Source organism: Diadema antillarum, unplaced genomic scaffold (genome assembly GCF_040938485.1).
Source record: "Diadema antillarum isolate AM-2024a unplaced genomic scaffold, OU_Dant_1.0 scf00000197, whole genome shotgun sequence".
NCBI lineage: Eukaryota > Metazoa > Echinodermata > Echinoidea > Diadematoida > Diadematidae > Diadema > Diadema antillarum.
This window is the reverse complement of record NW_027271086.1, coordinates 3,282,523-3,354,611: the sequence shown is the minus strand read 5'-3', so window position 1 is coordinate 3,354,611 and position 72,089 is coordinate 3,282,523. Positions and strand designations below refer to the sequence as shown.

The window sequence follows — 72,089 nt, the reverse complement described above, 5'->3', positions numbered from 1 at the left end:
TTTTGGGGGGGGGGGGGGAGGAGAGAACATGATTATGATAAGTCACCCCATTTCAAGCAAAGCAATGACCAAATAACTTTAAAACATGTGATGAAAATACTTTTCCTCTTTGTTCCAACAGAGGACAGTCATAAATGGACAGTTTCGACTGGGGGCCCAAATTCAAAACTTGTAGCTGATATAAGTTGATTCAGTTTCAATGCACGACAGTATCATTCACATTCAACAGCTTGTTAACACTGTGTTAGAAGAATTTGCATTCGATTGTATAAAATATTTTGTCATGCCTAAATGATCAGTGATCCAAAACCCAAAATGATCTAACTTTGAGTAAACCTTTAGTGAAAGCAGACAGACCTCTCGTTTCCTTTCTCCTTTCTTCTATCCTATCTCTGCGCAAGTCATCCATTCCTCCTATGTATTTTTCCGATATTATGTATTACGTACCAGGGCTAGCTGCATGCAAATCAAGCTAGGCTTAAAGTGTATTCATTGTATCGCTGATACGTTTTGCTGTACATTGTAAATTGTGTTACCAACTTATGTTTATGTATATACATGGCACCAACAATGTAGGCCTACATGTATATGTGTGTGCATATACAATGATAATGCAGAAACCAATAAATCAAATCAAATTAGATCTCTATGTAACGACCATACATAGAGATCTGTGGTTCGAACGCACAGGACTTTTACTAAGCAATGTTGTGTGTTATCATGCCGTCCCCTCAAGCAGAGGCACAACACTCTGTCATTCGGATAGAACATTGATTGGGGTGGGATTTCACGGAGCACGCGAACGATTTGCGAAGGACGCGAATGACAAAATCCAACATTCGGAAAAGTTTTTCTCCGAATGTGTTCCGACAATGAAGCCGAAAACTATTCTTGCGCAATTTGCGCGAAGTTTCCACGACGTATGTGCGAATGTTGTGTGTATCATTGCTAAAGTACAGCATGTTACGTACACGAAGAACACGCGACGGAAATGCGAACAACGAAAAATGTTCAATAATCATGGGAGAAAATGTACCCAAGGAGTGGTGGAAGCTGTCTTAAGTTGATTTTTTTTTTTCGTTCCTCTATTCTCCTTTCTTTTTCTCTCATTTCTCTATCGTGTGCTTGCCTACATTTTTTTTCCCTAGGACCTATCTCCACTAGTAAAGCATTTCATTTTTTTTTTTTGCAGTTCCTCTAACACATAATCTCTATATACAGTTCAAATGAAATTTTGCATACTTTAGATTAATATAATTATTAAGTTTATTCTGCGATTTTTTTTTTGTATATCAAACATGTCTTTTTCTTTGGTAGTCTTTAATTTCTTTTGTTACTGTAGTTGTTAATGATTGTTTGATGTTTAGATGTATGGTACGATTTTTATTTGTAGAAAACGTATAGGTCATACATCCCCAAACGTGCGCCAAACGTTCGCGAGAATGTCTCAAAAGGTACGCGAACAGTTTGCGATTACGTCGTAAAATGATCGGAAAAACTTCGCAGATTTCGCGTAACATACGCGAGACATTCTCCAAAGTTTCGGAGTCTGTTTGGGGTTTCACGAACATTTTGCGAACACCGCGCGTGTCTTGCGAAGGTCTTGCGCATATGACGAGGCTTTAAAGACACTTTCGAGAACAATTCACGAGCAAATCACGACCAAGTGTGCGGAAAAGGTTCGCAAAAAATTTCAAACTTTTTTAAAATCATCGCCGAAGTAAAAACGACATTCGCGAACAATTGACGACGCTTCCGAACCCTCACGTTCGTTTGGCGATCTTTTGCAGACTAAAATACGAATGCTGGATTTTGCCATTCGCGTCCTTCGCAAATCGTTCGCGTGCTCCGTGAAATCCCACCCTAATGGTGGTCCAGTATGTGAGAGAGTCACGACATACGCAAGTAAGAGGGCCCGCTTCATTCATTCATCGCATATAGAGCAGGTGCATAACCCGGTGAATGGTCCTGGATATCCATCCATCTTGTCAGATGAAAAACAAAAACAAAAACAAAACAAAAAACAAAAAAAGCAAATAAACAGACAAACAAAGCAAAATATACTGCGCCTATTAACAGACCACCTGTTATTCTTGTTTCTACTGTAGGCGTATGAGTGAAATTCAGCAAATTAAGGTTCACCCGACGTTCACAACCTTAAAGTTTTTAGCTCGTAGTTTAGCCCTGCATGTAGTTGCACTCGAAAGTTAGCATTTTAAAGATTGGTCGATGAACTGGACTTACAATAGCTTTCTTAGGTTTTACGCTCCATCCGCAAGGTCCCCACTCGTAGTTTGACATCGTGTGATGGATAATCAACGAACTGGAAAGTTATTGTGACCCCTCCGTGAACCATGATTATCATTTCCCCTAGCATCCGGGTCAACCTCCAGGTGTGTGTTGTACACTACTGTATCGTTATGTTATAATCATCGAGTGGGACTCTTGCCAAAAAGTTTAATCCTAGGGATAAAGTGTCGTGTGGACAAGCGCAGTAGTTTAAAACTAGCGAGCTAATCATCACAAGTTTAAAACTTCGAGTTGATTTTAAAGACTAGAAAAGTCGTGTTAACGTAAGTACTAGCTAGGTTCACACGAAGTTTCCAATAACACCGGGACGTTCGCTCTCCATTCGTCATCCAGCTGGCGTGATCTCTCATCCTGTCGCAGCTTTCGCTCAATGTGCAATTCCACCCCATGTTTATGGTGGCTTGTTAGATTAAAACTAAAACTAAAACTACAACAACAACAACAACAACGACGACGACGACGACGACGACGAAGTTGTTGAATCTAAAATATGATAATTCTCAACATTATTAAGTAGCACCCGTATTATGCAATGTTTATGTTCATTCTTCCGAAGGTTCGTTATTCCGAAGGATCTAGTTCCGAAAACGAAAAAAAAAAGTTTCTTAATCCGAAGGTTCGCTTATCCGAAACCGAAATAAGGTTCGTAATCCCAAAGGTTCGTAAATACGTACCCTTTTTTCAGTTTCTTATTCGTAAACCTTCGGAAAAGCGAAACTTACTTCATTTTCGGAATAACGAACCTACAGAATGACGCAAATTCTACCAATTGTTGACTTCTTTAAAGGGGGTTTATTGCTGATACATCACTGACTTTATTTTTTTTTTTTTGATTTGCAATCTCTTATCGCAATCTTTAGGTACCCATAAAAGTGTTTTGAGAATATGAATTCCTCGCTTTATCTAAAGTGCACATGATATGGCTGTTAGGGATAATAATGAGTTGTGCCGTGTAAACGTTTCTTGCAGTTTATAGCTATTTAAGAGCTTACCTATTGTGAATGAACCTGTTCCCGTTCTATTTATACGACTTTGAACTTCGGATTAGATTAACTGTCTTAAATTCATGTTCGCTATAAAGGTTCCTTATCGTACATACGTTACATTGTATCATTGGACCTATTTGCAGGTCTCCCTTGAAAAACAAGTTCTGAATGGGAGTACCCTGCCTTTAAAGGCATTATTTACAATCTGCAGATGAAACAGAACCCATGCAGCTTTAGTGCTTCAAAATAATTCCAAAGTTTGAGTTAAGAATAAAAACAATCAATGTAAAAACTGGAATTAGTATAATCTATATTAAGTATTTTTAGATATACTAAATATGAACAATAGTTGTAATAAAAGTGTTTCCTGGCTAAACCATCTACAGTTATGGTTTATTGAGAAAAATAGTGACATCTCCTTATATTTTAGGCTTTATTGCAAAAAAAAATATATATGGTAGGATGTTTTGTGATACAAATGACCTAAACATATGCATCAAAAGTGATATTTTGAACATTTTTATATCACTGTTCCCAAAGGTAAACAGGACCTTTAAAATTTTCTTGAGATATGAGAGCTGTTCCACTTCTCCTACATCCAAGTTCACCCCAGTCTCCCCTCAATAAATAAGTGAATAGACGAATAAATACATTGGAATTGCCATGTCCTATATACGGCGGATATTGTGGTCTTTAGCCTTGAAGGTAGTGTGGTTATGTTGTTTCATTATATTTTGTTTGGGAATACAATGTATAAGTAAGATACAACGTAGCTTCTTCGCACAATGGATGAAGTTATGGACACGCTTCGTATATTTTCATATAGGTTCCTATGTTATGTATATGATAAATTATATATATATATATATATATATATATATATATATACATTTTTTCTCTCTCTTCTTTCCTTAAAACACAACAACAACAATATATATATATATATATATATATATATATATAAGATTGCAGCGCCCCAGACTCAAGCGGGTTGCGTATCTGATAGTCAAATTACAGTAATATTACTTTTTCGGTTTGCTTTCCAAGCGTGGCTGTGCAATGAATGGGACAAAAATAGATTGTGAATTTCCGCAGCAACTACAATGAAGGGATTATCAAATTAAGCTGAGATTCCTCACGCTCTATAAGCACATGTTTTCCGTGACTAGTATCAACTTTCAAGGCAGTATCGCTTTATCCTTTCAAAAGTTATCAGAGTTGAAAGGGAAGAATGTGTTCAGGGTTTTCAAAGAAATGTTTGCCTCTATAAGACATACCTGATCACGCTACTCTCACAAGAAAAAAACGTAGAAAAACTGCTGAAAACACACTTTCCTACTCATTTTATGATCCCAAACTCAGGAATATTAAATGTAGAAAGAGAATAGCTCTTTCAGAAAATATGAAAAAGTCGAGATTTCACCCTTTTTATGCCTCACGTTATATCAAGAGGTGCGACTTTTTGTTGGTTTTGTGATGCATGGTCACATATAGCTATTCTATACGAGAGAGAGAGAGAGAGAGAGAGAGAGAGAGAGAGCGCAGTAGAGCTGTGAAATATTCCATGCCAGGAAATTGAACAATGCCACTGAGACAAACCACATTAAAGTCCTTTCGTTTATTTTTTTTTTGTATTTTGTACAATCGAATGCAAATTCTTCTAACAAGCTGTTGAATGATATCCACCTGATTTTTCTTTTAAAATTCAGTTAAAAATATATTACACCAAAAAAAAAACTTGTTGCCATTTTGCTAAAATTGCATTTTACTTCAAACAAGAATTTTAAAAGCCAAAAAAATAATCAGCATGAACGAGGTCACTGTAGACGTGTGTGCAGTGACATGCCTGAGCGGTCAGCTGTGTGCATTGGTGCATGCTCAGTATGTGTGTGTGTGTGCGTGAGTGTAATATACAGCAGTCAGTGGGGTTCACATCCTCTTTCAGTGTGTTTCATATCTTTGTGCACGCTGCATTATGTGTGGTAACTATAGTTGACAAGATTTTGAAGTTGTTACCAATCTGTGCAGGTTGTGTATCATGGACTAGACATCTGATGCACCATGAATGTAGTTTTGAAGTGTATTTTATTCAAGAGGCTTCTTTTCTGATGTGATATGTAATACTATAAAAATTCTTTCAGCTTTCAATGCAAAGTCCTCTTGCATGTCACAATTCATTTGATACAGCAATGGTGCACAACTGATAAACGTGCAATGATCAGTTCAATTTTAAATGATTTTTTTTTTGTTAATAACATATTTTAACATCGATACATACTCGAAGACGATAGGACTTACAATGAAGGGGTGAATGGGGGTGGAGTCTGGATATTAATGAAAAGTTTTAATTGGACAAAATCTTAGTCGCTATGCGGGAACAAAGGCGGGACTAGTTTTAGAAAGAAGGTAGTATATTCATATAGCTATACTTCATTGTAAGTATGTAACTCTATATATATTCTTGGATTTTTGGCTCAGCAACAATGCCCGTACGAGTGACAACCATACAGGCATTCGAGGGCTGCACAGTTGCTTAGTTGTACGGTTTCTTGCGTTCTGATTAGTTAAAACCTGACGTCCTTCCATGGCTGTATAGTTGCATAGTTGTACTAATTTCGACTCGTCTAGCCCGCGAGAAGTTCTCTGGGTTTAGTGACCTTACGACGTTGACAAAGGTTTGCGCTCTCTGAGTGTCCCCAATTCGGTGACACGTCATATGCTCCTGCGACAATATTACTGCTCCGGTCTTATTTCCTCCAAGGACTTAGGGTTAGGGCTGTGATTGCGTTTTAGGCTTAGTGTGATTTTAGGATTTGGATTAGGGTTAGGGTTATGTTTGAGGATAGAATTTATGTTATATAGGCTTAGCGTGCAGATATTTCATGGGAGCAATTATCGCAGGAACAAATGTCATGGAATCCCTAGTTCATATACTGCAGTTGTCTACGGAAGTAGAGATGAAGGAATGGGAAGGGGACTGTCATTCTATGACATGACACTTGCATATAGCATATCATTTATCATGGAGATAATATGAATGTATGTGAACCATTTCTAACCAGTGTAAAGTTGTTAGAGATAGCATTGAGAGACATCAATTAACACATCAAACGAAATAAGAAATCGCGAATTGCGTGTTTCGTTAAAGGGGCATTTCAGACGATTTTCATAATTTCACATCATGTAGAACATAAATCAACAGCTCCATGTATAGAAATGTGGAATATATTGTGGTCCTTGAGCAGAGAAACCAATACTAAAAAAAATAAAACTTAAACAAATTACACTGAACAGTGTTGATGACATAGGAACCTCACACATTTCAGAAATGCAGCAGTGTTATTCCATTACAATACCGCTTGCTTAACAAGTTCACCTGTGTAGAATCTGGTCATGCCTTTTTCTTTTGTTCTGCTTCCTTGGGCCCCAACTCATGCATTCTTATTGTGAGGCTGCCATGTCATCGTCCTTGTTCAGTGCAATTTGTTATAAATTTGAAAACATTCTTATTCCTCATCCCAACAATATAAATTCTGAAAATCTGTTTTCAGTATAACTAAGAGTTGTTCAAATGTAAAAGTCTGAAAATCATCCGGAGGTCTCCTTGAAGGTTCGCGAGCTGACTGAAATCCCAAACATGAAATTCCAAAATGAGCCACTTCATCGAAATTCGTAGAGTCCTAGAACAAGTTTGGGATAAGAACAACAAGAAGTTTAGGAAAGAGAGATCTTAAAGGAGAAAAAGAGTTTAGTAAAGCAAGAACTTTCTACTCATATAGGAGAAGCAATGGAATGCGAGGGACAGCTAGAACAACAAGAAGCTCTACACCGGAAGTGCGTGGTGTTTTATTTGTCCTTGTCTTTGATAAAGCCAGACTTGATGAGCAACAATATCAGACATCAGGAAATCACAAGTAGTGGTCAAACGTCCCTGAACATCAGATCTTAGATTTGATTGTGGTCTCACAGCTGTAAACATTTCCCCTGTATGATCCGTTAACAATGGTTAAGAACAGAAATACGCTGTTTTTGTTCTTCAAAGACGGGAAAGGTCAATAATTTGCTTATCAACGTTTTTTTTTTTTTTGTTGTTGTTGTTGTTGTTTTTTTCAACAGTGAACCTTTCAATTCTGAAACTTGCAAAGGTGATTTATATCATATGGATACATTAAGTCTAGGGGGATCCCTCATGCTGGAACACTTGTATTTTCTTGCTATTTTTCCCTTTTTTTACCAAGTAAAGTGGTTGTGCACGTGAACGGCAGAACTTATACCCACGTTTACTCAAGTACATAATATGCAGAATTTAGAGAATTGATATAAAATATCCAAAAAAAAGTGAGATCACGAATAACGTATTATGTTGGTTCACGAGCTGAGTGAAATTCGAAGTGAAAAACTAATAGGAAAAGATGAAGGGCAAATAAATCTAAAGTGACTCAGCACTATAGTACAATCAGGGAGCTGACGTTTATAACAGCTGCGGTCACGCTGGCAGCAATTCGAGATCTTAAAGGGATCGTATAGTTTTGGTTGAGACCTAACTTCAGGTTTCTAACATTTTCTGGTGAGACAATGGGAAACCTCTTATGAAATATGAATGAGCATGTAATTCCAAGAGGAATTCAACGTTTATTTGACGGAAATTGGCTTTGAAATGGCTCAGATATCCAGCAAACAGAGCAATCCTATAATAAAAGGTGGAACCCACCTTTTATTAGGCTTGCTTTGCTTTCCTTTTTTTTTTTTGATGTCTCAGCCATTCCAAAACCGATTTTCATCTCATAAAACTTTGAATTCCTGTTAGAATAGTTTATATGCTCTGTATTATTTCATAAGTGGTTTCTAGGTGTCTCGCAAAAAGTTAAAAGCCCAATCATCATCTCCACCAATTCTATAATCGTCCCTTTAAACACGTTAAAGATCGCGATCTTAAACTTAGCGATCTTTTCAAGCGTGACCGCCTTCTCTCACAACACCCCGGTGCAACGATGACAAAAGATGAGCAGGATATAATGGTCGGAAAGAGAACGACACGAAGTTTACGTATGAGAGATCTATACACGTATAGAGGAACTTTAACCCTCTGCACGCCATGATTATAAATAGTAAAATATGTATTCAAAGATACACACAAATGATACACATGTCATCCTACAACTGAAAACATCAAACACTGGTAAAGATGAAATAAAATAAATTAATCAATCAATATCAATTATATGTATCCAAACACCCAAATCCCCTTTTAATTGTTCATTTTGACATTATTATCTGTATCAATTACATTTCAATGCTATTCAAACAAATCTGTCAAACTACACAATAAACATACACATTATATCACATACATTATACATCGCTAAACCTATGCAGCGCAAATACATACCGATGCGGAGAAACGAACTAATCCAAGCATGTCCCATATACACCACCTCACAACCGTCATACTATCATACCTCCCCAGGTTCATCCGACACGCTCACAAAACGAAAGCAAAAATGAGTCAAAGTAATTATTTCTTGGAATTTGTATCAGTGTGTATCAGTTTAGATTCCAGTCACATATCAATAAAACAAAATGATAATGGAAGATGGACATGACACTTAAATTGTGTTAAGTGAGGAGACCGTGCATGTTCAGGATTTTTGTTTTGCTTTGTTCTGTGTGTCATTGTTTTTGCGTGACCCCACGTCACACATCCCCCAAAATCAACAAATGTTAAACCTGATGAAAGAATGAATGGTCGAGTACGTCTTACTCGACCTTCTAAAAATACTAAAAATGTAGATTTTTTCGTCGAACGAGATCATAGATATATGAACATACAGTATACCGTATGTCAAAAAAAAAGTTACAACGGGACCCTCCGCAACCATAACTTTTAAAATCGTGAACCGATCTAAATACATTTTCAGGGTATGAAACTATAACTTATTACCCACATCTTGCAGAAAACCCCATCCGATTTGCTTCAGTGGTCAAAGAGAAATTTCATTTTCATTTCATTTCATTCATTTATTTATGCACGGCACATACTTCAGCCCGTAGGCTGTTCTTCCGCTGGTCCGTGCGGATAAAAAATACAACATAGATATACATTTTATACAGAAATGATCAAAGAAACCAAACAAACAAAAACAAAACTCATACTTAAAAACCGAAAAAAAAACATGTAGAAAAAAACCACAATAACATGTTGATGAAACTGCGGCACACATTTCGACAGAAACAAACATGATCAATCAAAGATAACCATGTACAATTATACAAATGATCGCCGTAGTTTAAAATGAAATGAGTTCAGGAGAGAGAGAGAATGAGGGAGACAGACAGAAAGAGAAACACAGAGAGAGAGAGAGAGAAAGAGAGAGGAGAGATAGGGAGAGAGAAGCACATACAAAGGGGGAAACTGAAAAAGTTGTCAATTAACAGTTTCGGTCAAGTGCGTTTTTAAAGCTTACAAACGTTGGTTTTTGTTTCAATTCCAATGGTAACTTATTCCAATGCATTGATCCAGAATATGTCAAACTTTTATGTTTGAAACAAGTCTTAATCAAAGGTAACACAAAATTTAACGATGAATTCCTTACGTTATAGCTGAAAACTTTAAGTTGAAACATATCAAGCAAATATTTCGGACAAAACTTGTGTGCAATTTTATACATAATTTGTAGAGTATGTTTATGTCGCCTCTTATCCAGTTTATCGATGGGGAGTGCTGTGTATAATAAATCAGTGGGCAGGCCCGTAGCCAGGGGGGTGCGTCGGGTGCGTACGCACCCCCCCCCCCCCCAAATTCTGAAAGGTCCACTTTTTCATAATAACGGTTTTTAGCAATTCTCAAGATAACAATCCAAATAAATATAAAGAGACATTATATGCTACGTAAATGTGGAAGAGTACGTTTAACAATGTTAAAAATAATTGTACGAAACCCTTTTGTTATATGAACCATCGGATCGTCCCCATGCACACAAACACAAATGATATGTATCAATTTGTGCGAGCTATTACATATTGAAAACTTTCGGTCATCTGCGAAGCCGCGCTTCCGCGCGAACGCTACAACACGTAAAACGGGTCAAAAATCGACGCATTTTTCCACAAAATCTGCCATAACTTTTAAACTGTTTAAGAAGCAAACTTGGGGCGCCCGGATTCTGAAAGTGGACACTTTAGGAATTATTTATGTGTATATATCTTTATTGTAACATTTGTAGCAGTGACGCAAATTAGATCAGAAAAGTGCCTTATGAGTAGAATTGTCTATGGCGAACAGTCCAAATTTGACGAATTTGAGCATATTTTGCCGTCTTGCAATTCTTCCAGACGGGATATCTCGAGGACGGAAGATCGCACAAACTTGGGGCGCACGGTTTCAGAAAGTAGAGGTTCTGCCCATTTTTGTGACATAAGAATCTTGTCCATTTGTTGAGCAGTCCTGACGCATATTTGCAGTAAAGCTAGACTACCCATTCACTATTGCTGTCATAGGGAACGTGTACAATCCATACAGAACTATCACGTGACGAGACTACCAACGAAAATTTGAGCCGTTGACCTTCACTGTCTGCCGTTGTCAGCAGTGTGAATTCCTGTGATTTCAAGCTTTTGTTTCTCGCCAAATATCATTTTCAACGCAATATCCAGACACAGTTGTATGTGAGACATTATCTATATTGACATTAGCCTTATTGACAACATAACTGTTAAGTTTGGGAGCAAAAACGACCAAATACATTCCACATTCCATCTCATTTTTCGATGATGGCTGTAGTCGGACTGGTGCATTTCCTTCGGAGGTGGTAATAATGTAAGTAGTTGCAACGGTCACCTTGCCACCTGCTGTCTGCAATCGGGCGCTTATATACACGTGTTGTACACAGGTAATCAACTGAAATAATGTTGTAAAGGAATGATAAGGTCATAGACTATATCATTTCAACTGTAGATTTAACCCGATTTCTGTCGCCTACACACACATTATGCCATCAGCGGAAGTGTTTCCGCAGGAGTTGTTCCGATGGAAGCACAAGTACCAAACAAAACCCCCAATGAACGTCTGTCTACTGCAGCGGAAACAATAAAACAGTGTGATGCAGACATGTTTCCAAATGTTTTTACATTGCTAAAAATATGCTGCACCATCCCCACAACCAGCTGCGAATGCGAGAGAAGCGCCAGTGCCTTACGCAGACTGCACACCTATCTGAGGGCCAGCATGACACAAGACAGGCTGTCTGCTTTGGCACTCATGCATATCCATTACAACTTTGACGTTGATAACGAGAGGGTGGTGAAATTGTTCGCCAGAAAGCATCCCAGAAGACTGGAACTTCAAACAATGCTTAAAGACACTGCACAAGTGCACATTCAAAGGACCGGCAAATACTCCCCTCTAACTCCTGTTATGTAATCATCATTTTCTATTTTGGATGATTACTTGCCTGTCTCAATATATTGTTGATTATTAGTTATACATTTTCTCATGTTGTGACAGTTTGATTGGTTCTCATTTTGAAGTGAGCCAAAACCTAAGAACATTCTCACTTATCATTTCCAAAGAGTATTATGCAGGCACGCAAACTCAATTTAGTTGTATTTCATTTAAATGTAATGGGTAAGAGGGTATGAGAGAGAATGCTGAACTATGAAGTAAAATGGTAAAGTAAAAAGTTTGTCAGATAGTATTACAAAAGCCTGAATATTGCAAGAGCTCCCGGAGTAAAAACAGTCAGGGAAAAACCCTATGTATGATAACATTGTGAGAGCGTTATACTGCATTGTGACGCGTCGTTATTTAATTTACATTCTTTATTCATATTTTTCATAAAAAACACAGGTAATGAGCCGGATTGGGTTAAAATTCTCACTTACAGCTTTGTAGAAGTCTGAGTCAACAGTATCACACAGTACTTCATGACGTATTAGTACAAACGATTTCTTGAGCCTGCACCGTTTCAGGCTCTGTTCTGGATACGGCGGTAGAAACTCATTCTTTTTTGTTGTTTATTTTATCATTATTTATTAATCTCTTTTCTAACTTACAGGTAGCGGATTTCTTTGCAGGCCAAATTCGGAAATATAGTGTTGATTATTACTTATACATTTTCTCATGTTGTGACAGTTCTATTGGTTCTCATTCTAAAGTGAGCCAAAACCTAAGAACATTCTCACTTATCATTTCCAAAGAGTATTATGCAGGCACCCAAACTCATTTTAGTTGTATTTCATTTAAATGTAATGGGTAAGAGGGTATGAGAGAGAATGGAAAGTGCTGAGCTATGAAGTAAAATGGTAAGGTAAAAAGTTTGTCAGATAGTATTACAAAAGCCTGAATATTGCAAGAGCTCCGGAGTAAAAACAGTCAGTGAAAAACCCTATGTATGATAGCATTGTGAGAGCGTTAGACTGCATTGTGACGCATCGTTATTTAATTTACATTCTCCATTGATATATTTTCATAAATATCTCAGGTAATGAGTCGCATTTTAGTTGTATTTCATTAATGTAATGGGTAAGAGGGTATGAGAGAGAATGGAAAGTGCTGAGCTTTGAAATAAAATGGTAAAGTAAAAAGTTTGTCAGATAGTATTACAAAAGAAACTCATTCTTTTTTGTTTGTTTATTTTATCATTATTTACTTATCTCTCTTCTAACTTAAAGGTAGTGGATCTCTTTGCAGCCCAAATTCGAAAATGCCTAGAGACAGCTAGTAACCAAATATGCTACTATGATTTAATAAATAAGAAATAATCATTCCAGTATGTATCTTAGTGTGCACAGTAAGACAGATCAAATCAAATAGGAAAACATCTGAGCACTAAGCCTGAGGTCTGAATTTGCACTCAACTTCTTCCAATGGCTAACGGATGTTTAATTTTTGAATTTCACTGACCTCAAAATTTCATAAAGAAAACCTTCTTAGCATGATGGTTAATATGACATTTGACTGATATTGGAGATGTTTGCGAATCGGATCTCCTACCTTTAATATTATTAAATCTAAAATGATTATTTGAAAGTTCGGAAATGCTGGAAATATCCTACCACAAGGAGGCAAAATATAAATGGTTCACATATACAATTCATTTTGTTTTAAAAATTTTCTTATTTATTTTCGTTTTTGACAAACTCGCAAACCAACGGCTGATATACTGTATAGTAAAGTGAATGTTTCATCTTCCAAACAGCATCCAATGGGATGGAAAACTCCAACTGAAAGGTGGACACCGTGACCATACTCGCTTAAGAAAACGCGTAATAGGGGTCGTTTTTTCTCACGGATTAGATGGAAAGCGTGATGTACGAGCGTATATAATCAAAGGGTATCAAAAAGGCCGAAATTTGGGAAAATGGTATATTGTTCAATCATGATGAAGTACTTCTTTAGGGTGCAGGAAACATTTAAGGAATACTTGTTTTTAAGGCCCGAAAAAAATCATATGATCATTACTCGTTTAGGGGCCATTTTGAAAGTCCATGTATGAGCATGGTGTCCACCTTTTAATTGTCGCTACCCCTCCCGGGACAGTATCAAAGGACCGTTTTGTTAATTAACGCAATCCCCCCTTCCTTTAAAAATCCTGGCTTCAGGCCTGCTAACGCGGGTATACAATAGAAAAAATAAAAGTTAAAACAACACCAGGAAAATCACTATTCTCAATTTTGCAGCGCGCTACGCGCGCAGAGTCTCGAACACAATTAAACTTTGCAACTTCCTGGCAAAATGAGTTTTTACTATTTCCTAGATGAAATACCGTAACGCGATTGCATGCAACAGACAAAAATACAAATTTCCTCGAGACTTTGAAACGTCATTAAAACAGTCAAAATTCACACTTTGCGGCGCGCTTCGCGCGCAAATTCTTATACAACTTTTGTAGTTCGGTCGTCCAAAGAATATATATATATATATATAATTGTGTGTGTGTGTGTGTGTCTGTGTCTGTGTGTGTCATCATTGGTATTGGTGCCGAAGGTCCGTTTTTTTAGTGACCGCACCCCCCCCCCCCCCCCCTTGAAAAATCCTGGCTACGGGCCTGGTGGGGAACCTAGCTTGTACGTTCAGTACTGCACGCAGTGATCTATTTTGAAGAATTTGGAGTCTTTGAATATGAGATTTCTTTATATTCCTCCACACAACATCACAGTAATCTAATTTACTTTGAATAATTGATTTATAAAACAAAAGGGCTATATCATCAGAAATAAAAGACCGAATTCGTTTCAACAAGTACAAATTTTTCACTGTACTTTTACACAAATAATCAATATGTTCATTCCAGTCAAGTGATTGGTCAACATAAACGCCAAGATATTTACAACAAGAAACTTGTTTAATGGTTGTATTGTTAATTACTATATTGATATGTTGCTTTTTAACTCGCTTATGTGAACCAATTATCATAGATTCACATTTATTGGAATTTAGAACTAAATGATTACACTTCAGCCATTTAGATACATATTCCAAATCGGTATTAAGTTTGGTTTCAATCTGACTGATTCTCTCTCCAGAAAAATAAATACATGTGTCATCCGCGTACAACGCAACAGATGAATGCTGCAAACAATTGGGTAGGTCGTTAATGTAGATCATAAACAAAAGAGGACCGAGATTGGACCCCTGTGGGACGCCACACCTTACATTCAAAGGCTGGGATCTAACTGCATTGACTTCAGTGTACTGAAAGCGACCACTCAAATAATCCCCAAACCATTCACAGGCGAGAGGACCCATACCAATCAAGCGCAGTTTGTCAAGAAGTACAGAGTGATCGACTGTATCAAACGCTTTTCGCAGGTCAATAGTAACCATGCCAACGAGTTTCCCTGTGTCCATAGAACTTAACCAGTCTTCCGTTACTTTTAGGAGGGTGGTCTGAGTGGAGTGTAGAGAACGAAAACCAGACTGGTTTACATTGATAATATCAGCAGCTTTCAAATAAACATGAACTTGATTGTACACAATTTTCTCTAGTATCTTAGCGCAAAGAGGTAATATAGATATCGGTCTATAGTTATTCATATCAGTCTTTTTACCACTCTTCAAAACGGGTGTAATTCTGGAACATTTCAGTTTCATTGGCACCTTCCCTGTTCGAATGGACAGATTGAACATTTGGGTCAAAGGATTCGCAATATATTTAGAAATAGGTTTCAACAAAAACAATGGTAAATTATCACTTCCACAAGACTTTTTATCTGGTAATACGTCTATTACGTCGATTACATCTCTTTCCAAGATCGAGTGAAATTCAAACGAGGATTTTTGTAGAGCATGTCAGGAATCCCTTCCCTCCAAGTTCTGTCCATTGTGTTTACACATAAATATGTAGTTCCAAGAGTATTCAAGTGCAAAACTTGGAAGAATCAGACCAATGAAATATTTTACAACGAGCCACATTTCTCTGTGACCACTCAACCAAATTGAATGGAGTTTTCTGCAAAATATAGGTAAGATGCTATATTTTCAGACCCTGAAATAGCATTCAGACATTGGAAGTTATCAATGCGAAAATCCAATTGTAATTCTTTCTTTTTTGGGGGGTGGGGGTGGGGGTGGGACATAAAGAAAAGATGACGAAGTAGGGTAGTAATGCATTTCAGTCCAACAGCGCTATTTATTCAAACCAAATTTTCCACGCATACACACGTCTTCTTCAGGGTCGACATGAACAAAATATGTATGTAAAATATTATATATATATATATATATATATATATATGTGTGTGTGTGTGTGTGTGTGTGTGTGTGTGTGTGGTGTGTGTGTGTGTGTGTGTGTGTATGTATGTATGAGTTAACAAATTATATGTACCTTAACTTATTTTGCTGCCTTTACAATGATAGTCAACAAGTCAGGACAAGTGTCTAATCACACGGAAACAGATTGAGTACATAGCACGGTACGCTATCTCCATACTCCCCTATTTTGTTCCTCACGTTTAAACACAAATTACAAAAAAAAAGAAGAGTTTTTCTTATCATGGTCCAAAACTCTCCAAAGAGTTACCTCTTCCTGTCCAGACGCTGAGTTGATTACTCTTTTTGAAAAAAAAAAATCGTCGAACATTATTGGATACCCTAAGATATTAGTCTGGCTAGCAAAATTGAAAATCATTGTTTTTGTTTGCTTTGCTTTGTTTATTTGATTGCGTATTGCGGTGGTATGCATAACACACGCTGGTACCGATTACGTATTCACAATAGCTTGCATCCTTTGTAAAAGAGTAATTTGCACGTACTGTATATATTTTGTTTATTTTGTATGCAGGGCTTCGTTATACAGCGGGTCTACTGAATATCAGTAAAACTGATCGGAATTAAAGTCCCTGGTAAAAGATGTGAGTGAATAAAGAAATAAATTCCAGGGGTGCTATCTTGACCTTATACGCCAGCATTCACAAACTCTACCAAAAGAGATGTTTATAGCAAGTTTCCCAAAATTTATTTTTAGAATATTTTCGTATAGAACGGATTCATCAAATTTGATTTGAGTTATCAACAAAATATTACAAATAGGACAGTTATCGGATAATAGCATTCCGACAGAAAGTATACCATACACTGGACATGCGTTCTGTAGCGAAGATGGTGTTTTGAATAGGGATGTTACGTTGTAGCCTCACCCTCCCCCTTCTTCTTCTTCTTCTTGCGGATATCAAAATCCTGCTAAACGAAAGCTGCGAGCTGTAAATGAAAAGAAATGAAAAATTACAATCTGTAGTATATACACAGAGGCACAATAGAATGAGAAAAAGAGGCGAATGAATCATACTGGTATTGTTTGAGGTGGGTAGTTTAAAAAATAGTAATTCAGAGAAGAGAGACAGGAGAGTGAGAAAAGCAAAGACGGCTTGACCAGTAGAGAAAGATTTAGTAGCAAGAGTTATATGGCCCAAGCGATAGACACCAAGTAATACAGGTCCACTACAGTACGTTGGACACTACTACAAAGTGCTTAATATACACGGGCCTATGAGCTCAGCACTAGGCAATTAAAAGGACCATGAGCTCAACACTAGACATAAGAGGCCCACTAGCTTGACACTATATAGGCACAAAGAGTCCATGAGCTCGACACAGTATATACAATGATGATGTAATGTTAGAGTTCATGGGACTTTTTTGCCTATATAGTTTCGAGCTCGCTGACCTCATTTGCCTTGCTGGTGTCAGGCTCATGCGCCTTATTTGCCCAGTGTCTACAGTTCTTGAACCTTATCTATACTATAGCCTGTGGGCCTATTTTAGCTGACATCGAGCTCATAGGCCTTGTTCACTTAGCGTTTAGCTCGTGAGCTGTGTTGTTTGTATGACTTCTAGGTGTTTGACTCGTGACGTGCATACGAATTACATGGGCATGTAATTCGTTATGAGTGTCACTGAAACAGCACTTGTTTATTCGTCGTGTACTAGTACTAGATGCAGTATTTACTGTTCCAGTTAAAGCCAAGTGCTGTGCAAACAAGCGTTGAGGAGCATGTTTGATAGCACTGCCATCATCACATTTCCCCAAACATTATTATCGTTGAATAAACGTCGGGGACAATAAACATGCCCCTTACTGGTGCGATACCGGGAGTCATTCGTCGCGATGCGCTGCAATATGGGCCGAATGCATAAACGCTATTGCTTGTGCTAGCCTTTTACTCGAATCCGTATGCATAAAAAGAGCAATTGCTTGCAAGCAGAAGCTTTTGCTAGCAAGCACAAGCTATTGCTTGCTGCCCGCAAGCAATTGCTGAGAGACCAAGCATTTGCTTAAAAACGTATGCATAAAACATACCATTTGCTAGTTCTTGCTAGCAATTGCTTACGATTTTCGAAGCTCTGTAAAATGAGCTTGAGCTTTTGCTTAACCGGAACGTTCCCTTTTAAGTATCATTTTCATATTTATGAAAGAAAGACCACACTTGTGAAGGAGTGGTATAAATCTACAAGAAATTACTCATAAGTAGTGTAAGAAACTTTTTCATTTCAACAACGGGAATGTCCAGTGGTTAGCACGCAAAATGTGATGAAAAACAGGTAGGATGTCTGACTTCAGTGTAGAGCGAGGAGACCTCTCTCCACGTGCGATCTGGCAGATCCGGGCTGCTGTAAGCTGCAGTGATGGGAATCAGCCAGTAATACGTGTGTGTGTGTATAGATGTGTGTGTATGTGTCTGTGTGTGCATTTCATAGCTCTTCTGCTATGTCAGGAAACGTTTCCACACACACATGCCCTTTCAAATACTTGAGTACATGCTGTCACACTCGCCTTTGTTCTTGTGTTCGCACAGGCGTGACATCCCTTTTGTTGAAAACTCAAGCAATTGCTTGTGCGGGACAAGCAAAAGGTATTGGCATAAGCAAAAGATTATGCATATGGATTTAAGCAATTGCTTGAGCTAGACCTTTTGCTAGACGAGCTTGTGCTTTTGCTTGAAGCAATCGCTTACAAGCAATTGCTTGTTTTATGCATTCGGCCCATGGTCTATAGGATATTCAGTAACGCATGTTTATACTAGGTTTTCAATCTACGGAGACAGAACTTCCATAATCAATCAAAATTACAGGCAGGTAGCATTTTTCTTCCCCTTAAAATGGACCTTGCATCAAATAAGCACCCTCGGATTAGCTGCATTTAGTGTACAAGATCTTCAACAGCTCCACACTATCATTGAAACATTGGAAGGTCTGAGAATAAACCTTCAGGAATAACAATAGTTATGTTTAATTGGTGCATTAACAAGATAACTACTAGCACTTAAAATTAATGATATCACATTCCACGTACATCAAAGTTAAGCAGCAGGCCAGTTAGTTTCACAGCCAGAAAATACGATTAACAAAAGTTTTTTGACATGTTATGTAGTATATCCAAATATTACAGCACCTTCGATAAACGTGCAAGTGTCATTGTTCTTTCACAGCAGGTACAAGACAAACACACGATTTTAATGTTCTTGTTTTGGTTTCCGTGTCTTCATGCGATGTTGAACAAGATCAACCTCTCACGAGTCTCACGTTCAAGGCAAAATAGATTTATTTTAAAAAAATCCTCGTATATCATTTACGCCACAGCCATCTAAAATCGATTTCATAGATGATACTACTACTTATAATGTGGTTATAATAAACACGTTCTTTTTAAGGTATTTTCTTTTTTACCGTAACACTTTTCACGAATAAAAGTACATTTTTGTGACTTCGTAAAACATTTATTTCCTTATAATTTCCGCATTGATGAAATGTGCCGACAGGAGATAAATTTGTACACACGTACTCGTATTATTGGAAAATTGCAAGGCCTTCACAATTATATGGGAGCATCGGAGGATTCCAACTTTTATCTTACACTAACAGACATCCCTCCATCAACTTGCAGCCTCTCCTGTGCCAGTGATCAACATCAGATCAACCTCTGGAGCAGTAGGAAGTGATGGAGGTTTCCATTTTCCTTCATTGCCGGGGGGAAGGGGGGGGGGGGGGAGGGAGGGGACCAAACCATAGCACAGGTTTGTATCAGTCAGATGAAACAAAACATTTATGTCTTTCGTTTGATACCTTTTTATTTTTGCAAGAGCAAAGTGAATAGAAAGTTTGCGATTAGCATTCGGATCAAAACTCAGGGGGTGTAAAATTTTTATGGGATGAACATGCACAACTACTCAGTTTAATTCAATGTTCAATCTTTTCACCATCGTTTCAGAAAAAAAAACAATGAAAATGTTGTCAAAGATGCTTCATCATAATCATGCAAAGTAGATAAAACAGCGACAGAATATTGGCATGATGGTGGGAATCCAACGATAAGCGGTGCTTATAAAATAGAATATAACATGATCTATAAAATACAAATATTGGCCCAGCATAGACGGAAAAGAAAAGAAAACAAAAGTTCGTTATGTATATGTACAGGTCAAACTGGAAGCAGATGTGATGGAACAAAATATACGAATATTTTGAAATAGGTTCTTTCAAAATGAACCAATCATCCGAACTGTTCAATTTTGCATTAACTACCTTCATGAGATCACTCACAGGATTATGCTACACGAAATTTCGTCGACTAATGATCAGAACGTGACCACATACTATCATAAGATGAAGAAACACGCATTCAAAGTCATAATTATCAAGAAACAGAAGGGACCCTTACAAATATGAAGACCTAGTCTTGCTTTCTAAGTCTCCTGTAAGCAACGACTATTCCTCACTAATATCACGCATTTTAGACCAAGTTTTACGAAATACTGAAACAAAGACCTGTTGCCCCTTTATTGTCCATTCGCATTATTTGTTCGTCCAGTGGACGAATTCTCCCCCCCCCCCCCCACTCTGTACCTGGGGAACAAATAATTTACATTTGATTGGCTTTTTTTCGGGGGGGGGGATCATGGCATCTTGCAAACGAATCACAAGGACATGATGTCGCACCTTTGGTAGCATTTGTTCACTTAATTAATGAGGCCTCATATAATTCGCGGACGACTAGGGTGCCTGATGATCGAGGTCCAAAGTCGTGCGATTGTTGGAAGGAAAAAGCGCAACATTTTCATCAACCTCGACGCTTTGGACCACAACAGCAAGGTTTGTGGTGATAGAAGCTTCTTAAGTAATCTGTGCATATTTAGTCTTTTGATAGTGAGGAGAAAGTAAGGGATAATGGTCCATCAAACGAACGAATAAAACTGTTGATTTTGTTATCGTCATTGTTTATATCCCCGACTCTTATTTTGACGACTTTTTGACCGACCTTTTCTCGAGACAGAACTCGTCTAATATCCATACATTAACATTCATTTGATGCTCTTGTTATTGATTTGCTTGACAATGTCGTATCTTTGCTTTGCTTGATAAAATTCTTTAATCAATAATGAAGCATAATCATGCATGTATAAGTAGACGAAGTCGTGAGAAAGGGAAACTCCTTTAAAGTGGAGTTAGGAATCGCAATGTGAATCGCAGAGAAGTATTTTGTCGGACGCCTGTCGGTGATCAGGTGGTCATAGGTTCGAAATCTGCTCGGGTGTAGATGTATATGCTCATGACTTCTTTTGTCATAGCTACCACTAAACACTGATCAATTCAGTGCTTATTTACGTCGATGTAGGGATAATTTGTCAGTAAGTTGCAGTAAAAACATCTCGACACAAGAATTTCATCAATTTTAATGTTTTGCCCATTGTGCAACCACATGGCTTCGACTACCACGTATTAGTCCCAGTAACGACAAGATTCCTGTAGCACCATAAATACTGTGATTCAAAACGTTCGTCATGATTTGTCCTAGATATGGCGGCTTTCCCGTGTGACTAATGAATTGATTAATTGATTTCAATGTTCTTTGGTCTTTGGAAATTATTTGTCTCTCTCTTTTTTTTTTAATAAAATAATAGTCAAACCTGTCGCAGCGGCCACCTGCTTAATACGGTTACGTTAAAGATCTTCATGGCGGCCACCTGTCTGTGATCTTGCTTTTATTATTCTTGTTGAAGCGAAGAGTGGCTATGATCAAAATTAACACCTGCATATACATACACATTTACTCTTACATTTATAAAAGATACCATATGATATGACATTTTGTTTACTTGAATGTGAGTTGAAAAGAGTGAAAAGTTAGGCGAACTATCAGGAGACGTAAGACCAGTTTGATATTTCATGCAATACATCATAACGTCATAAACGTGGTATTCCTCCATGGAATAGTCGACAGTCAGGATGGCTCCAAAAAAAGTACAGATGGCATTTTTTAAGAGACGAATTAAAGTTGTTGTTTGCGGGAGAACATTTTGTAAAGCGCTATGATGTCGTTTTACGAATTCCTCAGCTGTTGTGTTACATATCTGTCGTAAAAATATTATTCATTTTTGACATCTGCAGATAGGGGTATCATCGAGGGCAAAGGTCACCACCATACTGGAGCTATCTATAGACGACATGTAGCGTTGAAATATGTTGAGACCACTGTTAGAGTTTGTTGGAATACTCAGTTTCTGGCCATCTACACTATGTGCAATAATAACCATGTGGTTTATCTCCATGGTGAGGCCTAGCGTTTAGGACGTACACACAACATAGATGCTTCAGACGGAGAATACTATACTTTCGGGGTGGCTTGCCAAGTTTGAATTAACGAACCCTGTTCCACTTTCGGATTAAGGATTGCCTAGGTATGTGGAATGTGTGTTTCGGAATAACAAACATTTTACTTGATTTTCAGATTAATGAACCTTTGGAATAATCAAGGAGGTTCAAGAGAATGGAGTCACAACCGTCTTATTTCCTTTGCTAGATGTTCGATGCCGCCGCTCAAGAATATTTGAAGCATGTGCCAAACAGGATCTGCCAAGCAGATGGGAAGACAATTGACTCGTGTCTCATTGCATAATCACCAGCCACTTTCTAGGAAAGATGCGTCTTTATGATGGTAATTACTTTCGCTATCCCTTCTTATAAAAGGTAGGTGGTAGAGAGCGGAGGATGCGCGAATAGAAATTGTGCAAAAAAAATGCTGAAATAAAGGTAAAAATTACTCGACTGGGCATACCCGGGCACTAATCTGATACAATAAAGAATTATATTAGTCATATTTGTGGAAATTAAGTGGAAAAGTGATGAAACCGGCTTTCCAGGATGGTATAGTTTTAAACATTTTCACATGATGCAGCTCTGAATTACACCATGGAGGTACCTCCATTATTACACTTTTGCACAAATCTCTGGACGGAAGTGAATTTTGTTTAAAATGCTTTATCATTAAGTCAAATTTCATTTCATTAAGCAAAATATGGCCAACATTATGTTAACACTCAAAATGAATCTTCAGATTTGCTCAGCAAGACGTCGGCATCGAACATCGATCATCAAAAGCACAAATGCACCTGTGAAATTCTTTTGCACATCAATAGAAATCTGACAACTGCTTGAATAATTACAGCTAGTTGGAACTCCAACTCTTAAACCTCCTTGGAATAATAATGAACATCACGCAAGTGTATAGACCAATTCGGTTTGGGTACTGTTTGGTTTTTTTTTTTTGTTTTTTTTAAGGTAATTTCTAACTGGGGGCTTCAAGTATGTCTAACAAAAGGCAATTCATGCATTGACATAGCAACGCTCCTGGCTAATTACATAACCATTAAAAGTGTTTTCGATCTTCTTTTGAAGCCCCCTAGCCTAGATTAACGAACCCTGTTTCACTCTCGGACATGCCATCATAGATGCCTCAGACGGAGAATACTGTACTTTCGAGGTGGCGTGCCAAGTTTAGATAAACCAACCTTGTTTCACTTTCGGATTAAGGAACGCCTAAATATGTGGAATGTGTGTGTTTCGGAATAACAAACCTTTTACTTAACTTTCGGATTAATGAACCTTTGGAATAACGAACATCACGCAAGTGTATAGACCAATTCAGTTTGGGTACTTTTTTGTAATTTCTTACTGGGGGCTTCAAGTATGTCTAACAAAAGTTAATTTATGCACTGACTTAGCAACGTTCCTGGCTCATTCCATAATGCATTGCAGGTATATTTGATCTTCTTTTGAAGCCCCCAGTTTAGATAAACCATGGACCTAATTAACATCGACTATTAACTTTAGTCTTTCTTTGATGTAATGATCGTCACCGACACCTGATTATGTGCATCTCAATGAGTACATTCAGGTGACTTGACAATAAAGATTGCGTAATCATGTATCATCACTAACAAAAGAATCGCTTTCTTCTAATTAGTCTTGTGTCGATGATGTGCCTTTTTTTTTCAGACGGAAATGTCTTTGAATAAAATCAAAAATACAGATGATGAGGAGCACCAAACCTAAGGTCATTACAAATTTTGTGTCAAAAGATGGGTAATTGCTGATTCGCACATTTTCGAACACGCATAAGACCTATATCTATTCTCTACCATTACTTTCCCTTTTTGCTCTGGAAAAAGCTGGAGAAAAGTGAATTATTGAGATCACAAATGGCAATCATTCTGCCAAAATGTTAGCTTTCTTTTAAAAACTGCCTGCTTCTCCCAAGCGAAATTGTTTGAGGTATGATTTCCTAACATACACCACAACTTCATATTCACTTTACTTGATTTTTGTGAGTTATTTTCTTCTGCGCATATTAGTTTTAGATTTCTCGAATCTCCGTCTTGTTCTTCTCCCGGCTTGCTGGCGGTGACGATCATGGGATCAAAGCAGGGAAGCATGCTAAAAATGTCTTTGTGGCGCTTTTGAGATGTAAGGTTGCATGAATTAATTACAGTGGCGTATCTAGGGGGGGAGGCAAGGGGGGCACGTGCCCCGGGCGCCACTCCTTGGGGGCGCCAAAAACGAAAAAAAAAACGAAAAAAAAAACGAAGAAGAAGAAGAAAAAAGAAATAAAAGGGGAAGAAAAGGAAGAAGAAGAAGAAGAAGAAGAAGAAGAAGAAGAAGAAGAAGAGAGAAAACCCTCGCCGCCCGGACCGGGGGGGGGGGGGGGCAGAAAACCAAATCAAACAAGATAAAAACAAAAATGATGATGATGCGGACAAAATGACAATGTATATTGTGTTCAACGTTATCTATAAGGCCGTCACTATCATGATTATTATTTTAAGATTTAATAAGCAAAAAAATGACAAGAATTCCATGTTTTGTAAGTTAAATACAAAATTTTCGGCTCGCTCGCTGCGCTCGCTCGCCAAAATTTATCAAAAAAGAAAGAAAGATAAGAACAAAATGTGATGATGACGCGGAAATATACAAATTTCGGCTCACTCGCGCGTACTAAGATGGAGTATTTTTTCAAGTCCTCAGTTTGTTCGTATAAATCGTATCTATAAGGCCGTCACTATATCTTGATTAGAATTGTAATATTTAATAAACAAAAAAATGACAAGAATTGCATGTTTTGTAAGCTGAAATACAACAATTTTTCGGCTCGCTCGCCCAAATTTATCAAAAAAAGAAGAAGATAAGAACAAAACGTGATGATGACGCGGAAATATACAAATTTCGGCTCACTCGCGCGTAGTAATCTGGAGTATTTTTTCAAGTCCTCGGTTTGTTGGTATAAATCGTTAGGTTATCTATTAGGCCGTCACTATGTCTTGATTAGAATTGCAAGATTTATTCTGCAAAAAATTACAAGAATTCCATGTTTTGTAAGCTGAAATACAAAAAAAAATCGGCTCACTCGCTGCGCTCGCTCGCCAAAATTTGTCACACAAAAAAAGATAAGAACAAAACGTGATGAGACGCGGAAATATACAAATTTCAGCTCACTCGCGCGTACTAAGTTGGAATATTTTAGTTTGTTGGTATAAAATCGTTATCTATAAGGCCGTCACTATATCTTAATTAGAATTGTAAGATTTAGAAGGCAAAAAATGACAAGAATTCCATGTTTTGTAAGCTGAAATACAAAAATTTTCGGCTCGCTCGCCAAAATTTATCACACTTTATTACATTTAAATCACTCTCAAAAGACCCCTTTTTAGTGCTTGAAATGCATATATTATGAAAAAGCATGAAGTCCCTACCGGGATGGGGTTGGGGTTGAACACTTTTTCAGAAATTAGGGGCGTAGAACTCCGCGCTTGCCCCGGGCGCCGTTTTCCCTAGATACGTCACTGATTAATTAACAATACAATGAATGTCCATGTGTATTAGGTGCATGGATAAATGAACCCTGTTACACTTTCGGGCATGCCATCATAGATGTTTCAGACGGAGAATACCGTATCTTCGGGGTGGCGTGCCAAGTTAAGATAAACCAACCCTGTTTCACTTTCGGATTAAGCAACGCCTAAATAATATGTGGAATGTGTGTGTTTCGGAATAACAAACCTTTTGTTCAAATTTCGGATTAATGAACCTTTGGAATAATGAACATCACGCAAGTGTATAGACCAATTCGGTTTTAGTACTGTTTTTTATTGTAATCTCTAACTGGGGACTTCAAGTATGTCGAACAAAAGTTAATTTATGCTCTTGGCTCATTACATAAACCATTGAAAGTGTTTTTGATCTTCTTTTGAAGCCCCCCCCCCCCCCCCCCCCGTCATAAGTTACATTGCTTTGAAGTCGGATTCTATACCTATGGTACATTCTTTTTTCTGTTGGTGTGAGCAGTTTTTTTTTTTTTTTGGGGGGGGGTGTCTTTTTTTGTTACTGTAACTTTATGTTCCAGTTGCGTTTTTCTTTCATTGGCAGGTCGTTCAACATAATTGTTACCATTACTGCTGCTTGTACTTTTAAATGAAAAGTCATTTTCAATCTGTTAATGACTTGATCGTATACAATGATCGAGGTACAAAATCATCATTGACGGCGATCGGATTGTGTGTGTGTGCGTGTGTGTGTGTGTGTGTGTGTGTGTGTGCGTGCGTGTGTGAGTTGTCTGTGGGTGTGTGCACGTGATCAGAACGGGGCTTTGTTTCTTCCAATAGAAGTTTCCTAGACTGTGACACCTGTTTTGTGACACTACAATGTACTCATTATTTCGCCGGAGACTCTTTGTATTCTTTCAATGTTTTATTATTTGCTATTCTACATCAATTCTAAATCTGTGTAAGGGGTGAGAAAGATTGGTAAAATCAAGACATAATTTCTTATTTTATCAGTATCCACGATACAGATATCGTGGGTGTATCGAGTGATATCGACAGAGAATTTTCAACAATTTACCACTTGAAGAAACTCCCGACGACAATGGCGGTAAACTGGGGCGGAATAGCGGGAATGATAGTCTTCTATCTAGTCATTCTCGTCGTCGGGCTATGGGCATCCCGTAAGGCCAAGCAACGCAACAGCAGCGAGGAGGCCATGACCGCCGGGAGGGACGTCGGGTGGCTGGTCGGGTTTTTCACCCTCGTGGGTAAGACGTAATCGCCACCTCCGCTGACGGAGAGATATTAAAGCATTACGTTATAATAATGAGGGTGTTTCACGAGGAATCTAAGGTCAATCTTCAAAATTAAGACTGACTTTAAACTATGGTATGACACTGGTTTTCCTTTACAGTTTTATCCGCCTCTGAGAAACCACTTCAAATTGTTCTCAAAACATACTTTTAAAAATTTCTTTGGCATTTTTTCTATTTTGACTAGTACTGGCTGCATTAAAAAATGTTTTAAACGTTTTTCATTTTATTAGGAGTTAAGAAGACCGTTGAAGACACGCACAGCATACCGTAATTTTAAGTTGATCTTAAATTAGATCGGCAATAGATTCTTTGTGAAACACCCCATGGAATGTTGCCCATAAAGGATGGAAATGAAAATTGTAAGAAAAGGGGTTATATTAACAGCTAGTCGTAGAAAAAAAATACGAAAAGACATGATAGATGATGAAAATCGGTTTGTCTTCATGTACTTCACAAAAGTACAACAACATCAATAACAACATCTAATCAATGATTACAATCAGAGGTCTTGTTTCATCGCGAAATTGAAATTACGCGTTTGCAGTGTATGTCCCGTCCAATTTAAGATAACTCAATAAGATCTGATCGAACTCAAGATAGACAAAGGAACAAAAGAGCAGGGATCTGTTTGCTTCAAGTGAACTGTATATCTTTTAATCGGTTTCTCAAGAGCCAAGTTGGATATCGACAGGTGGCTATAGAAAGACCAGCATGTATTTGATACAAATTAAGCACAGTGCTATTCATCGCATGCTTTAAGTAAATAAATGAATAAACGAACAAACAAAAGAACAAAAAACACCTAAGGTTATCATCTGCTGAAATTAACGCAATATATTACAATGATATGTATTTCACTAATCGATAACAAAACTTGGGAAAAGTTTACCTTCATATACAATATGTTGATTGGGAGAATGCAGCAATATTAGTAGAACCCATGAGTGAAAGTTTGAGGAAAAACCCACAATCGGTTCAAAATTTATGAATTTTTGAAGGCACAGTGCCGCCATCGCTGGATGAGAAGACTAGTACAGCATGTGATTTCATTATGTGTGGAACGACAGTATAAAGAAAATTCAACATATTTTCACTTTTCACGCATGACAAGAGCAATGAACTTTCTTCTCTCGGAAGGCAGGGGGAATGATATTATTCTCAACATGCGTCAGTTACAATAATCAAGGGAATCTGTATATTTACCCTTGGTGTGTTATATTGATTATCGGTCCGTAGATTTGTGCGTGAAATTTGTGCATATTTGACACATTGGCACATATAAGGAGTTAAAGAGAATTAAGTTTCATGGAATTCTTTATTTCCCTGATATTGTTCTACGTTTGTGACACATGTGTGACATCATAAACTGCATAGAGTATAGTCTTCTCATTCAGCAGTGACTGCACAGAAATGTTAACAATTCAAAACTTCGAACGGATTTTCCCATTTTTCCCAAACTTTCACCTATGTGTCCTACTGATATTGCTGCATCTACTCAATTCACATCTCAGTTAAAGTGTACTTGTCCTTTAACGTACAATAAGCAAAACTAATGATTAAAGTAGATTTCTCTAAAATTAACTATATCGGGGTCATGTGATTTGTTCAACATGACCCGATTTCGTTTACTTCATGCATATTCTCTTTGAAAAAAAGAAAAAAAAAACCAACCATGCCTATATTTTCAAGCTGCAAATGTTCTTCAATATCTTACCATGCGCAACAAAAACTCTTCTCAGCGATGTATATATATATATATATATATATATATATATATATACATATATATATATATATATATAATTCCTCAAATGCATAATCTTCCTCGCGTGGAAGGGAAATATACTCCCTACCAGCCATACGCTTTCCCCGCTCGGTCCCTCTCCACAGAATTTGATTTAGTACAGTTTGAAAGAGACTAATTCCGTAACTTTCATCCAAAGTATGCACCAGATCTCTCAGTCAATTTCAAAAGTGATAATATTCCCTCATGTTTGAGGGGGGCTATCCCTTTCCAATGAGCCCTCCACCTGTTCGGTTTCAATTCAATTCAGTTCAATTCAATTTAGTTCAATTCAATTCAATTTAATTCAATTTAATTCAATCTAATTCAATTCAATTCAGTTCAGTTTAATTCAATTCAATCTAATTTAATTGGATTTGATTTAATTCAATTCAATTCAATTCAATTCAGTTCAGTTCAATCTCATTCAATTCAATTCAATTCAATTCAATCGAAAAGATTTTATTTTTATATAAAGTAATACAAAGCACTATGCATAACGCTTACATGAGTACACAATATTTCAAGTAACGCTGAATCACATGAGTTTCAACAAAACATTAGATACAATGTCATAATGATATCAACTTTGGTTTTTAGAGAAATAGACAAAAATATCAGACAAATAAACAAGTTTCATAGATGTTGTATAATTTTTTTATTGACAATTTCCCAAATATTCCATCAAAAATTTATGTACAACATCATTTCATATCAATTCTAAAAATGCACAAGCTTGCTCGTATGGGAGGCGTTGGGGATATATCCTCCCACACCCTCTCTGTGCTTGTCTACCCTCCGTGCATAGACTATTGCTACACTTTTACGATTGACAGTTTTCCAAATATTCCCACAGAAGTGTGCATTAGGTCGTTGAATTGCAATTATTACAATTACAAGCTTCCTCGTGTTGGAGGGGAAAGCCAGCCTCCCCCCCCCCCCCCACACACACACACCCTTCCTTACTCGGTTCCCCTCCATAGACTTAGTACACAATGTAGTAGGATTGACAAATTTTTGAATATTCGACAAAAAGTCGTTTTCATCGAAATTCTGAAAACACACAAGCTCTCAGGCATTTACCATTCCGTTCTGTTCATTGACCTTCCTATTCCCATTCCCACTTTATGCGTAAGAAAAGAATCTGCCTCAAAAGTGATAAAGTTTTGCGTTTTTAGAATCCATCCCCACTCCGTCCACCTATCTATAGACTTAGTACACTATGATGACGCATACGCTGAACAAGAGGTGGAGATGCTGCGATGTAAGCCATTCATATTTCACATTTCATATTTCTTTTTCTTACTTTTTTATTGAAAACACACACACAATATTTCACCACAACACAAAGTGTGCACCAGATCGTTTAAGTTTAGTTCTGAAATTCAAAATTTCTCTCTTGTGGGGAGGGGGTGGAGAGAGAGGACACCCCCTCCCACACCCTCACCTTGCTCGATTGCTCGGTTTTCTCGCACATATCCTCCAAGTCCCCCTCGCCCCCCCCCCCCCCCATCATGACTCCGAATCGACGCCCCTTGTTGGAAAGATGATGACCGCCGAGTAAAAGCGATAGAGGTTTTTGACCGAAATACAAATTTGCAGTCTGAACAATATATCAATACCTTCTTGTTATTTTCACGTTACATTATACGCAAGGTAAATTATAGGTTTTTGCAGTCGTTTTCGGACGTTTGTCATTCATTTTTTTTCCCTTTGGGCAGGGGGGGGGGCATGACCATGCATGTTGTTGTTTTTGTCAGCATATTTCCTGGTACATACGCTGAACGAATGGTGACTGCTGCCATAACATTGATATCCTACTTCATGTTTGCATTTCCTCAGTACTGTACTTTCAAACACGCACTGTCTGCTATGTGCTTTTATATTAATACATACCTGCATCATATTATTATAATATTAGCTATCAATTGCTCAAGTGTACATCGATAAAGTTTGGATATTTTTGTTATTTGCATATTGTTCATAGAGTGTTTAACCTCTTCCAAGCTCCGCTTTTCAGTAGATTACTTTCTTCGGTAGCTGAATTCAATTTTTGTCACCATTGCAAAGTATGCACTGTTTCTCTCATCATAGTACATTCTCGTACATTACTTTGTATAATGCCTTATTAGTTGCACTGCTTACAAATAATGTAAAACGATACAATTTGTCAAATTTAATTCTTTGTAAAATATATCACTTATTGTTTGATGGAAATAAGGTATAACTGAATTGAACGATGGATGCCTTTTCGTCCTTATCAGGTAAATACTCAGACAACTTTGATTTAAGAAATAGAAAGGAATTATGAAAAAAGAAGAGAAGATGATGGGATTGATTATGTTCAGAACGCCGTACACTCGTTTAAAGTGTTAGGGAGTTTTCAGTGTCATTTGAAACCATGCACTCTTACAGAACGGCAACAAAGTCGGGCAAAGGGACAGACAAAAGAACACAGGAGAGAACAGTTGCGTTTTACTTACAATATGTGTTAGTTGTTTTTTTTTTCTTTTTTTTTCTTTTCCTTTTTCTTTTTCTTTGTAGCCACTTGGGTTGGAGGGGGTTACATTAACGGCACGGCTGAGATTGTATTCACACCAGGATGGGGCCTCGTCTGGGCACAAGCACCCTGGGGCTACAGCATCAGCTACATCATCAGTGAGTCGCATTGCAATACTGAATGTACGAATAAAACGTTAGAATAGATAATTATGTCTCGTCTCATTGTGCTTTGTGCCAGGAGGTCTGCCTTTCATCCGCTTAAAGGTCATGTTTATATTTGGGAACAGTGATTTTAGACAAAAATCAAAGTATGACATTTAATGCATATGTGTAGGTCTGTCGTACCACAAAACATCCTATCACATAAAATTTTCACAGTAAAGCAATGATAAAGTTTAAAATATAAGGAGATATCTGTATTTTCTCAATAAACCGTAACTGTAGACACTTTAGTCTGGAAACATTTTCATAATAAGTATTGTTCACATTTTGTATACTTAACAGTGCTAAACCTCGATTTTACCGATTCAAATTTTTACAGTGGTTGTTTCGATCCCTAACTCACATTTTAGAACTATTTCAAAGCACTATAATGCTGGGTTTCATCTGCGAATGGTAAATCATGCCTTTAAGAAAATGTCTTGTATGCAGCATCCCATCCAAGAAACACAATGATCTTTGTTATAAGGGCTTGGAAAATATTAAGGGGAAATTCCCGGGGAACTGATGTGATGTATACAATGTAACTTAGAGCAATTATTCGACTTTTTTATTGCCACTTTAGTTATGATGCAGATGCGTTTCTTACGAACTAATGTTCATGAACGGAAGTTAGTGTTGAAGATTATAGAGTGCAAACAACAATGGCATATTCAGACTAGAGGCCGTATTACCTCATCTAATTTGCATAATGGTTGTGACCAACATGAATAAAGGCATTTGAAATTCTAGATTTTCCCTATACTTTTAGCAGCATAGATTCACTTTATTCATATCGTTTGATTTTTCTTCACTGAAGTCAAACTGGAATTTGTCTGAAATGGACCTCTATTTCTTTCTCCCTTCCTCTATTTATCTATCTATCTATCTATCTATCTATCTACCTATCTATCTATCTATTTATATATTAAACTATCTATCTATCTGTCTATCTATCTATCTACCCATCTACCTATCTATCTATCTCTTTATATCAATCTATCTCTCACACTCCTACACACATTCTGCATGCTTGCAAGATGGAATATTCTTTGCGGAAAAGATGCGAGCGGCAAAATACGTCACCATGATAGACCCATTCCAGATCAAATACGGAGATCGTATGGGAGGTATCCTCTTCCTCCCTGCCTTGATGGGAGAACTGCTCTGGTGTGCCGCCATATTGTCCGCCCTTGGTAAGATGTCTATTTTATTTTTCCATTCCTCATTCATGCGTGATGTTTTCCCTTATTTTATCACATGTTTCCCTCGTTTACTGCACTCGCACAGCACTTCCTCACATATTTCTTCCACTATATAACATACTATTGCAATTAACAACAACAACAAAAAAAGTCCTTTGTTCGAGGCAAACCTGAGCTACATTCCAAATGAGGCCATCAGCCCAGTCAAGCCATGCTTATGTTGACGGTCTTCTGCTTCCATGTTAAATCAAATGTTCTGCCTTTTCTGTACTGTGTATGCAACCATGATTGTTGCACTTTTGTATTGCTCCTTTATTATTTGGTTAGGTTATGTTTAAATTTAAAAAATTCAAGATTTTGTGTACAAATTATGTGGTAAGTTGTGAGGGGATGACATTATCAACTCACTCATTTTTATATTCACACTATGCTCGAGAAATGTTTTATGAATTTAGTGAAACTTCTAAATCTATTAACTAAATTCATTATCCGACTTATGTCAAATTCTCACTGTTTTGCTTATACATTAACTAGTTTCTTTTAATTAAACCAACTTTTAACCAGTTGCAATTCCGATTCAAGGCAGCAGTAGTAGTAATAACAGTTTGCAGCGCATACGGATAGGCGAAGAAATTTGAATGGGACAGAAAATGATTGAATAACTGTTTACATTGGGAGCAGTGATTTGAAATATGTTCGAATTATCACATTTGATGTATATATGTATAGTTCAGTTGTATCACAAAACATCCTGCCATTATATACGTGAGTAATATCACTTATATTATACCAATTCCTGCGCTTCACATTTTTATACTTAACTTTGCCCTCTTTCTCATAATTGTAAGTAAAATAAATTGAGCGAAGAAAATATGATTTTCATTTCTGGTCAGTTTTCCTTTGTTTGCGTTTGTATTGATATCGTATGAATGATCTTATATTGCATTCATATTTTGGCCATAATCTTAATCAAAGACCGATTGTACCCATGCTCTCCAAAGGATCAACAATCGCTGTGATCATAGACATGAACCAAGATTTGGCTGTCATTATATCGGCCTGCATCGCGGGGTTCTACACGTTTTTCGGCGGTCTCTACTCCGTGGCGTACACAGATGTTGTACAACTCTGTCTCATCTTCTTTGGCCTGGTAATCACTCATATCTTTGGGGTTTTTTCAGTGTGAAATGAAAACATCCGGACGGTTTTACGTTTTTACTTGTACGCGATCGGTTGGATTTAGCAGATTAACTATAAAAGAATGGCGCCATTGAATACAATACTTCTTCTGGTTAAGTCTGCCTCCTTTAATACGCTAAAGATTCTCGTAGACTGTGCTATTTAGCCTACATTATGATACATCTAAGATATTTTCTGCAATTACAAAAGAGCAAATTCTGAACATTCATTACACTTTTTATAACTGCATGACAATAACCTCTACAGTAGTATAACTGTTTTCTTTGATTGTCGTTGTTGTTGTTGTTGTTTTGCAGTAGCCTGTCGCTTAGTTCAGAAGAAAGCAAGATACCAAGGCAGATCCGTATCAGTGAATAGAGAAAAGTATTTGGGATAGGTTTACCTGGTGGTGAGGTTGCCATGTCATTGTCCTAACACATCTGAATGTTAAAGTGCTTGGAAGTTTTAGATTCCAGTTTCACAGAAAAATGACTGAGATGCTCACTCGTGCATGGCATGCAGTGTTGCCGGAAATCACACACACACACACACACACACACACAAGAAATGAAAGGATGGTTGGCGTCCGTTGCCATGGCAACAGCATCACGCGTCTTCTTTGAATCTCAAGAAAATGCACACATAATGCATGAAGAGTGAGGGGGAGGAAGGGAGGGAGGAAGGGAGGGAGGGGAGGACGGATATAGGGAGAGAATGGGTTATCAAAGGATGAAGAGCTTCATAGATCTGACAAAATGGGGTCGTCATGACATTCAGTGTGGTCATGTCAAAAGCAGATGGAAGAGGAGAGCATGATAAGATGCATGATGAGACGGAGTGAAGAAGATAAGATGACCCACAGGTGAGGTGGATGCCGGGATAAATTGAGAGGAAGATGACTGAATATAGTACAAAAGCAGGCAGACTGATTGATGGCTTTTATATACTGTAAGGAAGATATCTTATTCGATAACTACACATGGGGCAGAGAGCTGAAATAGATAGAAGTTTGTACTGGCAAGTTCAATGATTCTAATTATTAAAAGATGAATGAGGAGTTGAGGGGGGGGCGGAAGAACGTTGTTTGGAAGACCTGTATACCACTGCACAACAACCGGTCATCAGCTTTCCGAATGTCGTCAACTTCAATGTTTTTTGGAACTCTTTACCCTCTTGCAGTGGCTGTGCCTGCCCTTTGCATTGACCAACGACGCCGTGACTTCCCTGGGGGAGACCAAGGATAGCTGGCTGGGTCAGCTGAACCCTGAGGATGCTGGAGTGTGGTTCGACATCGTTATGCTCTTGGTAAATCGCAGGCATGCACCAACTCACAATTTTTGCCCTCTGCCTTCATCCATACCCCCTTTCCTCCCTCCCTCTCTCCCGCTATTATATACTCTCCTGCCTTTGATTCAATTCGTTTTGTTTCATATCTCCCTGAATAAATCTCCAATCAGATAAACACTTGCGATGATCTATACCACCTGATTAATGAAGAGATAAAGAATACGTGCTTGAAAGGCTAAAAGAAATCAGTAAATTCATGGCAGCAGAAGGAAACAAGTCGGCAGAAATTGTCTGATTTCGATAGTTTGAGCTTCTCATGACAATATCGCCATTATTGCATTCTTGCAACTTACATCAACACAATGGGCTACCTTGCATCACCAACCTGAATTTAACGGTTCCATGGAAATTTTTCTTTTTTCTTTTCTTTTTTTTTTCCTTTTCGTGAGCGCCATGTAATACGATTTTTGTACCTTGGGGTGCCAAATGAAATTTCGCAATTTGTTGATATTTTTGTTTGCTTGTTTGTTTAGCGCTGTACGTTGGGTAACCAAAACTGGATGAAAGTAATTTTCAGTGCTTCTTGCAAGAAGATTTTCTTGTGCTTTTGATTTTAAGACAACAATAACTACACTTTAAATAGATCAACTTAATATCGCAATTCATTTCTCTCTTTTTACGGCATTTATGCCGAGTAGTCAAAGTTTTCTTTCATGTCGATACAATGTTTCTTCACTGACAGGAGCATCGTTCATGTGTTTGACTTTTGCTGAGTACGTTGTTCTTACGTTGGGATCCAAATCGTTGTATAGCATTGCCATTTTGGCATTCATCTAAATCAAATCATGATAATCATACTGAATGTCGATCATCACAATGACACAGGCTGTGTTTAGCTTGATGAGGGAATAGATGTACAAGTATTACAATATGTTATACAAGTAGTGCAGATACTTGTAGTTAATAATTTCAGCAAATTCGTTGTTTTGTTTTATTTATCTGTACTATGTTGGTTCGTACTGATTCATAGCATAGACCTATTGAACCGGGGGCAGTACACATTGAATCACATAATATTTGATATTGCTTTAACTCCTTATGGTATGATAAAATTAAACGACCAGTTGTACCTTTGGACTAAAACGGGGCAACATGCTATTATATGCTAGGTGAACAAAACGAAATTAATGTTGCGTATTACGCCTTTAAGTTGGTTTGTATCGTTGTTGTTTCTTTGTTGGCCTTTGCGTGTGTATGTGTATCATTATATATATATATATGTGTGTGTGTGGGTGTGTGTCTGTGGTATTTGGCAGATCTTTGGTGGCGTACCATGGCAGGCCTTCTACCAGAGGGCTCTGTCCGCCAAAACTCCCACCCAGGCCAAGTACTCGACAATCATAGCGGCCTTCGGTTGTCTCGTGATGAGTGTACCTGCTTACGTTATGGGAGCTGTTGGGGCAAGTACGGGTGAGTGCGCTTCTGCGGCTTCAGCCTATTTTAAAGGACAAGTTGACCTTCATAATTATACATTTGGAATGAATAAATGCAGCAATATTATGTTAGTAGTACACATCAGTGACGGTTTTGAGGAAAATCTGACAATCCGTTCAAAAGTTATGAAGGATCTGCGCAGTCACTGCTGGATGAGAAGACTCCTGCAGTTTATGATGTCACAATATGCGTAGAACAATTATATAAAAATCAATAAAGAGAATTTCACAAAATTTAATTTTTTTTTTGGTTGAAAAAAAGTACATAATCCATCGACTTGTCACTGACATATGTTAAGGGTGATATCATTCACCTTACCTTCTGTCAGAGGCAAGTCATGTGTTCTTTTGTTATGCGAGAAAAGTGAAAATCTATGTTCAATTTTATCTATTTAAAAAAAATCATAACGTGTGAATGTATTGTCCTATTTTTCCTCAAACTTCATGGATGTGTTCTATGCGAAAATTGCTGCATTCATTCAATCCATATGTATAATTTGGGAACCTCCCCCACCCCCCCCCCCCCACCCCCATTTAACCGTGGAACTATTATGCAATTAGTGACTTGATCAGTGCTATGGCAACACTAAGTTATAACGAACATTTACAAAGCGCTCCCTTGACGATGCAGGGGCGGATCCAGGAATTCCGTAAAGCGGCACTCGCACCCCTCCCCCACTTTTTTTTTTGTTTTTTGCTTTTTCTTTCTTTTGTTTTAACAAAAAATAAAGGGGACGCGCGCCCGGTGCGCTCCCCCTTGGATCCACCACTGCGATGATTATATTATACATCACAAACTGAGAAAATTCTCCATCACACAGTAGTCTTTCTCACGAGTCTTGCCTATACAGGCCAGTGTTGACATGCATGAAATTTCGACGCTATTTGACTTTCCGACACGAAAACGTTAAGTGAGTGTAAGATTACTATACTAAGTAATCGGTCACTGTACGTGGTACTATGTATCCACGCTTACGAAAATCCAGTGTTTATTCCATACTAGTGTTCAATAATAGTCAAATGCGATTCATCATATCGTTTACATGTGTCATAATCTATTATGATGTGCAATGCAGGTCTCTGAAATTGATGTGTGGCGATTATAATAGGAAAAACGGTGACACAACATTTGTTCCTATACCACTTACTGCTCCGGTCTTATTTTCTCCAAGGACTAAAGGGTTAGGATTAGGGCTGTGAGAGAGTTTTAGGTTTAGTTTGATGTGAGGATTAGGATTATGTTTGTGGGTATAGGTTTTATGTTTGGCTTTAGCGTGCAGATATTTCATGGGAGCAATTGTCAGAGGAGCAAATGTCATGGAACCAAGAAAAACGTGAGACTTTTTCCGGAGCAAACAATCAACAGAAGCTAATTGAATGACACAGAAAGAATATGTCCTCTGTCCTCTTATCATTAGTGTTTTTCCATCACATTCTTTTAAGATTTATGAAATTAGAGAACAATTAGATTCATTGAGAAGTGCGACTTAACCTTAGCCCGCCCCACGAATTTGGAAAAGTTAACAACTTACAGCTCGAAACTGATGACATTAAATTTAATGTGGTAAGTGTGCTGCTTATTTATTGTTAGCTTTCTGATGCAAAACAAATCCGTCTGCGAACATTAGACGACTGCATTCAGTTAAAATTATCCATCAACATCCCCCACACATATATCATAATGCTGTAAAAAAGAATAATTTTCGCGTGAATTAAATTTTCTCCGAATTTCGCGAGGATAGCCAAGATTCGCAAAGTTAAGATGCACTCAAAAGTTCTTGTCTACATTGTATGCACTGAATGCCAGTAGCAATTCGTGAAAATCTCATGCCGCGAATATTTCTGGTTTCACAGTTTAAGATGCTCGCATCTACCTGCTTTTCGTTCACTGATATCCATCCACCCTCCAGATTGGGGAATGACGGGAATCGACCTGAACGTGACAGATCCATACCAGGAGCCGAACATCGTCCTCCCAGCAGTCGTCCAGTACCTGACCCCGCCGTTCGTGGCCTTTCTGGGCCTCGGCGCCATCTCGGCCGCCGTCATGTCGTCCACGGACTCTTCGATTCTCTCCACCAGTTCGATGTGGACGCGGAACATTTACCGCAACATCTTCAGACCCAATGTACGAAGTTAGCTATTACTAGGATTATTACAATCTTAGAGTCAGTGTTATTGCGATAATAAACGTCAGAAATGATAAATGTCTCTCCTTTTTATGAACGGTTGAGTTATATCGTATCTTTCTAAGCTCCCCACGACTTCTCCCACACTATGACTATATCGCAGCCCTTGATCACAGGCAAGATTGTCATTTACAATCGTTATGAACCATGAGATATTGGTGGTGAGAGTACTAAGTATATGCACGGTGTGTATTTCATTCGCATCCCAGGAAGAGCAAACAAACAAACAGACAAACAAACAAAAAACAATCATGACGTCATGAGTATGACCCACGAATAAGATTTTTCCATTAGCCAACATTCAAATAGAAGCATGGGGATATTGTGGAAAAGAAGGATCTACGTGGGCCCTTGTTATACTTAAAAAGATGCAATCAAACATGAATAAGTAAATCAATCATAAGTCAGATACCAGCCAATCAGAACTGAATGTTCAGATACTTGTGTTTTACTTTCTGACTTATGTTTGATTTCATCTTCTGATGCAACATGGCCCTGGCCTCTTACATTGGAGACAGTGAGTTTAAATTCCGCCCGACGCACAGTAGGCTATACCTTCAAAGGGGAAAAAAACAAACAAACACAAACTGTATTATGTCCTATAGCTGGAAGAAACATACATCTGGGCCCTGTTTCATAAAGCTGTTCGTAAAGTTACGAACAACTTACGAGCGACTGGTGATCAGTTCTGATGTGCTATACTCATCAGAATTTCCATAATTCAGCACAAGAACTGATCACCAGTCGCTCATAAGTCGTTCGTAACTTTACGAACAGCTTTATGAACTCCTCCCCCCCCCCCCCGGTCTGTGAGTACTTGGAACTTGGGAAGGATGATTTAAGCCTGCAGAGAGCAGTGGGGAGAACACTATACTTCTCTGAAGAGGCTGTGTATCTTGAGTATGAAACTACAGCTTTTGTAATGGGTAAGTGGAAAGGGCCAATGGTTCTGAATCTTGATATGCCTATCCGGTCTCGCTGTTTGGAAGCCGTGTGAAAGTTTATAAAGTAAGACACTTGGTCTTCATGGTTCTGAATGGGACTATAGGTCATGATTATGACACCCAGTCATTTGCTTTGAAGAATTCAATTTCTTCCTCAAATCAATTCACACTTTACCGCAATGAGACTGCGCAATCGATTTGACATCATGTTGCACATGCGTAGGCTTAAAGGAATGGTGTAGTTTTGGTTGAGATGGCGGTTCTGGTTTTAAAGGGATGGTACAGTATTGGTGGAGATGAGAATTGGGCTTTTAACTTTTTGCGAGATACCAAGAAAACACTTATGAAATAGTACAGAGCATTCCAATTCAAGAGGAATTCAAAGTTTATTTGAAGAAAATCGGGTTTGGAATGACTGAAACATCCAAAAACAAAGTAAAACAAAGCGATCGTAATAAATTGTGGGTCCCACACTTATTAGAATCGCTCTGTTTTGGATATCTCAGCCATTTCAAAACCAATTTTCATCAAATAAATGTAGAATTCCTTATGAAATTACATGCTCTTTCATATTTCACAAGAGGTTTCTCATTATCTCACCAAAAAATGTCAGAAACCTAAAATTAGGTCTCAACCAAAACTCTACCATCCCTTTAACTGTTCGCGAGGTGATTATAAACCAATTATATAAAATATTAAAGAGCATACAATTCTAAGAGAAGTTCAAAGCTTATTTGATGACAATTAAGGTAAACTAAGGTATTAAAAAAACCGACGTGGTCCTAATAAAAAGTGGGACCCACCTTTTATTAGGACCACTTTGTTTTACTTTGTTTTTGGATATCTCAGCCATTGCAAAAGCGATTTTCATCAAATAAACTGTGAATACCACTTAGAATTGATATGCTCTTTAGTATTCCATATAAGCGGTTTCTAATTATCTCCCAAAAAGTGAAAACCTGAAAATCATCCCTGTAATGTACTGATAAATATCACTAAATTCTGAACGGCTGTAATTATTTGCAGGCATCTGAGAGGGAACTGATGTGGCTTATGCGCTTGTTCGTGATCGTCGTGACCGTAGTCGCTACCATCATGGCTCTGACCGTATCTTCCATCTATGCCCTCTTCGTGCTCTGCTCCGACTTCGTCTACGTCATCCTCTTCCCCCAGCTCGTGTGCGTCATCCACGTGGACAAGTCTAACACGTACGGGTCGTTCACGGCTTTCACTTTGGGCCTGTTTCTCCGACTGGCCGGCGGGGAGCCTGCGCTGAAGTTGCCCGCCCTCATTCACTACCCGTTCTACGATGAGGAGTACGGCCAGCGATTCCCGTTCCGCACGCTATGCATGCTCGTTTCGCTGCTCACGTCCATACTGGTGTCCTATGCCGCTTCCTTCGTGTTTGAGAGGGAGTACCTCAGCAAAAAGTGGGACGTCTTCAAATGTTTCGGAGAGAAAAGCACTGATCAAGCGAAATATGTTTCTGTTGATCAGGAGCTCAAGGAGTGCAAGGGATGATTTCAGTTTTACAAGACCATGCGGCTGGAATACAAACTTCTGGCAACACAAACAGTAGTTAAGATTCAATTTTGAGTTTTGGACAGAATGCCTTCATGCATGCCATGCCAAATATCTATATTTTCTTTGTTCTCTTTATTTCATTTCACGTCATATGACAAAACTGTTTCTGCCATTAATAAAACTTCATCAGCAATTGATGTTTGGTTTCTCAGTTTAATCCATGTATTTCCAGGTTTCCCTATACATGTATATATGGGGACAAAACGAACAAAATAAGCTTAGGATAATAGTAAGGGTTTTAGGACAACATGGGTATGATAAGGTAGAGCATACAGTATACTAAGGTAGATAACCCGCTGAAAGCAAAGAGTGAGAAAAAGAAATAACCATTGCATCATTTGCATCGTGCATGTATTAACACGGAAGAAATATTATTGAGGAGCCTGTGAAAGAATATCGATGAAATTGATTTAGGATAAAAATACCAATATACGAAATATATCAAAAAGAAAAGTCATTGCATTTGAAGATACTCCCAATGACAATACGCATCCGAAGGCACACACTGGTCATATTTACTAAAAAAAAAAGAAAAAGAAAAAAAAATGCTGCATTGAGAATTTAGAGTGGAAAATTTTTAGCGAAGAACAGGTCATTACATGCGGAAATGTTTTTGTAAGTGTGTGTAACGGTGCATAAAAGGCCCATTATAGCATCTTTCCGTTCGCTTTGTGGACTGGAAAGACAGTTGAATAAAAGGTGAATGAAAATCAATACCAATCAATAAATGATACGAAATCCCTGATGCATAATATGGATACGCTCTAGAGTAAGTCGACCATAAGACGCTTTCGAAAATGAAAAGAATATAATTAACGAACTGACTGGTGCTCTGGGTTAATGGTAACACTGACCACACACCTCCCCCACCCCCCCCCCCCACCCCCACCCCCCTCGATCTGAGGGAAAGAATTTTCGTCATAACCCTTGCTTGGGGAGTTATGGCTTTTTGATTTCAATATCTATTTGTGATTTCTTTTTCTTGTTCTTTGTTGAAGAGCCCCAAAAATGTGTGTTGGGGGTGATGCCCTCCCCCCCCCCCCCCCCCCCCCGCCACACCTCCGGTTTTGCGGCCCCTGTAGCGTATGTCAGAGTTTGGTCTGTGTTATGGCATTTCATTCACCTACCCATTGAGATCTAAAAAATAAGCAAACAAACAAACAAACAAACAAACAAACAATAAATTTGAGTTGTCAGAACTGAGGAAGACAGGAACAAGAGGCAGAAAGACATTGGTATAGATTCAGATGTCTACTGATCCATTTGTTTTCTCTGTTCTCTGATATTTACGGTCTGGTAACTGACGTATTTGGAAACGATTATCATTTCGATAAGAACTGTTTTTATGCCAAATGCCTTTTTGTGCAGCTTCTGTATACAAGCGATCACCCTTTGTTTGCTTGTCTGCGAGAGCCCTCTTGAGTTTCTTATTTGTTAAATTCAAAGTTTAAATTTTGGATATTTCACAAGCAGTCTGGTGCAAATCAGATCTTTACGGTATTTTGATCGTGTAGGAAAATCATTTGATGTGCAACACTCATGTATGTAGTACCCAATAGTTCACACTAGCTCTGTATAACTCATTGCTTCACTCAAGGCACGGTCATTCGAGAAATTTTAATTATTCTTTTATCCTTCTAGTCGATACTTATGTTCCCACAATTGCGTTGCTGATGCCACTCTAACAAGGCGAGGATTTACCAGGAAGGCATGTTGTAAGGGTAGTGGTGATTAACACATCTATAGTAATCCTGCTCAACTATCATTGCAGCGACCTCCTTAAATTACTCCTAGTGAGATTCGGTTACTCATCTTACACTGCAGCGTATAGCGATTGGTAGTTTGCGACATTCCAGCCGTCATTTTGGCCACACTGTGTCGTTTGGCGAGCAGCAGACTGCGCCAGTGCATCCTACCGTTGAGGGCGGGAGTCTTCTTTGATTATACCCTTGTTTGCATATTATGTCGCACGTGTACATGAACGGGGTCTGGGGCAATAATTCCCCTGGGCAATTATCCCGGACTCTTCCGCTGGCCCTAATTCTAATCCTAATCTTGAACCTAATCCTAACCCTAACCCTAACCCCAAATCCTAACCCTAAACCTAACCCTATCCTTGATTGTTACTCTAACCTTACCGCTTAGCAGTATTTTAGCCGGGGGTAACTGCGGGGGGGGGGGGGGGGGGGTATAATTGCCCTGATACGGTACATGAATGTAACTGCTGCTTCTGTTCCGTGAGATAAAATCACGGCGAGAATGAAGATCCCCCTTCATTCATTCATCGCAAAGAGCAGGGTGTTTAACCTGGTGAAGTGGTCCCACCTCACATCCAACTGGACCCCGTGAAAGACCAGCTTAATGTAGCTGAATATGGGCTATCCAGCCATCTTCTCAGATGGAAAATGAACAAACAAAAAGAGCACTAAAATGCACTGACTGTGAGCACTTCAATATCAAAGCCAGTTTACATTTTGCACTTTGCGCATGAGTAGAAAAAGGTCATTTTTGTACATCAGGCGTGTGTGTTTTTAATTCACTGAGATAAGCATCCTTGATGTAATGATTATTCATGTAACCCTTGTAAATGGTTCTTACTGGCACACCCACCCGACAACAAGCTTGGTATTTACCAATGTTGGTAGAAAGACTTTGTTTATGCATTCAACGTGAAACAATGAAATGACTACTTGTCCATGAAATGATGCCTGGTGAGTTTATGAAATATTTTGTATTCAAAGAATTGTATTATGGATTGAGGAATACATGTAAGAATCTAGAAATTGCAAGACCGCGACAAATTCAAAAAACGGAGTTTATCAAATAGAGGAGTTATAAAATGGAATCAACTTCCTGAATATATTAAAAGTAAGACATTTGCTGTATTCGAGGTTATTGTTTAGGAGTAAGGGTAAAATATAATTGATTATGAAACATATTTAATGGATAAAGATATATATTATGTGAATATTCAGTATTATGTTATGAATGGACGGGGGATGGGAGAGGGTAAACGTTTGGCAATTTTTGGTACTTATTGTATTTAAGTGCTTTTTTTGTTTGTTTTAATCAACGTTTTGTATTTTTTGTTTTGTTTGTTTGATATGCTTGTTATTGTACAATGTATGATGATGTATATGTGATTTTGTCGGGCACGGACCAGCTGAAGAACAGCCATTGGCTGAAGCCGGTTCCGTGCGAAAATAAAATAAACTAAACTGAATTACTCTTGTCACCTGCTCTGCATGTGCAAGTTCATTCTTTGTTTGAACGTGAATTCCATAAATTGTGGACATGCTTATGGTATCATGCTGCTTTGAAAACGAGTGAAGAGCTTAACCAATTGAGAAAAAAAGGAAAGGTCATCTTTAACAATGCACCCATGAGCTAACTGTAAACTGGTTTATAAATACACGTACTCTCTGATCACAACAGCCCCCTCTATGTTATGTGCCCTCCAAGGGACAGGTTTTGCCTCATGTATTTAACAAAACTTTCCTCAGCTGGGTGCAAACAATAAATTTCGTCGGCCTCATGCCAGAAGGGCCTTAACACCACAGACTTTGTACACTGTTAGGGCCCTTCTGGCATGAGGCCGACGTTATTATAGCTGTTTAATTGTAGCTTGCTCATAAACACACACGTGTCAACACGCTGCAGATTGCAATGTGGGCTTTGCCTTCACACTCTCTGAATTTGTCATTAGCAACTCCGATCCGCACTCATTCTCCTTCTCTCCCTCATTCTCTCTGCTTCTTTCTCACTTTCTACCCAGAACCTGACGGCAGGCAACAATTAATGACTTTATAGCTGTATAGTATGTCACTTTTGTGTTCTGCTGAATATAACCTTGTGATAGTTTTAATGTAATATTAAGTGTGCACTTAAGTATGTCCTATATGTAAATCATGTCCTATTTCGGAAACATATGATAGCTTTGGTCACAATTATGATTTGCATTTCAGTAGAATTTTCTTTTTTATTTCTCAATCATTGGCATACCTCGTTTTCCTTATTTGGTACCTTTAAATCACCTGGTCTGAACTTCTGTTCCCTGTTTCTCTTTCACAAACACTGATCATTCTGGGTTTACAGCCAAACAAGCTTGCTTTCATGTAGGTCCCATCATACTTCTCTTTGAACAACCCCATTTTGACTTTTGACCAGTTATCACTATAATTATTGTTATTATCATGTATTTTCTTTTGTGATTGTTGATAAGGCAAAAGAACTTGTGCTGCTATTTTTTTATGTAATATTGAAAGACGAGAAGTATGAAATAAATCAATTGAAAAGAATAAATAAATAAAAATTTGGAAATCATCCCTGTGACAGCATCAGCAACCAAAACGCCTGATATACGATGTGCATACTGCAAATAACCACACAGGAACACGATTATGTACGTACATTAGAAGTATACACGTGTAATTCACGCATCACACTTGCCATAATCAAACAAGGTTCACAGCAGGAAAGAACAACATGTACACACATTACAAAATACATTGTATGTACCCAATACAAAATCAATCATACTTAGGCAAAAACCGAACAACTGCAACACATGACAGACATTAACTGTATGTTAGCTATGGCATTTTCTCCCTTTTAAAATCATGCAGATCAATTATTTCGCTGTAGTGCTCATTTCTAGCTTCTAGCAAATTCTCAGACCTACAAAATTTTTTTTGAGCAGTTGGGCACAGCAAAACAAACCAGTGTACCCGGTGGTATGATGCGATGGTTGAGACTAAACTACAAGACAACACTATTCATTTCCTTGGAACTCGAAAGTATACAGCACTGTGCATACATCAACTAGAAGGGTAGACAATTTAACCAGCAGACATACATACGCATTGCCCAGAGGACAAGTTGTACAATCACATCACTTTCATTGAGAGACGAGCTTTCGCCACCAGCTCAGTATTTCAGCACTCCTTTCTTCCCCATTTGTGATGAAAATGAACAACCTCAATACACTGCCTTTACAGAATATTCCCTAAGATACTTTTAAATTGTCAACGATTTAATTTCGTTGGCAGGTGCTGTCACTAACTCAAATACAGTACATGTACTTCTTCCTTTTTTTTTTTTTTTTTGCTTTGTTACTGTGCGTATACAAATTGTCTGTGCAAGGTTTCTGTAATAATACTGCAGCAAGTGACACACTTCTCACTTTCAAAGATGATTCCTTGCATTTGAATACAAACACAAAGAATTAGGCAATTGCGAACCAGAATATAAAAGTCTGGTACTGACTCGGAGGTCTATCAATTCTGACCTTTGCCTCGATTTCTGAGTTATCATAGAGAATGATGATTCCATTCTTGTTTTATTATCCCAAACTGATTGGTATATTGATGTATAAGGCACATTTCATACAATGGTCCTTTTGCAAATGTGAATCAAAGTGTTCATCTGAAAAGTTTCCATTTTGCCATGAAGCTGTATATCCCTATTTTTATATATCTACTCATAGCACTATCAATAAAAACCTACAGCAAATTACCTCCACAGCAATCATTGCTGGAAACATCAGGTGACAATCACCCTCAATTTGATGCACCAACTCACCAACACACAGATGACAAAACGTACACACATACAGTCAACCTCGCCTAAGTCGACCTTGCACAAGTCGAAGAAAAATTTTGCTGCTGATGGATATGGACTTGTGTTCACTCTACAATGCTTGTGTACATCAAATTTCACGCAAGTCAAAGAATCTCCTCCAGTCCCTTTGGTTTCAACTTAGGCAAGGTTGACTGTACCTTCCAAACCCTAGAGCCATATGATGTACACGGTAAACTCCTGACAAGTGACTGCATTACTTACTATTGGGTGCTATGTTGGCTCTCAACTACTGTCATGATACCTCTATACAGAGCACCATCTTTTATTCTCTGGTGCTACAAAAATGGTGGAAGTTTCTGCTCAGCGCTGACTTACTCTCCTACATATTCCGTCATTTCATTCATGCTGCATTGTAGTTTTCAGAAGCTTTTCAACCCGATGGTCAGGCGATCACTTTCCTGTCGATCAATATTTGATTGCATATATAAACTATGCCACTCTTTTCGTGTCTCAGGCAAAGATGAACTTTACAGCAAAGACATGAGCGTTTACATTTTACAATGCACACTTTGGAATATAGAACAACCAGCAATTACTTTCACATTAATCAATAAAAATGAAACATAATGCTGGAGTAAAAAAAACAGCAAAAGTTAGACGCATGAAATGAGAAGCCTCGAGAGAGACACAGCTTGCAGAAATTGATACATTACGCTCACATGCAGTGAAACCATTTACCAGATGCACATCTAAGATGTGTGACTACAATAAAAGCTAAATGAAAAACTGCGAAGAAAGCCCTCCCAGCCATCATTTTGTCTGAAACATTGTTTCAAACTTCTGTCCACAGACACAAAATGCTCCCCCATCTGGATACCAAATACTCCTCATCAAGTTAATGGTGTAAAACCGTTTCCCCCTTCCCTCAACAGTCTGCAAACTGTACAAAAACCAATCCATGGTTGATAATTTACTCAGGCCATTAACCCTCAATAAGAAATAATGTGCCTTAAAGGGATGGTATAGTTTTGGTTGAGGTGGGAAATCAGATTTTAACTTTTTATGAGATAACTAGAAAACATGTTAAAGAGCATACAATTCTAAGAGAAATTCAAAGTTTATTTGATGAAAATCGGTTAAGAAATGGTTAAGATATCACAAAACAAATTAAAACAAAGTGGCCCTACATGTAAGTCCCACCTTTTATTAGAGCCTCTTTGTTTTTGGATATCTCAGTCATTTCAAAACAAATTTTTATAAAATGAACTTTGAATTCCTCGTAGAATTGTATGCTCTTTAATATTTCATATGAGGTTTTTCATTTTCTCACAAAACAGTTGGAAAACCCATCTTAACAAAAACTATATAATTCCTTTAAGACTGACATATCTAAGGCAATGATCCAACTACCTTGTATATCACAGAATGCCTTCACTTGCACTTCAACTGTAACAGGTAAACATTCAGTAAATGCAAAATTCATGGCACAAGTACACTGTAGTAATATGTGAATGCTGTGCACATGTACTTTAAAAAGCAAACATACCAAATGGATAATACATGTATGGGGCAGTTTAGCATGAGAAAAGGTCAACATCTCACAATACATTGAAGCCATTCTTTATCATTTGCAGATGAAGAAAAAAAAAGCTTTAGTGCATCAAAGTACAGTAGTTCTAAAATGTGAGTTACATAGGGATAGAAACAACCAACGTAAAATGTTAATCAGTATAATCAATGTTAAGTTTATTAAAATTGTTTCTAGAATAAACTGTCTACAGTTATGATTTATTGAGAAATTTAGTGATATCTTCTAACATTTGCAGCTTTATTGCATTTTTTTTTAATGGTAGAATGTTTTGTGATACAACTGAACTATACACATGCATCAAATGAGATAATTCAAGCATTTTTTTTTATCACTGCTCCCATGGTAAACAGTGGCTTTACGAGCTCCATAACACACCATGATTCCTTCAGCATTAAAAAAAAATTAAAACAACAACAAAAACCTCTGACATGTATCACTAGAGAATAGTCACCCACAGTATGATTTATGTACTGTGCTGTGTTCTACCCAATACTGTAGTAACCTTCATGTATGTATACTCTACACAATGATGCTGGTTCACTTATTGAGGACAACACACATTTCAGAGATCAGGCTGCAAGACAGGCCCAAGACAGAACAAAAAATATACATAAAGGGGAACTTTGTTATAACAGGAATCTAAAATCCATGACAAGGAACTTGCTATAATGACTTTTCTCACCATACCAGAGTGTGCAAAATAAAGAAATATTAAGAGCTTGGACCTGCATAATCGTCTTGTTATTAGATGGTTTTGTTATATCCTACCACATCTTGTAACAAGATTCCACAGTATATAAAAAACATGGCTGCTAGCTCCACCCAAAGCCCAGAGAATTATCACTCTCATGGATTTACAAAGTACATGCATTTAATTTCAAAACATCATCAGCTCCACTGTACTGGATTTTTTTTTTTCTACGCAGAGTAAACTACATGATCTTTCAACGACTGCATGATAAGAATGACTTTAGTCATTCGAACGGGAACCTAACCAACAATGAAATGCTGCTAGAAAGAGAACCAAGAGCTGGCCATCCAATGTATAAAAATACCCCTAATTTCCTTCAAAATTACTCTGATGCAGGCTCTGTTCTACCCTAACCCTCTCTGATGTCAACAGACTACATGTGGTTGTTCCTTTATTTTTCTGTACTTACTTACTTTACTTGCTCTGGACAACCTTGCCAAGTCAATTATTTACAATCCAGTCTACATTTTACGCTCTTCCGGGGACCTACACACTTCAGGGCAGCTCCTCTTTCAGGCCCACCAGCGCCTCATGAAGAAACCAGGACATAGATCATGCTGAAATGTAAAACAAACACACATGCAATACAGTAAAGAATACATCAGCTAGAATGATTTGGTCTATTTGATGCCATGTCATTTGTCACTGGAGCAAAATGTTCACAATTCACTGAGAACATGAAGTGGAAAAAAAAAACAACAACAAGCAGGTAATGTCATTCATATCTGTCAGAGACATCACAGAACAAAGAGAGAGAGAGAAAAAAAAAAGATTGTTGGATCAGATGGTTTAGGCTACATCAGATTTTTGAAAGAGATTTCCAGTTTGAAAATGATGCATATTTCATCAAGGGACAAAATTACTTGCTCTTGATCACCTGCTAACACTTATGGAACATCCAGCTTTGAGAAGGGTTCTTTAGAGAAACAGGGCATTGAAGAAAAGAGTCTATTAGAATGAGTTGGTTAACTACCAAATTCCTTGTTACACCTACATAAAGGACTAGATGGGATGTCATACTTTCATAGAAAACGCTTTTGAAGGGATGGTATAGTTCTTGTTGAGATGGAGATTCAGGTTTTAACTTTTTGTGAGACAATTAGAATCCACATGCATGTATATGAAATATCAAAGAGCATACAATTCTAAGAGGAATCAATGTTGTTTGATGAATATAGGTTTTGAATTAGCGGAGACATCTGAAACCAAAAGGAAAAGGAAAACAAAGTGGTCTTAATAAAAGGTGAGACCCACCTTTTTTTAGGAACGCTTTTTCATATATCTCCACCATTTCAATACCGATTTTCATTAAATTAACTTTTAATTCCTCCTCGAATCGTTAGCTTTTTAATATTTCATATACATTGTACATGTGTAAGTGGTTTCTAATTATCTTGCAAAAGGTTAAAACCTGAATCCCCACCTCAACCAGAACTAATTGTCTATACTATCCCTTCAAGATATCATCAGATTATCTTAAAACTTGGCTGTCTTTTCCTCAACTTTGCAAATTCGCAAGTCAATCTAATCGAATGATATCTATGTGGCTAAAACTTTAGATGAAGGATTACTCCTGTATGAAAAACCTAAAATCAGACATCAACACTGCAGATCTTGAAGTGTTGACGGTGAATCATCACAAGAAAAGACCCATCCAAGGACTGCCTCCTAGACCCAAGAGAGAAGTGTGAATGCAGAGTCATGACAGACTCACCTGTAGAGATAGTAGAAGAAGGAGAGGAGGTAGAAGGCCAGCTTGATCCAGCCCTCCCTCATACACCGGGATAAGATGTCTGCGTTCATGATGGTGGTGGCATCGTACAGGCCCGGACCACTCATCACCGGCCTGTTGGCATACCTACATAAGATGTAAGAAAAATAGGTAAAAAGAAAAGAAGATAATAATTCCACAGCAAACACATGCATGAGTAAATAAATGAACTAATTTCTTTAATAGTTGATGTTTTAATCATCAATGTACTGTATATGTACACACAAAAACACATACCAGTATATGAATATAAACACAAACAAGAAGAAAAAAAAATTGACAATCATGTATATGTACATCATGATCACAGAGAAAATTTGAATGTAAATTGTCATACCAGCAAACTGTGTTATCATCAATGTAAAGCAGTGCATTAACCTTAGGTACAACAAGTGATGAAGAAGCATACATCTTGTTCTGCACTTCAGCCTACTTGTTCTGGCACTGGAGATGTATAGTCTACATGTAAGTATGTGTGTAATCATACCAGTATAGCTGGTACCTATTGCTTAAAAATGTCAATCTTCACCTTCATCTTGAACTTTGAGACCTCCAATACGACAACTGCCAGACATACAGACTTGCCACACAAACCTGAACCTTTGACCTTCTTTGATGCACATCTGCTTGTGCATTCCACACAGTAATCTCAATGAGGCTAGATTCTCCTCTGTGCTCCATAACCACCCACTCCCAACTCACCTGTAGACGTGATACCCCATTAACGGTAAGTTGAGTGCCACAGTGAAGAACTGCCCGGCAATCAGGAACAGTACATTGAAGAAGATGTGGATGATGTACTCGGGCAATACGAGCTGTGCACAGAGACAAAGATAATTGTGCTTTAAAAAATCAAACCATTATACAAATGACGCACAGGTCTGAGTGTGTCAGTCGGAATTGTGTGCATAAGGTAACTATGGAATGCTTAACCGACGAGGCGAAGCCGAGTGGGTTTAGGCTAAATTCCATAGTTACCGCATGCACACTATATTCCGACTGACGCACGAAAAGACATGTGCATCATCTGATTTATAGAATGGGTAATTTTCTTGCCCAAAAAAAACATTTTTCTTTCGTGTTACCCGATGACAAAATTACTGGATGCATTTCCTTTTAACTTGGCATAGACGAGAGCTCGAAAACCATGCATCAGTTTTTACTGGACGCACGGCCAGCCATGCATCAGTATACAAATGATGCACAGGATAGAGTGCGTTAGTGGAGGCGTAGCGCACTTGAGGGTATTTACAATTGTGAAACATGCACGAGGCGAATCCGAGTGCATGTTGCACTACATTGTAAATACCCGAGAGTGAGCTGCATCTCCACTAACGCCACGAAATAATCCTCTGCATCATTTGTTTTATAAAATGGGTCGAAAACTTACAGCATTTTTCACGTACCTTTGTGGGTCAATACCAGTCAGCTACATGTAGCACTCGCTCGAGAGAGTCAAGCACGTCCCACTCGGAAATCCCGCACGTAAGTACTGTACGTATAAGAGTACTGTATACGTACGTCACATAATATGTTATGCACACAAGAAAGGCCGGCCGACAGCCCGAACTAGAAGTTGTTTACAGGATTGACAGCGCGTATAGTAGCTTGCGACGCACTTGTAACAACTGATTGAGTGCGCACTGGTACTGCAGTGCAATGGTACTAAAGTAATCAAAGCCCACGTGACTCATTTCAGCGCTTCCTATTGGCTACGTTCTTGAACCCATTTTATAACAAATACTGATGCATGGTTGTTTTAGCCAATAGGCATCTCGTACTGAGTGCACAAACGCTTGCTTAGTGCGCGAATCTTTGTTACAAGTACGCATACTCTTGCTACAAGTGCGCGATAACATGTTTACCACTGTGACTCAGCGTGCGGCCAGTAAAAAAAATCAACACATAGCTCTCGACCAATGAGATCGCAGGATTCTCGCTACCCATTCTATAATGGATCTTGTTGTTTACCTACCTATTTCTTTGTTTCCCGCGAGTGTCTGTGCGCCTGTGTGTGTGCTTCTGTTCCTTTACTTTTTTTTTCTTTTGTTAGTTCAATTTATTGAGTGGCATACATCTCTACAAGCTTGTCTTTTATGTGGGCCTCTTTTTTCCAATGACACAATGATTTTGAACAAATAGTTTCATATATGTATGTTTATATAATTGTTTGTTAGTCTTTTGTACAGTGTATCGAAAACAAAAAATACAATATTGGAAATAAAATTTGAATGTGAAAACTTGCCAAATAACAGGCCTTCAGTATTTGTAGTTTTGTGAGAATGAAATACAACCAGCCATGATTTTACTTCCTCTAGCACAGAATAACAGGTGAATGCACAGAATGCACAGAAGCGAATCTATGCATAGTTAAACTTATATGCTTACGTGTAAGAAAATGCACTTGATTCATTGGATTGAAGAGACCTTTTTTTTCACACAATGGGTATCTCACTTTCTGTCTATGACAGTGTTCCATTTGATGACAATGTGTTCCACTGAAAGTCATTTTGTGTAGTATCTAAAAAGCATAGTATACCACTGTGTTGACATTTGGAGAGTCTCTTCAATAATTCTGCTACACTAGAGGCACATTTTCGTGAAATATTGCACAGTTTTGAAAGTGCAAGCTTTGTAATTGTAGAATACTTTTTATGAAACGTCAAGTTAATAATGAACTATGGTACTGTCACATCAGGATACAGACAAAACTTGTAAACTCCTTTATAGTTAAATGTGTTTAGCCTTCAAGCTTGCAACCGTGTAAATAGGCCTAGAGCTATGAATCACAATAGTGTACATGGTGCAGGATAAAACACTTTTATGTAAACACTGAATACTCTCTCAATTACATGGCCTGAGAAGTAAAAGATACATCTATTGTAAGAAATCCTTGGTGAAGGCGGTTGTTCCCTACATTACAAACTGCAGGACAGAAAGACACCAGAGGTCTACCCTGTACACTATTGTACATGTACAACTACAGTGTAAAGGTGCAGTGACAGCAGTTAATACTTACCGGGTTCAAGCTATTGCACTGATCTATTGGATTCTTGTAGTCAGTCTTCAGCTCATCAAATGCAATTATCTGTATAAAAAATGAAAGCACATGGATGTAAGTAAATGTACAAATATCCTATTTACAACACTTACAGTTTACATTAGACTATATATTGTAACTCTGCTTTGATAAATGCATGAAAGCCAGTGATAAAAGCAAGATTCTAGCATGCTCAAAATTGAGCAGGCCTTGTTGTACTTGGAGCATATATAAGGGGTGCAATTGTGCTTCTCCACAATTCAAACTGTTACAGTAGTTGCCTGTTTGTTTCACTTTTCCATCTAAAAATATGGCTGGATTGCCAACGTTCAGCTGCACTAGCTGGTCTTTCATGGAGTCAGTTCCACTTCACCAGGTTTTACCCCCTTTTCTTTGCGATGAATGAATGAAGTGGGATAGTCTTTTCTGTGCATGCCATGAGTTGCAACTCTTTCACACATGGCACTTCCATCCTATCCGAGGGACGGAGTACCTTGCCTCTTCCTAGAGGAGATGGTATGATTACACACAACATTGCTCTGTTATAATCGGGAATCGAACCTGCTTCCTTTGGATCTGGAGGCAGACGCGCCACTTATTGACTGGGATACCAAGGAATATTGGCCCTAATGAGTGCAATATTCCCTGGTATTCTATGAATTAAAGCCATCCAATATAATCATTATCATCCATAATCATTATTATCTAGAGATGGCATAAACTGAAGAAGTACTGTACTTGTACTAGACTAGTCAACACTGCATTGAAAAAGGAGCTACTCACACTGTTCTTGCACATGCAGGATGTTTATGCGCTTGTGAATTGAAGCAATTAGATTTTGCACATTTAGTACATACCAACAAGCGTTTGTGCACTCAGCAAGCACTCGCACAACTGACAAGACAATGGAATACAGTGTACACATATTTAACACTGGGATTATATTGAGGTTTGTTGAAAAAATCGGAAATCAAAATTTTCAGATGATTTTGATACATGGAAAAAGCAAAATGCGTGTACAGCACTGTAGATTTGAGAAAAAAAAAAAATCTGAAATCAGACTTAAATCTACAGAATAACATGCCTGTATTGAACAGCCAGACGAGGAACAATGGTAGCCTATTATGGGGAATTGATACATAGGTCTATATGCATTTTGTTCAATATACTCTCATATTGAACAGTAAAAATTGAGCAGACAATACAGACAGACAGACAGACAGACACATTTTTCAATAACTACCTTCTTTTAACTTAAGACAATCATAGAACATTGATTTTTAGCTCCTGCAATGAGTCTTGGTTCAACTTCAAGTAGTATTAAAGGACAAGTTCACCTTCATAAACATAAGGATTGAGAGAATGCAGCAATATTAGTAGAACACATCAGTGAAAGTTTGAGGAAAATTGGACAATCCGTTCAAATGTTACGAATATTTTAAGTATCTGCACAGTCACTGCTGGAAGAGAAGACTACTACAGTTTATGATGTCACATGCGTACAACTATATAAGGAAAATAAAAAGAGAATTTCACAAAACTTTACTTTTTGAATAAAGTGCACAGTTCTTCGACTTGCTACTGACGTATGTAATATTAGGGTAATTTTATTCCCCCTGCCTTCTGAGAGAGAGAAGTCGAGTGCTCTTTTGTTATGCGAGAAAAATGGAAATATGTTGAATTTTCTTTATTCTTTCTTTATACCGTTGTACTCATGTGACATCACAAGCTATACTTAGTCTTTTCATCCAGCCATGACTGAGCAGAAACTTTAAAAATTCATAACTTTTTAACGGATTGTCCGATTTTGCTCAAACTCTCACTGATGTGTTCTACTAATATTGCTGCATTCACTCAACCCACATGTCTATGAAGGTGAACTTGTCCTTTAATGTAAAAGGCTAACCTCAGTTCTATATGATGTACTAGGGTACTATTGCACAGGTAGCATTAACCCCGGGGTGCTCCTGGTACACAGTTATGCTGTTAGTGGGAGCGCCCCACTGAGTCAACAGAGTGCTGTCTCAGTACGATAAAAAAAGGCTTACTTTTATACTACAGCATATGCTTCCTAGGAGATCTAATTCATATGTACCTGCCGTTCACTTGCTCATTTTTAAAACTAATCCCATGGTCTTGAAAAAACGTTTTTCTACGAGTCAATCTCCATTCTCCCAATGCCTTCCTTTGTTTTTCGAAACAACCTCGGCATACTCATTGGCGATATGCATGAAAGGCGTAATGTCTTTAGCCTTTGGACAAGGCCCTTTCGCTCTCGTGATATCGTGCTCCCCTGGGATCGCTTCTTACTCGCTCAGAAAGTAATGCAATACAGTAAGTCCAAAAAAAAAATTAGATTTTCGCATTTACAACACCCAATATGATTACACTGTCTAAATGCTACGTCAGGGTCTTAAAATATAACATCTTAAGTAGCTCTATTTTGCAGAAAACCCCATTCAATTTGGTTAAGCGGTCACAGAGAAATGTGGATTGTTGTATAAAGCATGTCATGAGTCTGATTCTTCCAAGTTAGACAGAACTTGGAGGGAAGAGATTCCTTACATGTTCTACAAAATTCCTTATTCCTCTTTGACCACTGAATCAAATTGAATGGGGTTTTCTGTAAGATGTGGGCAATTAGTTATACACTGTAGTTTCATACCCTGAAAATGCATTTGGATTGATTCACTATTTTTAAACTTATCATTGCGGAGGTCCCCGTTGTAATTTTTTTTTTTTTGACATACGGTACAGCGCGAGAGGGCCTTGTCAAAAGGGTACACTTCACTCCTAGCGCATGTGCACAGGTTTCAAATCTATCGAACGGAGTAGTTATCAATCTGTCTCAGAGATTCCTCTTGACCATATCATTTAAAGTCATCGATTTCAACTGAAAGGGACTAGACCTCTATTAGAGGAACCAAATGTTTCCAGGTAGGTGTTATCAACAATTGGACTACATCGTATCACCAAGCGTTGTGGGACCGGACGCGTACCAGCTGTACCAGTATTGTAAGTGCGTCTGTAATGAAAATGACGCACCTAGGAATTCTCACGCCGTTTTCAGAGTATGTTGTCTAGTATATGAGGAGTCTATATCAAGTCTTTGAAGAAAAGAAGGGTGCATATTCTATGTAAAATAGGTAAGTTTTCACGCGCGAACTTAAGACGTTAAGTGTCCGGAAACACAACCCCCCATAGTACTACAAATGGTCATTTTCAAACGTGAGTGACACGACAATCTGAGAGTGAGAAGGGCACATATCTTCCCACCTGGAGGTTATGAATGGATCATGACTACCATTTTAGGTTCAATGTAGGACTGGCATGTACCATTACCAGTTGGATTTGAATTCTCCAATTAACAAGTAAATTATGATTAAAAAACGATGCGTGAGTGACACGACAAATTTCGGACATGGGTTTCTGACCATTAACGGTTACAGCTGGATTCGTGCCAAAGTAGTACTCCAAGAGAACCATGAGTAATAGTGCATGTACATCAATAGTGTACCTATCTAACATATATAGTCACAATCAATCCCTCCATCTCTGTTGTAAATGGTTCACCCTTACGTGCCGTGAGTGACACGACATCCAAAACGTGAGTGACACGACAAGTGCAAAAATTCCATAATTATCTCAACAATGTAACTTTTTTGGTATTATGTTCATGGTAACTCTGCACTAATAACCAATTTCTATTCTAATGAAAACTAATGTACACATTGTAAGACTTCAACAAATGTTCAGTACGTAATTTTGCACTATGAAGGATTTGTTTTACTCTATTTCTTCTACACAATTCTTTCTAGGATGAGAAAAGTCTGTTTAGAAAAAATGGTTTGTTTGCTTCCACATCGGCTTGAAGCTACTAAAAGTGATTAGTTGTTTTTTCTTGTTGTTAGTTCATTGTTGGAGAAGGACTACTGCTGTGACTTCATTCTGTTCTAAGAATGGCTCTCCTTTGCTGCACTCAAAGCAATTTTGATGGATTCTTGTCTTTTCAGAAATGTCATACTCCAAGCACTAGCCTCTTTACAGATCACTTAGTACAGTCTGACCACAGTTATCACTTTTCTGGATTGCTCAAAAATCAAGGCAATAGACTGCATGGCACATGAATGTCTTTGCTTGTTCAGTACAAAATGATATCTAAAAGTACAAAACACTTGATTCTTATGCAAAGTAATAGTAATTCAGGACGTAAATGTTGCTATGATACAACATTATATTTCTACAAACCAAAATACAGTTGCTAGAAGGAACAAACTGTAGACTCTGAGGAAGGGGTATTTCCAGTCACATTCCTTTTCATTTCCACATTATTTGAATGATGAAACATAAAATCATCATGTAAATAACTGGATTGAATAGTAAATTGGTAATGTCTTTTGTATGCCCCTAACACAACTTGCATAGAGTGTCATGTTTGAGCACATCTCTCTTTTCTGACAAAATGTGTCGAGATGGCTACCAGTCATGACATGGTCAGATATTCCCAATGTAAGTTGGAATGTGTTTCACAGACAAGTCAGACAGCAACTGATCATACCACTATTAACAGGGATGTTTCTGTTTCTCTTCTCAAACAATGTTTCAACTCACAATCTTGCCAACACAGTGTAATCGCTCAGCATGATATGCTGTTGCTGCTGTTACATACAGAGTTGTAGGTTACATCAATTGCCTGAGAGTTTCATGGTAAAAATATATAGATCTATAGAAGATCATAATGGATGCAGAAGATTGGTCAAAACCTTGTTAAACAGTGCACTTATTGCTGATGAAAGTCTCACATATGACAATGTTTAATAGATTATGCAAGGGCTTGGGCATTCATTATGACAGATATCACTATTGCAGTGTAGAATCCAAACTATTACTCTCAATCATAACTTAACCTTTAAATACTTTTTCTACGAATGTGTAATGTCTGCAGCATGGCGATGTAATGTCCATAGCACTTTTTTTTATTGAATTATGCAGGTATTCAAAGAACTGTGTGGATGTGTTGTGTGATATCACACTTTAGCTTTGCATTTGAATTTAGAACAAAATTTGACCAAAACACTGTTTTCTACCAAAACTTGTATGTCAAAAATAGTATGGACATGGCACTTTGAAAGAGGTTGAAATTTGAATATATAATACTATATTTTATCAGATACCAAGGAGGATTAATCAGCTGAAAGTCATTTTATAGTGAAAATTTCTACTTCAGAAGATCTACATGCAAATTTTGCCAAATATGAATATTTTCAGCAAAAGACACACTATTTCAATAGCTGAAAAATACTGGGGTTTTTTCCAAATTGGACCAAAAAGTGTTGTATATCGGTTTGCTATGACCCTTCCTACAAATTGTAAATACTATCCACTGTGAAACAAAGTTGTTTCTGGATATTTGCTTATTATTTTTGTTTTTTATTCTTGGGGTTTTTTTTTTTAGTGGAATGCCCACATGTAAAAGATATGGTGCCGATTTCAAACACAAACACGCTGTAACATGCAGATGAACTCATCATAACCAGACTATTCCTGTTGCAATGGGCAAATCTGAAAATAAATAGGGAAAGCTACAGGAGGCCTACTCTTACCAAGGATGACATTTGATTATATTCATTGTTTCCATTTAGTATAATGTTTTAATGATTAGTCTCTGTCCTGATATGTGTACAATATGATATCGTGAGTGACACGACATATCGTGAGTGACACAACATTGTGAGTGACACGACAGAACTTTGACTGTAGATTCTGGCTTTACATATTACAAATTGGACAAAGTTACTACACATGAAATAAGGTATTATGAAACTGTATTTGCTCCTGTATTGGGGTAATTTGATTTTCAAAATGCACAGCTCTAGAAAACTTTTTATGTTTAAAACGTGAGTGACACGACAACCATTTTTGAAAACTTTGAAGCCCTCATTTGTTCTGAAAATGATTTCTGAGAATATGTAATGCTATTTAGGGGATAAATACAATACTAAGGTTTTATCTTATCAACAAATACTCTTTAAATACAAATATTCTATCATGATTTGCAGTATGTGAATTTTGATGCAAAAATACACATTTTATGACATTAAATTACCCAAGTTCTAAATTTGCTGTATTACGAGATATAATAAATTATTTTACGTAATCTTTATGGAAGAATATGGTCTAAGATATCTAGTTTCAAAAAATATTGAAGCCTACTGATTTCTTCCAAGTTTTAATTTTCACCCTCATGTCCACTTTTGTTTGAAAATGGCCAAATGTATGTATTCAAATTGCAGCAGTTTTTTAGTAAATTTACTTGAGTTGGAATTTTGAGGTGATAGTATCCTGTACGAGACACCAAATCCTACAGAGCTGCAGCCCGAACACTTCGCGTTTGGGCTAGTCACAGTTAAGGCAGCATATGCCATGATCTCTCACGAAGAGCGAGTTCCGGTTTGTTTTGAGTGAAAACTTGAAAGTCGATGTCGATATTGACACCTTCCAACAACCAATTTGGTTCCATAAATTTCATGTGATGAAATTTAATTGGAAATAAGCTAGATCTAAACCACTATTATTAGTATTAGAACTTCTTACTACTGTAGTCATGGTAGTCACATGGTAGTGTTAGCACTAGCGTTAGCAGTTTGTTTGGTTCATTGATCATCAGCAGTGCCAATGGAGTTTGAGAAATCTAATTTGGACTAAATTTTTCTATTGACTAGACTAGAGGCAGAGCCTAGTCTAGAGCCTCAGACTAGACTAGCAGTTAGAGTAGACTAAGACGTTAAAGACAGTTCAGTGCGGGAAACCCGCTCATGAGGACCGCCCCCGCGTACGAGGATGGTCCCTCCTCATGAGGACCTCCCCCCGCCTCATGAGGCCCCCCGGGGAACGCCTCATGAGGCCCCCCATTCACTTCTTATTCATCTCACATCTGACGTATAAATTGTCGCAACTTACTCCAGTTTGTTAGCAAAATAATCACTTTGTAGGTATGACGAGTTCACTTTCTTCGTCAATTCCGCCCACGATTCCGCCGCCCGCTTACCGTTTGGGCGCTTTCTCTGGAATCATCCCGCCACGCGACGTACGTCGCATCACATCACGCATCCAGCACATACCAGTCTGGTATGTGCTGGATGCGTGATGTGATGCGACGTCGCGGGATGATTCCAGAAAAAGCGCCCAAACGGCGGAATCGTGGGCGGAATTGACGAAGAAAGTGAACTCGTCATACCTACAAAGTGATTATTTTGCTAACAAACTGGAGAATGTCATCTACCCACCTACTCTATCAGTGTGGAATAGTAATTTGGAATATATGGACAAGATCAGGTTAGTACTGATTTAATTTTTCTCGTTACGAATTTGTGCAAAAAGATGTCAGACTTCAGCTTCACGAGGCTGATTCGTGCCCGGAGAGGTGAGAGCCGCAGAAAAAAGCATCGAAAATATTTAGTCGGATCAGGCCGCTAGGTGCGGCAGTCTTGCATTGTGCGAACGCGCTGGCGCCCGTGTTTTGATGGGCGCTCTGCATCGGTTGATTAAAACTCGATTTTTGAAAAAAAAAACAGACAGGATTTTTTCTTCTTTTCATCATGGATAGTGGACATGTGTGTGTAACAAAAAATCACCATGCATAGTTGCGACAATTTATACGTCAGATGTGAGATGAATAAGAAGTGAATGGGGGGCCTCATGAGACGTTCCCCGGGGGGCCTCATGAGGCGGGGGGAGGTCCTCATGAGGAGGGACCATCCTCGTACGCGGGGGCGGTCCTCATGAGCGGGTTTCCCGGACTGAGTTAGAGGTTGTCTAACGTTAAACTAAAATTTTAAATTAAAATTTTACATGGATACAAAAGTAAAAGTTTATATCAGCGGCGAAGGCACGCTTCGTTGCACTTCCATACACGAACAGTCTGAATTGTCTGAGATGAACTGGCAACACTTTACACTGTTACTATTACTTTCATGTGCAGTCAGTAGACCCTGTCCGTCCTCTGGCCATGCGTTAAGTGTTCTATTCCATTAGCCCACTAGGTAACGTTAAATGTAATGTATGGGACTACAATATATGTAGTTTACACGCCCAAGGTATGACTACCGGCTAGCGAATATTATTACAACACAAATTCAACAGGGATCTTTTGTTCAGTAAATCAAACTTCCCATTAGTGAAATTGAGGACTTACGTGAAAGATGGCAAAGAATATCAAAACTGCAGCCAATATCATGGCCAGCAAATAGCAAAACGCGACGAAAGTGAACGCCATGATGGAACTTTGAAATTCCGAAATTTAGTGAATCACCTCTTTGCTGCCCTCTACAGTTTCGACGGATGTAGTCCACGTCGTGTATGACAAAAAGCTGGGATTGTACAGTACTGGTTGAGGTAGGGATTCATGTTTTGAACATTCCTAAGTGAGATAATGAAAAGCCTCTCATGAAATATGAAAGGGCATGTAATTTTAAGAAGGATTCAACGTTTATTTGACAAAAATTGGTTTTCAAATGGCTGAGATATCCCAAAAAAGTGCTAATAACAAAAGGCGACATGCCCCAACTTTATTAGGATCTCTTTGTTTCACCTTGTTTTTGGATATCTCAGCCATTTCAAAACCGATTTTCATCAAATAAACTTTTGATACCCCTTAGAACTGCATGCTCTTTGACGTCTTATAGAGTGGTTTCTGAATATCTCGCAAAATGTTAAAAGCTAAAACTACACCTCGACTAGAACTGTACACACCCTTTCATCTTCCAACCAAAGTGCAGTTTGTAGAAGAATTCATACTCAATATCGACAGCTATTCAGTGTTTTGCAAAACTGCGTTTTCTAATTTTTAATAATTTTTTCTTCATTTATTTTCGTATCTATGGTACGCATTTGTGAGGCGGTCAGGGATATTCCATTATATTTACAGGTGTGAGCCACAGTGTATAGAGTTCTGTGGTGTGAGCCCTATGCGTACAGCATAACCAGATACACACACCACTGCAGTATTCTCAGATTATCATCTCGGCAGCAGAATAATCATGAGCGATCTCCGATAATGTAAAATACAGTGTACTCCCGTTGCAACTAACACAGTTATGAAGGAATTCTCGTTAAAACGAAGTAAAATTAGGCCTATCATCTATAAAGGGCAAATCTTTGAATACCTTACCGCTCGTCTATAACAAAATTTTGATATAACAAAAAAAACCCGCCCATCCCGATGATTTCGTTGTAAAGGGAGTATAGGCCTAATGAGATTCTCTTGATGCAAAACAGGAAATTAAGGCAAAACAAGATCATTCTAAAAACCCTAGAGATAGGTGGAGATCAACAGACAGACACAAAGGAGAACATAATAAAAGTTAAGGAAATTAACTCTACATTGAGGTGTATTGTTGAATGTATGAGATTGCATTATGAGGTGTGTAGGCCCTTTTGTATCAGGTATGAGGTTTGGTGTGTCACCATATAGCCCAGGTCAGACTACGCTAAATTGCGCGTAGTTTCACTTTCCGGACCGGTATTCATAATATTACTTTGCTTATTTCCCCGAGTGCGAGTAATAGTGCCTGTAAGTTTTCGAGAAGTTTGTCGTTAGACTGCCCAAACTAAGAAGCTTGATTATCATGCCGGGAAGTGAAATTACGCGTAGTTTTGCGTAGTCTAAACAGGGGTCCGTTTCATGAAAGTAAAAGAGACTTTTCGCTTATAGGACACGCTTACGAGAGACTTCATGAAATGGATTTGAAAGTCTCATCTAGCTGTATAATTATGAGCGATTTCGGTCAGTCTTAGATTTATGTAAAGACTTTTATATGATGATTTCACGAAACGGACCTAGTTTTGTGTTATGTAGTGTGTGGCAAAGCACGGTTGAAACTTCGAGGTGTGTTTGTTACTTATTTGGTTAGATCCACTGTTATGTTTGTGTGTGTAGTATATTTCTGTTTGCGATTCTAATTATATATAGCTTTGATGTGATCGTGAGTATGATTTGAAATAGTCTCGTGAAACGAAGTACTCGACTCCAACCTGTGTGAGACTGTTTCAGTGAGCTAACCTAAAATCATTTTCTTGTGGTGTTAAAAGCTATTGTATTTCTATAAAAGAAGCCTTTTCACCAGTGCCTTGAATGAATATAGTGACACCGTCCTGTTTACATGAAACTTAAAACTTTACATGTACTAATAGCATAATATTTTAACTTAAGTTTCAAATGTCAAATTCTAATTTTGATCTTTTCAGTGGGAGCATAATTCTAGTTTGGATGTTGCACGACATTGGTAGTCTTGCGTAAAAAGGAATTCTAATGTTCATAAAAATTATCATAATGATTATGATAGCCTTAAAATTCCTCTTGATTCTATTTTTGTTTGTTTTTATTGCGCCTTCCTACACCCTGAGATCTGAAACAATGAATATCTTTGTAAACATAAGAATCATGAGCTTCAGTAACTTAACTTCAGTAGAGTGTCGTTTGTCATATCCTCCCTTTGAATATAGTAATAATTCCATCTTTTAAAAAAAGAGCAACAACAAGAACTACAACAAATCTGCGTCAAGACATGTACCACGTAAACTTCGATAGTACATTAATCATCATTCAGCGACGCTGGTTTCCATTTGTAAACCAGCTACTTTAGATTGTGCGCTTTTAATGCTTTAACCGTTCAAAGATTCTCCTTTATCATTTCCAGTCACAAACTCTATATCTTAATTTTGTCATCTCATTATATTCTTCCCCTCTACTCCTCCTATCCAATCTCCTCCCTTCTCTCTCTCTCTTTCTTTCTTTCTCTCTCTCTCTCTCTCTCTCTTGATCCCTCCATCTCTATTCCTTTATCTATTCTACCATCTGTATTAATATCATCTACATGTATCTATATCCCCCTCTCTCTCTCTTCCTCAGTTATACGAATATAGAAAAACGCAAAGACGCTATAACTTTTTATTGCTTTCTTTTCCTCCCTTTCTACCAATCTATTTATCTATTATCATAGGTATACATCCCCATTTCTCTTCCTACTCTCTACCCATCTATCTAATTCTTTTCTACATCTATCTATCTATCTATCTATCTATCTATCTATCTATCAAATATATATATATACATATATATATATATATATATTTAACTATTCATCTCTCTCTCTCTCTCTCTTTCAATCGAAAGTAAAGTATGAGATTAGTTTTGCCATGTCTCACTTCCTGAATCATCGATCAGTCAGGTGAAGCAAATAGGATACTTTCCAGTTTCTAACTCCAAAGTATAACAGATTGTGATTGTATGGCAACGACATACTGTCTCGGTTGTTATTGAGCTGCTTTCGCGACAAATCCAATAATCATTACTTTTCATTTCGGTTTGATTAAAGCGTTTATGATTTTTTTTTTTCTGTTCTGAGTATACGGTTACTATTCATTTATTTCCTCATTCATCATACAATCATACACTTTGAAGAAAAAAAAAGATCACTGAAAGTTCAAACGAAAGTTTGAAATGGGTCATGATTTGAGAAGTGTTACGATATGAGCAATTTGGAACTCTCGTAGGCGGATAAAGTGGTGAGCGGCGCCTAGTAGGCGTCGCGTTCGAGATCGAGCAAATCCGAGCTATCTCGCATCGACTTATCGAGCACTCATTCTTGGCCCCCAAGACTTCCGTCTCAATACTCCACGTCTCCGTCGCTTTTGTCTTGCAACATCCTGGGTAAACAGCCGGAGAGACTGGTGAAATGGACACCAAACGGACATCTCTGCATTATTTGCACCTGCTAGACTCGGAAGTGTCAACAGGTTGTAACGTTCGCATAAGTGGTCCCTTGTTCTTTTGCAATCATGATGTACTTTCTTAACCCCCCCCCTTTCCTCTATCTCTTTTTTCACACTCTCACATGAAACGACAAAGTCTACGTCCTAATAATCTTATCAAAGCAATAGCAGAAAGACAGAGAGATAAGGAAGGCTTGCAAGGGACAGGAGATGTAGTGAGATTTATATGAGAAGCGCGAAGACACATGCATGAGTTAGCCACAAAACTGGATGTTTGACCAATACACAGACGATGGCTCGCGCGTGCTTTCCGCGCGCTGTCCAATGAATGGCGCCAGACAGGTTGTCGAGTTTCATTTTTTGAGAGGTTAAAGCAATCATGGAAATTGCTTGAATTTGTCGGGAGTTCTTATTGTCATCTTGCTACTCCCGGGATCGTAAGTGTAAAAATAGAGAAAATGGAGGTAGAAAAGAGAGATAAAGAGAGATGGGGAGGGGAAGGGGATGGCGACAGTTGTTAGAGTTCTTTGAGCGCAAAAGAATACTTGCGGTCAGAAGAAGATATTAAAATTTCAGTCACGTATCGATGGTCGCCCTATACGCCGGTAACGTGAAACTTGATACTGTCCCTCACACAATACCTCAACGCGAGTAATCCATCCACACCACAGCTTGTCACCAGTTCGGCGAACACGGTGAGTGCGGTAACTAACTACCTGCTGGCTACCTGTAGGCAATATTCACCTCCAGTTTCCCTTCTTTCGCTTTGACAACTTTAAAGCGAATCTCCAACCGATTCACGCTCACTACAAGTATGCCTTCAACAGTAGGCATACTTACTAAGAAGAAGAAATCAGACAGATAGAATGATGGAAGAGTCATCAGAATGTCATCAAACATGAAATCCGAAAGTCGTAGAATTTTCAAGTGTCAGTTGTGTTCATTAAATGTAATCAGATAGGCCTATAATAGTTTCTGGTTGGTAATTTGGCAACTATCCCCTGTCCAAAGAAGAGACACTGTTGTCAGCTTATTACAATATTGCACAAAAATGCAAATACCCAAATAATAATAATAATGATAATAATAATGATAATAATAATAATAATAATAATAATAACAATAATTATAATAATGATAATAATGATAATAATAATAATGGTAATGATGATGATGATGATAATAATAATAATAATAATAATAATAATAATAATAATAATAATAATGATAATAATAATATTTAATGAGAATATTTAATATCGTATAAAAAAAGAGATAAATTTAAGTGAAGATTTATGTATACCTCAATGGCAGACGTGTGAGGTGACGTCATCACCACTATGAGCAGGTCGTGATTGCCGCCCCCCCCCCCCCCCCCCCATATCAGTGTTTGGTGAAAACATTGGGAGCTTCAAACTTTAGGGTCTGCTTTTGATGGCACTTCTATCATACTATTCGTCTGATTTTACTCAAACATAATCAAAATGTACAAGGGTTGGAATTCCTTTTTAAGATATCATTTGCGCTCGACTGCAACATACTCGCAATTTTTTCGTCATCATTAAACCCACAAAACGTGAAAAAAAATGCAGTTTATTTTCCTTTGCATGCCGATCAAAAATTAAGAACAAAAACAATGCATCTCAGATCTCTGGTAGTACAGTGTATATCAATACATAACCATCACATGATAAACATAATTTATGATAATTGTTATCACCAGCATGGCCTGGACGGTAAGTTGATAAGAAACTTCATTGAGAACAGTTTGCTTGAACTCTTTGTTTGTTTGTTTGTTTGTTTGTTTGTTTGTTTGTTTGTTTGTTCGTTCGTTCGTTCTTTTAGATATTAATTTGTTTGTTCGGGTCTTTTTTGTATAGTTTTCCTTTCATGAAGATTAAGAGCTAGAGCTTCTCACATTTCCTTGCTCTCGCTTGTATTCAAGGTAAAGACGGAAGAAAATCTTATAAACGAATATCCTGGCGGATTTGAATAGAATCTTCGGTTGGTAATAAAGTTGTAGGATCTCAGAGGTTTGTCATGCCATTATTTCAGATGCGATTAAAATGAAAGTTTAAAAAAAGGTTTTTTTCTTTCTTTTATACAGAATTCAATCATTTGTGTTGTGTTTATCGATTGAAGTATCTGCGGGACTTGTCCGCCTCATAAAAATCACAGTAATATGAAACTCGCAGAAAATACATTTCACTTGCAAACTCCTCTCCAAATACAAACAACAAGGACCACTTTTTCTCTTCCACGTTGTCTAAGGAAAAAAAATAGAAACAGAAGAAGAAAAAACAAGAAGAAATAAAAGGAAAAATACTCCTCTTTATACGTCGGCTGGTCGCGCGCATCGACACGCACTCTCTTTCCGAGAAGGCCTTTGACAAATTTACATAGCTGCAGCTCCACTTGAGAGGCCGTTTACACTGTGTGGCGACATCAGAGTCTGTACAATCTTTGTTATGCAAACCGCCATATTCTCATGGGCACTCGATTTCTTCGTGCTTTATCTCCGGCGATTATACAACATCTTGATTAGATTTTGTTCGGCAGAAAGCTTTTTTTTTTTCTTTTCATTTCTTTTTTTTTTTTAAATATAAGACTTAGATTTTACATTTTGGCGACTGGCGACGCGTGGGGTTACAGGGGCAATTAAGTATTTCAAAGGAGAATAAAGTATACTATACGATCCTACGGCAACTTTTCCTCGTCAACTTTGCGGTTTTCGTTTTCAGTTTTGGAGCGTAAATATTAGAGTCACGCAACGATGTATTGGCTATACAGTTTGTCTCTTTGCTGGAATCAGGAAGTTAACTCTCCTTTTCTCCCTCTTCCTCCCCCCCCCCCAATCTCTAGTTCCTTCTTTCTTTCTCTATTTCTGTTTGTCTGTGGTATTAATGTTTGCTTTCCTCTTGCTATGCCTTTCAACAACTTTAACGGTTATACTGAGTTTTTGCTTCATCGTTCTCACGAGAACTTATTCCACTTCCTGCTATCCTGGCTACTCTTCCTGCAACTGTTCTTTTTCTTCTTCTGCTTATTCTTGTCATTCTTGTTATCTTTTCCTTTTTTATTTCTCTGGGTATTTTTTTCCTTTTCTCCTCCTCTTTATGCTTTATCATCTTCTCCCTGTCGTCTTTCACTTGCCTCTCCTTGTCCTTTTCCCATTTTCCCTCTTTTTAAAGTAATTCTTCAAGTGTATTATGCACACTTTGAAAGCGAATGTGGTTTCCCCATAACAATACTTGATTGCCCCCAGGTTGATTGCATTTAAAAAAAGAATCATCATCATCATCATCAACAACAACAATAATAATAATAATGATAATAATAATAACAACAACAACAACAACAACAACAACAACAACAACAACAACTCTCAGTAATATTACGGGACATTGAACAGTGTCTATATCACTTGATGTCAAATTAAGATCTATCACCATTGCCTATAACATAGTATGTTTCCATATCAATAGTGTCTCTTTTCCAAGCAACAGACTGTTCTCATGAAAAGAACCGACCCAAAGCTGCAAAGGAAATGGCATATAGGCATGTACCTCAAACAATCAAACTTTGTTTCACCCAAAATCATTTTGTCAGAGCTCCCGTGAAATCATCCCAAAGTAGAATAATCCCAATGAGCGACGGACATTTATTGTAGCTCTCTCTCACTCCCTCTCAATTTCTCTCTGCAAAGATCTGCATACAATGAAGCTAGTTAGTCTCAGCTCCATTTGCTAGTTTTTATTGATTTTAGATCCTTGTGGCAACTAAAGATGAGCCGCCATTATAGCTATATTGGAGACTAGTCTCGAATTGCAGTTTAATACCATCGGTGGTATACAGTAAAATTTCACATTATTTTTCTTGGTCGAGTTTAAAGTTAGCGATGGAGCTTTCTTATACACTTTGTTTGCAACTTTCTGTAACTTGTGTGTGTGTGTGTGTGTGTGTGTGTGTGTGTGTGTGTGTGTGTGTGTGTGTGTGTGTGTGTGTGTGTGTGTGTGTGTTTGTGTGTGCGACTGTCTGTTTTAGGTTCTCTCGCGTGTATTTTCCTAACCTCTTTCCGGTTTGGGCCTATAAAAAGCCACGAAGATGTCGCCATTCGTTACGATAAATTCGCACTCCACCCGTCTACACCGATAACCATTATTGGGGCGAATTATTGTCCACTAGTGGCGCCACGAGAAATCGATTGCAGCGAATCGTTATCGCGGATATATCGCGTGACAGAGCGCCAGTTCCTGTTTGAGAACATGATATAGTAGGGGCACTTCGACGATAAGGAGGAATGGAAGCTATGGCCAGCAATACGTGGGATAGATTTTGTTTACCGGGATATCGACAAGCATGACATCAATTACGTCACTGCTACCCTTGGAGCAGCCTTGATACATAAACATTACTTGAGCCGTATGATCGTAAGATAATTATTGACATATTGCTATTGGAACTAATAGCCGATAAAATCTACAAAATACTGTTCCTTATTAGTTTATCGTTCACCTTTCATCAATCTTTTTTTTTGTCTTTTTTGCTTTTTGTTTATCTATAGTTCTGACGGCGAAATGTATATTGGTCTCAGAATGTAGAATGTTAGCACTCATACACACATCACGAACACCTCTCCGACGCACCGATTTAATTAGAGCAAAGCATTTGTGGGACAGTTAGAACGGAGTTAGGAGTTGGTTTAGTCAGTATACATGTACATAATGTATAAAGGTGATAAACAAACCCGTCGCCATAGCTACTCCAACGATGCTAGATTTTCAGTCATAGCAGATGTTTTCATGATGATGCCCCCCCCCCCCCCCCCCACATACACATACGTACGCACACATGTGTACTTCTTTCCTCAGCTGGCGCAATTGTACCTTCTGACCTAATTCTTCATTCTTTGATGCCTCGTGAAACAATCATTACTGCTGCGTGTTGTGTCCTTGCTCCGCTGAAGGCCGCAAAATCAGACATTAGTGTGTTGATTTATCGTCCTGGTTCATGTCTGAGTGATTATAGCGCATCGATTTTAGTCAGTACAATGATGTATACAATGAGGAGGTAATATAGCGAAGTGGCGTGGCAGTTATGTCCATAGAGATACATGGTGGGACCATGGAGGGCGGACTGAATCCAACTGTTGTGCCATCGCCAGATGTCATTACTGAGCTGGTAACTTAGAAAAATAGAGAAAATTTTGCTCTAAAATCGACTTCACCCAAGAACAAACTTACAAATCTCAAAGGATTGGAGGCAAAAAAAAAAATGTATCAAATTCCCGTGTGAATTATACGAATTGTTTTAATCTTGTAAAATTGAAAATTCAGCTAGAAACAAAAATGGCCTCACATTGCGTCATTGTCGCAGCAGCGAAGGAGACATCCGGGCATTTCCCAAACAATTGCCATTCTTAGTGAATGCGAAACGTTTACACCGTGCCATCTCAGAATTATTACCCTTTTTATTCAATAGTATACTCTCGTTGTTCCAGTCAAAACCTCCCATTTGAATAGAATTTTTGTATCATAAAACCCTTAGTTGACGACTTGATCACCCTTTGCCGGTAGTGAGGGTGCATTTGGAGAGAAAATGAAGCCGGCATAATTTAATGTTCAGAACCCACATGCAATTTCGCCATTAAGAGGAAAAGAAGGGAAGGTTTGGCTTGGTGCTCCGTTTTCTTTTTCTCTTCTTTTTTTTTTTTTTTTTTTTTTGCCATAATGCGGTGGACAACAAAAAGTAATAACAGCATGCAAGGAAAGCAGAAGATTAGGAATTGTCAACTCCGAATTACTGAATGACATACTTGATTTTTTGTCTGTCTGTGTGTTTGTGCGTGCGTGCGCAGTGCGTAGTGTAGGTAGCAACTATGAGAGTAGTTATCGGCTGCTTGCGATTAGCGTGTGAGTTGTGAACAAACAATGCACCCAAACGGTAAACGTCTATAGCGCCACCATGTGTCCGTAAGCTTGAGTTTTTTCTGTAATTATTAGGTCTTTTTTATTGTTATGA

The 72,089-nt window shown here is 38.0% G+C and overlaps 2 protein-coding genes across 2 annotated transcripts; one reads left to right on the top strand and one right to left on the bottom strand.

Moving 5' to 3' along the window:
- Positions 1-26,985: 26,985 nt before the first annotated feature.
- On the top strand, positions 26,986-41,500 carry LOC139723704 (high affinity choline transporter 1-like). The gene is made up of 8 exons (XM_071634926.1): positions 26,986-27,151; positions 31,527-31,640; positions 32,723-32,878; positions 33,889-34,037; positions 35,246-35,371; positions 36,670-36,823; positions 38,757-38,974; positions 41,006-41,500. The coding sequence occupies exons 1-8, from the start codon at positions 26,986-26,988 to the stop codon at positions 41,498-41,500; spliced, it is 1,578 nt and encodes a 525-aa protein (XP_071491027.1).
- A 5,749-nt stretch (positions 41,501-47,249) lies between these two features.
- Positions 47,250-62,580, bottom strand: LOC139723656 (protein cornichon homolog 1-like). The gene is made up of 5 exons (XM_071634881.1): positions 62,491-62,580; positions 54,276-54,344; positions 51,959-52,071; positions 51,200-51,343; positions 47,250-50,042 (listed from the first exon to the last, which is right to left on the bottom strand). Exons 1-5 carry the CDS (start codon positions 62,569-62,571, stop codon positions 50,015-50,017), a joined length of 435 nt encoding a protein of 144 aa, XP_071490982.1. The 5' UTR covers positions 62,572-62,580; the 3' UTR covers positions 47,250-50,014.
- Between the last annotated feature and the right edge of the window lie 9,509 nt (positions 62,581-72,089).

Coding starts and splice junctions, on each gene's coding strand:
- LOC139723656 (XM_071634881.1), bottom strand. CDS start 62,571: ATGGCGTTCACTTTCGTCGCGTTTTGCTATTTGCTGGCCATGATATTG. Junction 52,072..54,275: donor AGTGCAATAGCTTGAACCCG/GTAAGTATTAAC, acceptor CTCTGTGCACAG/CTCGTATTGCCCGAGTACAT. Junction 50,043..51,199: donor TTCTTCTACTATCTCTACAG/GTGAGTCTGTCA, acceptor TTTACATTTCAG/CATGATCTATGTCCTGGTTT.
- LOC139723704 (XM_071634926.1), top strand. CDS start 26,986: ATGGCGGTAAACTGGGGCGGAATAGCGGGAATGATAGTCTTCTATCTA. Junction 27,152..31,526: donor CGGGTTTTTCACCCTCGTGG/GTAAGACGTAAT, acceptor TTTTCTTTGTAG/CCACTTGGGTTGGAGGGGGT. Junction 36,824..38,756: donor AGCTGTTGGGGCAAGTACGG/GTGAGTGCGCTT, acceptor TCCACCCTCCAG/ATTGGGGAATGACGGGAATC.